This window comes from Struthio camelus, chromosome 3, assembly GCF_040807025.1.
Source record: "Struthio camelus isolate bStrCam1 chromosome 3, bStrCam1.hap1, whole genome shotgun sequence".
In the NCBI taxonomy this organism is placed as follows: Eukaryota; Metazoa; Chordata; class Aves; order Struthioniformes; family Struthionidae; genus Struthio; species Struthio camelus.
In genome coordinates, this window is record NC_090944.1 from 113,839,505 (window position 1) to 113,911,593 (window position 72,089).

At 41.7% G+C, this 72,089-nt stretch overlaps 2 protein-coding genes across 7 annotated transcripts in view; both read right to left on the reverse strand.

Annotated features, from left to right (window-relative positions):
- Window positions 1-15,390: 15,390 nt before the first annotated feature.
- Window positions 15,391-50,767, reverse strand: NEK2 (NIMA related kinase 2). 3 transcript variants are annotated; one of them, XM_068939781.1, is made up of 9 exons: window positions 50,499-50,767; window positions 23,336-23,553; window positions 21,795-22,032; window positions 20,994-21,076; window positions 20,628-20,754; window positions 19,596-19,815; window positions 18,541-18,595; window positions 18,383-18,453; window positions 15,391-15,860 (listed from the first exon to the last, which is right to left on the reverse strand). In XM_068939781.1, the coding sequence occupies exons 2-9, from the start codon at window positions 23,518-23,520 to the stop codon at window positions 15,637-15,639; spliced, it is 1,203 nt and encodes a 400-aa protein (XP_068795882.1). In that variant the 5' UTR covers window positions 23,521-23,553; window positions 50,499-50,767; the 3' UTR covers window positions 15,391-15,636. The 3 variants fall into 3 exon arrangements, with proteins under 3 accessions (XP_068795882.1, XP_068795880.1, XP_068795881.1); XM_068939779.1 differs by lacking the exon at window positions 50,499-50,767 and adding an exon at window positions 23,770-26,008; XM_068939780.1 differs by lacking the exon at window positions 50,499-50,767 and adding an exon at window positions 23,770-26,008 and having other exon boundaries at window positions 23,336-23,605.
- Window positions 50,768-51,538: 771 nt separating this feature from the next.
- The window catches only part of LPGAT1 (lysophosphatidylglycerol acyltransferase 1), a 70,665-nt gene continuing 50,114 nt past the window's right edge, over window positions 51,539-72,089 (reverse strand). For 3 of the 4 annotated variants that reach the window (XM_068939784.1, XM_068939782.1, XM_068939783.1), the window contains 2 exons: window positions 60,537-60,643; window positions 51,539-55,698 (listed from right to left, as the gene is read on the reverse strand). In XM_068939784.1, the coding sequence (XP_068795885.1) occupies window positions 55,547-55,698; window positions 60,537-60,643 (259 nt within the window). In that variant the 3' untranslated portion in view covers window positions 51,539-55,546. Of the gene's footprint in view, window positions 57,464-60,536; window positions 60,644-72,089 lie in introns of all 4 variants that reach the window. The other variant, XM_068939785.1, reaches the window with a different exon arrangement.

The window sequence follows — 72,089 nt, forward strand, 5'->3', positions numbered from 1 at the left end:
CCACTTTCAGGTTCAGGACCCCAAGGTGCCGAGCACCCCAAATTCCCTTGAGACAACTGGCAAGGGTGTATGCCCAGCACCAGAAATGAAATCACACTTCTAGGTGGCTGCCTGTGGATGAATGTGTCTAACCAAAGCATCCATTTTTGAAAATTTTACTCTAGGGCCCTATCTGCTCTGACTTGGGTATCACCCTAGCCTTTTGTAGGCACAGGGCTGGCTCTCTCCCCATCTCTACCATTGTTGTGAGGGGACAAAGTGGGAGTAAGAGGAAGAGGCCAGGTCATCACATCTGGTAGTACTTCAGCATTTCTATGCTAGCATCTGTAAGGCCCTGCTTCTGGGGAGACCACTAATGTCAGCAACACAACTGAAGCCAGGTGGCTTTGAACTCTGACGTTTGTTTCCTGCTGTCCTGGGAATAGCAACCTTCAGGCTGCAAATCAGTGGGTATTTACTGAAGATGGGTGCCGAGAAGGCTGCATGCTAATCCCTGCAGTGCCACTTCCAGTTACTGCCCACTCCACGTACCTAAAACATCTGGTCCTGTCAGAGAACATACGTGTTTTGGCATCTAGAGTCGGTTATTTGGGGGCAGGGGTTTCCGCTGTCACTATAGGGTGCTAGATTTCATTGATGTAGGATTTCTAAAGAGCTCTTGCAGGAGGAATGACACTCAAGTCCTACAAAAGGTAAGTCCCTAGAAGTGCTTACAAGAACAGCTAATGTTGTAGGGAAATCATACGCGTGTTCTGACGCTTGAAAAGTCTTTCAGTGCAAAACTAGTTCAAGTGCAGCTTTGAATCGCGTGAGACAAACACCTCCGTGTAATGCTGCCAAAGAAGAAATGCGCTATGGTGGCACATTTTGCCCTGAGAAATGGGGCCATGCTGGTATGCCACCATGCCTCCTGGGAGGCCAGTGACATCAAGGGCACGCTGTGCAAAGATGTGATTTCAGTCCCAGGCCCAGGAATTGAACTAGCTATAGGAACGTGGTACAAGAACAGTATTGCCACTAGACGGTGTAGGAATTTAGCACAGGAACAGTATTGGCTCGGAAGAGGGAAATCCCTGGGGAAATTAGAACAAAAGCTGTCACGCTGGTGGTACCTGTACTGAGCCTACCAGGTGGTTCCTGTGACCACCACAAGCACAGGATACGGCACATCCTACCACCATGGCTCTGCATGCCCGGCTGCCTGCCCGCAGCATGCCAACCCCAGCCTGGTGGCGCAGGAGTTGCAGGGCATGTTCAGGCACAGGGACCCCTGCAAAACACATGTTTGCAGGCTCCCTTTCTGACCTAGCAGTAGCAGGTCTGCTCTTGAAGGAAGCCTCGGGCTCATTTGCAGCAGGCTCCCCAGGCATGCCTGGTGTTTCCAGCTGGCTCACTTGGCCACACAGCTCTGCTACTCTTGCTGCCATGGCACACATGATGCAAGAACTGTATCCAGCTGCCTTGGTGCTGCAAAGTGTGTTGCATATAAATGCTTTCAAGTAGCTGAGCTCTAGACTGCTCATCGTTTTACCATTGATATATTACGAATGTTAGTTGTATCAGCTTCAGAAGGACAAATTTCCCAGTCTTACACAAATGGATATGTCTATAGAAAGGAAACCACCATTTAATTTGCTATTATTTGAAGTGTTTTCATTATAAAACTCCCCCCCTGCCCAGTTTAGGTCTACAGGAGCTGTTGATTAGCTGTTCATCTGCCATTAGCCAAGCTCATGACAAAGATTGTCCTTACTAAACTGCACATTTTCAGAGACAAGCTATTCCAGCAAATGGTGTCATATGATCAATACCATCTATTAAAAGCAAGTCCACAATCACTATAAACACTTTCTTCAAATAACCACTTTGGGAAGTGTTTGACAACAGCTTTACCCAGAGCCAAAGTAACACTGTTCTGGTCCCGATCATTTAAAATTGCCTCCCCCAGAGCAGAGCAGATGCTGTGGTTTGGAGTGTGCTGTAGTCCTGACTAAGACCTCTTGGACACTGCTGCTCTCCTCAGGAGCTAAACGTGGCCTTCGCATAGGGATGGAGACACAAAGCTGTACCTCTGCTATGTCTTATCACCTCTTTTTCATTCCAGGGTCATATGTTTCTGATGTTTGTCAAATCATATCCCCAAACAGTGAGTCAACATGTTGACTTCTTATTCTGTAACTCAATCTATTATCATAACTGCCTTCCAAAGAGGCCATTCTGTGGTCAGCTTAAGCCAGTCCTGCCAAAAAACAGCTGCTGCCACCAAGAGGGCCAGTTGCCTTTCCCCATCACAAATCACATTCCTGCTCCCAACCAGGCCTCAGATCTAGCAATTATGCAACCGTGAGGGGCGTCAGATCTGCTTGCTAATGCAAGCAAAACCAAATGCTTTTCCTTCAGTGTTGGTTTTCAGCTAGATCAGCAAGTTAATCCTATTTACCCAGGGCTGCAGCTTTGCTGGAGCTGACACACAAGCCCTTGTGATTAGGGCAGGGAAGAGTGTGGGGCCATGTATTGGCAAGAGCCCGTGGTTGCATGAAACTACAGCCTCGACTGGACAATAAGGGAGGGTTGATGCCTGGGAATCAGTAGCTGACACACACACATCTTCAGATCATGAGACTCCCTTTAGAGCTAGCAGTGATCTAATCAGCTTTGCCAGAGGAGCCTGCAGTGTGATTTATCTCTTTCCACAGTTGTATACAGTTGATTGGATGAATCCCATCCTTGGAGTGCCCATTTCTGTTCACTGATTATAAAGAAAGTCCGATGTGAGTAGCTCAGATATGAAGCCGCAGGCTAATTAGGTGATTTCTGCCCCCAAATGTTAGTTTTGCCCATTTTAAGAGAAGGGTTTTTTTAAATTATTTATTTGTATCATTAAAGCAGATGAGTCAAGTGACTTTAATGCCACAAACAGAACAATGTCAGATGCAAGAGTAGTATCCAGTGACCCTTCCTGCTAATACTAATGCTCATACCATTATACCAGAGATGTGATTTTTCAAAGCTGTATCTCAAAGCCAAAATTACATGAATAGAGGAAACGTTGATTTAAACTACTGGGCACCCAGCAGTTCCCTTAGAGGCAAACAGGAGCTGGAGTCTGCTTTTGAAAAGCAGGTCTTTTAAAAAGCATCCTTAAATGTAGCCAGTTAAGATTGGAAGAGTCTCACTTTAGGCATGAGTTTTCAAAAACCTTGATCTAAATCTCTTATAACCTAATTCTACACAGTTCATCAAGAATGGCTATTAGCATAGCGAAATAGTGACTGCGAACATCGCTTCTTGAGAGCTTTACTTGTGTTGGCCCGCTTTATATCCACCCAGATTTTCCTGTCTTAACGTTTGGGAAAATGAAGTTCAGAGCAGCATGGGTGGATTAAATGAGGTGCCACAGTATCTGCAGAGCTGATAGAGGGAACTCATTTCTACCACTGTTGACATGACCAAGCAGTTATTAAATACAGCAGTTACTGTGGCTGTCCCAGGAAGGACTCGTCCGTCGAGTTTCCAAGTAATCTGTTTATGAAATACATGCTTCATCTCCTTATCGACTAACAATGTATATTATCTGGTTAGTTAATAGGTGGGGATAAAGGTCTTTTTCCTGCCTTATGTCAAGCTCTTATGTAAAAAGCTGCAGTTAAACTCTGTATAACCTTAGGAGCATGAACAGTGCCAGCTAAGGTTCTAGGAATACGCTTATTCAGGTTTTTATTAGCCACATGTCATAGACATGTTTTGTACCTTTGCCAGTTAGATAAACCAAAGCCTATCTATCTGTTTAATTTCTTCGAAATTTACCTGTAGGAAGATATTGTCCTTGAAAACAAGGACTACATAAAAAAGCAGAACGTATGCTTATTTGATGAGCAGCATCCCAGCATACCAAGGTTGTTAAGGTATATTTTATATCACTAATTCGTTACTGTCTAAACAGTCAGAAATCAATGTAGTAGATCTTTATCAAGCTGGTCTTCAGAGCCTCTATGTGTCTTTAAAATAATAGCCAACACCTTTACGTCTAAAGGGGACCAAATTTTCCCTCATGATAGTTGGGATGTCTGGAGGCTTTGGTGCAGCCCGTAAGCAGCAGAAGCACCAGCGCAGAGGCTCCTGCCGGCAACCAAGCGGCTAACTCTGCTCTTTACTGGGGGGACGCCAGATACCGCAGCATCTTCCTAGCCTTTTTAGGCCGTCGCTCACCTGCCGCATTTGTGTCACACAGCCTCTTTGCGCCACTTGGGAGGATAACACGGGCAGCGCAGCACCGTATCAGCAGGCATCCCTCCCTGGCAGCCAAAACCCAACAGCTGGCATGGCGCCCAGTCCAGCCATTGATAAAAGAGTGAGCGTGGGTCTTGTTCAGCCTCTGAAAAGCCTCCTTGGGCCTGGGGAGGGGGCTACGAGCGGTGCTGGGACTCGTGCCACTTTGGGAAGAGCCCACGTGGGCTGGCTGCCAGCCACTGCAGCCTCCGACCCTCCCTGCCACGGGCAGAGCGCGGCCGGCTGCGGCGTTCAAAGCTCAGCATAGGTACCCTGACCGACGTGTCCCCATTTAACCCCAAACTCAGAGGCAGCCCAGCTTCATGTTTCTGTATTAACTGCTCCACCCAGCCAGGAAAGCCGGCATGGATCTGTCCCTCTGGGCCTCCAGGACAGCACGCACGCAGCGACGGGCTCCCCGTGCTCCCTCGTGCACGGCACTTTATCTGGGATAGACGTTCCCGTAGAGGAGAACGGTCGCCTCCAGCCTTTGCTCGCGAGACGCCACCTGCGCAGCCCGGGGGTGTGCTGGCCTGCCCTGATCTGCAACGGCTGCACGCTGCCCGCTGCAGCCACCGAGGTGGCACGGCAGCTAATAATTAAGCCGGCTTTTTTGGTTTGTTTGTTTTTTTTACTGCTAGAGCAATGCTTCTGTAGCAAAGCGCCGAGGAGACTACAATGCTCCTTTCCATCAAAAGATTGTTCAGATACCCAAGGTAAACACTGGCCGGCATTTAGCATTGCTAATTTCTGTGCTGCTATCTACTTCCTCCGGACAATTTCGGTGAGATCAGTCACTTCTTCACCCCTCTTAAAAATTCACCAGGCTGTTGCTTTTAAAATGAAAAGGGGAAGCAGTTGCATTTCCAAGATGGCTTAGAATGAATCTGAGTTTGGGAAATTTCCAGTGACCGCGACTGCAGCACAAAATGTACACGGGGCAGCATAAAATGTACACAAACTGGACAGTTACAAATGCGATCATCTTCCCTCTAACTGAATGGCTTTTAGAGGCATCTGTTTCGTGCACACACGTGCACACCGCACGCAGAATTCAGTAGGCAAGTTAAGAGCAGGATTCTTGATTTCCCAAGTCCTGGGAACACCCTGGTGGCGGAGGGAGCGTTGTGTAACCAGTACAGTGGTCAAACTCAGGGTACTATCCTGGGGTTTATTTGTTCCAGAAAAAAAAAAAAAAAGTGTGGCTAAAAAATACAAAAGAGATGAAGCAGATAGGCGAAAATGAAGCAAAGATGGCAAGAAAAAGAATCAAAAGCAAATAACAGGCAGTTAGTTATTTTTACTAAATCCAAGGTTCCTGGCTCCTTCTGACAGCCTCACTTGCTTGCTGGGGCAGTGGGGGCAGTTTCTACAAGTTTCTCTTTAGCTGAAATGGCTCATTAATAAGATACATATTATTAGTGTTAGCCATAAGGGTATTACTTCATGAAAACATTCTTCTTCAGGAAGTAATAAAATACTTGCTCAGTTTCAACTCTGTCCTCAAGTGTTTTTGCTGGATGGGTGTTACACTCATGTGACCTTATTCCATTGAATCATCCCAGGGGAAAGTAGAAAAAATGGATGGTGGGGGAAGAGGTTTGGAAACAAACACCCTAAATCAGAAAGCCAGGCCTTTGTATGCAACCCAAGCCACATTAAAGTCAATGATTCCCATAGGACCAGGATTCCTCCTGCGTTTACAATCCAAGGACAAAGCCTTATAATCTCACCCCAGCGTTGCATACTGCAGCGACTTTCCTTGCTTGTTTGCAAACCTCTCAGTTCATCAGTGTCTGACATACAGCAGACGCCTCCCAGAGCTGCTGAGCACCCACGCTATCATCCTACTGATGTCACCGAGGCCTGAAACTTAGCAGACTAGTCAGCTGGGGGATGGGGAAAATGCGCAGCATTTATCTAGAACAAGCTGATAGCTTTTACTTGGATGTATCCTGCCAAAAAGGACAGGTTTCTTTGGGAATCCCCATCCTTCACAGATGCTTTAAGGGAGAGGGAAGCAAAACTTACGGATAATCTCAAGGCCACATTCTTGAGTTATTGCTCAAAGGCTCATCATTAGTCGCATTGAAACAACCTTAAAACCTGACTCAGAGATTCTGACATCAAAGACTCCGGACTAAACTAGGAAATACCTTTTTGAAAGCTAGCCAGCAGTGATGGAAAGGCTTCAGAAAGGGGAAGCCACCTCATTCCCCAGTACGTTAGCCCTGCGATCTGGCTCTCCCCAGCCTACCAGTGTGCTCTGGCAAGAGCAGCGCAATCAGTCAGCTCCGGACACTGGGAATGTTTCAGGAGTGGGCTAGGTAAATAAAACATTAACAAGGATCAGTGCAAAAGAAAAACCCTGAAGTGATGTGCCACAAAGAGATGGCCCTAGAATGCCAGCTGGAGGAGTAGGTGGAGTTTTTGTCCCAATCTTACAAAAAAGTTTCCCCAGAACTCATAGAGGCAGAATTGATCGGGTCCTAAATGAGGACCATCCTTTACACCATGCACCTTGCAAAAGCAGTTACATGGAAATCCTTTGCTTCCAATGGGGTGAATTAGGGTTCATGTCTCTACTGACCAGGGCAAGTGACAATGAAACCCCAAGTAGCTGTAAGTAAATTACTGTCGTTTAGAAAAACGTCGTGACTCCTACATCAAGGCAGGACTAGCTCAGACAAAACTAAAAAGCAGAACGGGTGTTTTGAGACTAGGTTGCCCTACATGCACACTGTAGGAGATGGTGTTTAATGTGTTTTAGCTCCTCACTCTAAATCTATCCGAAGTCACTGTGGGATGTCAGACATTATCATCTGCTACCTCTTTAATTGTCTATATAAAATTACCTAAAATTATCTTTCCTCTTTTCTGCAGAAGTAAGCACTTCCTAAAACAAATAAGCAAGTGTGACGCTAATCTGAGCAACCTCAGGGAGAAAACAGCACCGACTGCATACGGAGCCAGTCTCGCCCTGCCGATTCAGGGAGAACTTAGTCTCCTGTGAAGGGAGGGAGCACGGTGACTGGGCTGTCAGTCTGCACTGAGACTGGTATTAAAGTAATTAAGAAAATTAGAGAGGTAGATGTTGCCACAGAAAGAAGATTTCCAGTTTACCTAGTGGCCTGCATTGATAACTTATGAATGACCCAATAGCTGTGCAAAGCAGGAGCACAGCTAGCACTGTGCATGGGTTGGTTTCTGTTAGCTACGCGCTTAAAACAAAACAGAAACCTCCCGGCCAGGTGATGCCAGCCCCAGATGTGATTTTCCTTAGAATAACTCCCAGCTTGAAAAATGACTGGTGTTCTTTTCATATATTTATTACGGCATGCTCAAGGGCAAGAAAGGACGTCACCAGTGGCCGGGGTCTTGAAGCATGTTGCACATGATTAGGGACACACGGCGCTGACTCGGGATACCTGTCACATTGCTCAGCACTCCTGAGGTTGAACACAGCAGAATGATTTATAGCGCAATAAGGAGTTCCTCTGGCATCGAAGAAAAGAGCAGCTACCAGTCTTGCGGGGCTGAATCACCAGGGAGAATGAGCCTATAAACGAGGGAAGAGACCAATTGTTTTGTGTTTGGTTAATAAAAAGAAGAGTAGAAGACAATTCTGTGTTTGTTTATGATGAAAGTTGTTGTCCTTACCATTGCAAAGATCTGATTTTATGCAGTGCTCTTCCTGCTGATGCTTCTGGTTTTCTGTAGGGGAACAATGGGTGACTTCACTATGTGATTGCTAAAAAAATTTGTACGCAGCTTGGTACTGTGGGATGCTGGTTCTGGACTGAAGCTCATAGCTTCTATGGTAATACATGTTCACATGATAATAACAGCAATAATAAATCCATGCAAAACACATATTATTTTTCCCCAACCCTGTACCAACGACAATTTGATTATATATAGTATATCCTTTACGATATGTCCATCATTAACTCCAAAGCTACGAATAGTTAAATAGCAGCATTCAGCATCTACATAGCTTTTTTCTTGACAGATTTCAAACGATTTCACCCTGGTATATAGATTTCTTCAATCCCACTTTAAAAGGGTGAAAATTTTTCAAGAGAGCTGATTGTTTGCGCAGGCCAAAGCTGTGGAGAAATAGCTTGGTAAGGGGTGCAGAGGCAGAACCTCAAGCCAGTATGGCCTGGAGCAGGTCTTTAGAGACGGCTCCCATTTCTGACAGGGAGTTTTGCAAGTGACAGAGGCAACGCAAATATGGTAGGCCACTTGCAACCACTGCAAATCACTGCAATAACATCAAGCTTGGAAATGCCCTCGTAGGAAGCGCTATTTCACTTCCAGAAAGTAGCCTTCAGAACTGAGATCTAACCTCTAAAAATTCACGAGGATAAAAAAAGGAAGTGACCTTTAGAATATCTTGTCAATTTGAGCCAGGCTCTAGGATTGTACAAAAGAAGTTACTGCAGGACCAGATCTGAAAACAAGACTGACGATTACTGCCTGGCACAAACCCGAGGCTGAGTTCCCAGGCCAGGCTTTGCCATGCTGTTCAGCTCATCCCCCGGAGCACAAGCAAACGCAGAGGACCGGGCCTCCAAGGCCGTGATTAACTCACTGCTTCTTGCCAACACCTAACTGTCCTAACTGTTTGCCCCCACAGCCTTGCCAGCAGCAAGTGCAAATTAGCAGCAGTGTTACAAGACTACTCTGCCTTGGAGTCTCTTAGCCAGAAAGTGAGAATGCAGAACGAACATGGAAAGCAATTAAAACCACATGCAAATGAAGGCTCTGGCTGTACATACACAAACTCCAATCCAGGCCTCTAAAACAAGGTTTCCAGGGCTCTGCTCAGGGAAACTCCCTGCACTTAGGCAATGCAGGGTCCAGTTTTCAGTCCCTTACTTAAGATCAGTAACTAGAAAATATAATTTCATGCCCTTTCCCCTTTTGATAACCAATGGAGCTCCACTGACTATGGCTTTGCATGGAGGTGATGTTCCCCTGCAGCTTCCACTTTCATCCAGAGACCTCAGGCACTAAGACAGGAATTTGGCTTTGAAGAGTGGCAAAATTAGAGCGGGGAACTTCACTCACTGCATCTCTCATAGGCTTTTAGTGACACATTCTTGGTTGCTCACCTGGACTTGTCACACTGCTGCTCTGCGTCGATCACATTGCTGAAGCTGGCTGAATCACAGTTGGCGAAAAATGACCTTAAGCATGCTGAAAGCAGGCTCCTGGTGCCTGCCTTGCAGGCAGGCAGATTCCTTTCAGCACATCATCCAGCAGCAGTTCTCTGACCGCACTTGTCCCTCTAGAAATTGGCACAAGGGTGACAAGGTACTCCTAGTTTTCAGTTCGTCTGGGGAGAAAATGTGTGCATCTACCCTAAGGGTAAGCCTGTCATAATTCTCCTAAAATATGTTATTTTTCCAATCAGCTGAATACTTCCTTGATGCTATCATTTTCTTGAACGCTAATGCTTCCTCCTGCTTTTAGTTGCAACCACAAAGTACTTACAATCCAGTGCAAGCTAATTACCTGGATTACTGCCGTATGAGGTATTATCTTCACCTCCCAGGAAGTCATTATCTGTCATGATCTGCCATTTGCCCTGATGGCTTTGTTTATGTTATGGTCCAAGCCCCAGAAAGTCCATATTATTTTTCCCTAGTGGCATCTAAAGATTGATTAGCAGTAGTCAGAAAGGACTTTAAATGGCAATTAGCACTCAAGTTGGTCACTAACTTTAACACTTTTATTTGCCGGGCAGGATTTTCTAAACTTCTTGGATGACCTAAATAGTCCTCTAGCTCTGGGGACACTGGAGTGCATCCTGATGGTCCATGAAGAGCTGAGAGGTCAGATAATATTGCTTCTCTTTGCAATTGGATAATAAAACACATTACAGGCAGAAAAAATGCATTCACTGTTCCATAATGCTACTACGAATAGCTCCAGAGAGGTCTGTGATGTCCATGCTTGCCAGCGGGCTATTGATGGGACTTCTTGTCAAGGCAAGTCTGATTTGGTAGGAGCTAAGATTGAGAGCTCTACCTAAAATGGCTTGTCTTCACTTCTGGTGAGGAAGAAGGATGCTTTGTTCCTGCTTTCCCTTTGGCAATGCTCTTAGTCCCCAAATAGCTAACAAGTGTAAGTATTTACAGACATCTAAAGCTAATTGAGTTGAAGTCTAGCCAAGTGTTTGAAGGAAAGCTTGTCATTGTCTTCACTGGACTTCTCTTGTGTCCTTGGGAGCTGGACTGTCATACAAAAATATGCAGAAATCAGTGTTACATTAAGCTTGTTTCTACTGACTTCACAAGAGCAGGACCTGCTAAAAGAGCTGTTGAAAAAGTTAAAAAGTATTTAGTAACTATCTCTGCAAATAAAAATGTTTTTCAGACTATTATAAATAATGGAAATAAAATCAAGTACCTATGAAATGCCATCACATTTTTCTTAAATCTGTATGTTGTATCAATTTTACCACAAAAAACTACATATTAAAGTTGATAGTGGAAACAGCATTATTTGTTATTTATTATTCACTGCATGTCATGTCCTAGTCAGAGTTTCATTTGCCCAGTGAAGTAGACATACTGCATTGAGACCAATAATTGAGACCTTTTTAATTTACAGTGAAGAAGAACGCAGTAATAACTGCACCCATAGATCCCCTCTGCTCAAACCAGGTAACCTGGCAGCAAGCATCTTCCATCAGTGTTTGCACTCAATTCTCACTGGTGTCCCAAAGCTGCGTTTTGACAACCAGTGAAAAATGAAAATTAATTAGCCAGAAGTTTTCATAAATACCTTCAGGTATGTTTTCTTGGCCAGAAAGAATCTACATTAAAAAATAAGACTATTTGTAGCTAGCTAATTCTAGGTATCTCTGTGGCCTTTCTTTTCTGCTTATATCATAAAACTCTCTGACTCACGTCACCGACAGCAGTTTGACTTACGCCCTTCCATTTTGACAGTGCAAAAAAGCATATTGGGTAAGCCATTAAACATCCACTGCTCGCTGAACGCGACAACCCCAAATCTCAGACCTAATAACCCAGTGTGGGTGGAGTCTGAAAGCTCAGATCCAAAAGGCGTGCGTCCATTTTGCAGAATACAGAGGATTTTTCCCAATGAAACTTTATCCTTTTGTGGCAGCTGAGCCTCAGCAGCACACTTGGCCTTCAGGAGTGTGCGTCAGAGAAAGACAGCGTTGCCGCTAGTGTAGTAACTTCTTAGCACTGCTGATCTGGCTAAAAACAAGATTAAATGGAAAAGCAGTATAATAATATGTGGTGTTACGCTATCAGTCTGTGGGGCTTTGTAATGTTGTAAAGATTAATATTTAACTTTTAGCTAGCTTTTAAAGTAAATATATAAATAAAACTCACTTCTAATACCCAGTGAGGATTATACTGTACGCAGCCTTAATTAGGCCAAAGTCTTCCGTGGTGCAGAAATGCCTATTAAGCAGGCTCCCAGGGCAGGCTTTGGCTTCTGTGCCTGATACACCAGATTTATAGCTGCTAGGATTGCTCTGGCTTCACGCAAGTTACGCAAGGGAAGAACCGGGACAAGGCCACGGCCCAAAAGCTGTCACTGTACCATTACTACACCCGACCGTATTTTGGACTGTGAATGCTAGAGGCATTTCCTGCTGAGGAATAGGCTGCACTTCTATCAGCGCAGCAAGAAGGACCCACAGCACTAGCGCAACAAGCAGTGTAAGTAAGGGGCAATCTCTTTTGGCAGATGAAGACAACAAGGATAATAGCAGAGAGCTTCTGCACTGCTTCTTGTACCTGTGGGAAACTGCAGGAGATTGATTCTTGCTGTGAGTGCCTGTGAACCAGCTTGTGCCATTATTAGGACCATCTCTTTGAAAAATCATCTCCTCCTGGGCTACTCACCAAGAGCTAAAGCAAAAATGTGAATTTCCCTATGGTGAAGTATTTTATAAATAGGTGCCCCAGAGGGATTTCTCTCTCCACCTGTTCGGTGATATAGTACAGATTAAATGACCTATTGATATTTAACTTTAGAAGGAAGATCAACGGTCCTCTATATTTAAGCCTGATTTCCTTTAAACATTCGATCTGCCCAGCCCGCCAACACCTTCACACCATTTAAACACTGTGGTCACCTGGAATGGCCTGGTCAACATGGTTGCAGAGGAGACAGTTGAGCAGACTAATCATTGAGTAAATTACTTTAAATTACATTCCCTAGTACATGCGCAGCTGTCTAAAGTTGGTGGCTGAAGTTTTATGCATATAGGTTATTTTTGCCCAGTTCAGTTCATGCACTGCACATGCATGAGGGGAAGTGGGGACCCAAGGATAAGGAGCAGGGTGCATCCCCACCACTGCCACCAAAAATCTGCCTGAAGCGCAGGTGACCTGGACAGGATCCTCTGAGCACCTCCCTAGGACTAGCTCGCTACAGACAGGAATCTGAGGCACAGCACAAGGTCTGGACCACCATCACGCAAGGCGACTAAAGATCAGAGATCCCCTCCACATTTTTCAAAGATGATGCAGGTTCCCCCCGATCTGTCCTTCAGATAAACTATGTTCCAAGCACTTACAACTTGTGTACTTTCAGAGGTGACTTCAGTATGCCAGTTGCGCACCTACAGCTATACACATTGTTAAAGTATCTAATATCAATACTAAATGTTAATGAATTTACCTGCACAACATCCATTAGTGTAAACCATTCTTGTCGTTCTGTATACTATGTGAGAGAAAGACTTGGCTGTACCATAATACATGCACAGAAATTTACCCTTGCTTTTAAGAGACAACTATACCCATCAACATGGTGGCCATGTCTCACAAGCACTCTATAAGCGTCCATAAATAAAATGTTTTGCTTTCCTGAAGATGTTTGAAAACTACATCCTGAATGTGATTCCAATGCTACACACAAGCTTTAAGAAAATCAATTTATGTATCTGTAGGAAAACGTGAATTTCAGGATTTCAGAATCAAAATCCTGAGACATAACGAAGGCCATCTCCAGGATGCTTTCCCCTGCATTTGACATATACTGGTAAGAAATTCTTATTCCAGGAAAAAACCTCCAGAAACATTGCATTTACTATATTAGAGTAGTAATACTTCAAGAGGACATCATGGATAATCCAGCTCAAATAGTTGAATGCTACAGCTGTATCTTAAGCTGTTCTCATTTATTATCATCATTACGACTGATACAGTTTGTCCTCTCCCTAGCAATCTTATTAAGAATAATGTAATTGTTAACTAAAATTTTGATTAAACTGTTTTTTTAAAACAAACTGAAGATGCAAAATAGCAGATCAGAGACACTTACAAGTAATTGCACAGGTCAGTAAAAAACACTGGTAACATAAGAGAAGAAGCAAATCTTGCAGCAATACACTTAGGCTTTTCCGGAGCAAAACAGGTAGAAGTACATTTCAATCAGATCTTAAATTTTGTATTCATCAGTGTATCAATAAACTGCTGGAGATTCGTAACAATTACAGAGCAACAGTGCCATCTTGAGGTCACCAGAGAATTAAAGGAAGGGGAAAACTGCAAGTATTTATCTGAAGGTATGCTACTTTTAACTGCAGAAATTTTTGGCATCTGCATGTTCGGGGCGGGGGGTGGGGGAAAGCAAGCCATTTTCGTCCCTTGGTCTTGTCAAAAGCAAAACATTTAGAAACAGCTACCATTTTAAAATATTGTCTTTCCTGAAGTATTACCTGCTAATGTATTTTCTTGGTTGCTTCATATCCTCCTTTCGCTAATTGGTACCTGCATTTTGGGGGGTAACGAGGAATACAATAAAATACTTGCATTCTACATATGTTTTCAGGATAGAATACAACTCTATATTCTACCCTTTGCTGTTTTATGGACTATACAGCAAAGATCTACCTGAAAGCTGCATTGCAGATCCCAAGAACATTTTCCCTCTACAAAGGGGTTGAGGCACAGAATGGCAAAATCTGAATGTATAAACACGGTGAGAAAGCCAGGCAGTGAGAAAGCTGCAGCAATCCATCTGGCACGGCTACTTTGGCTATGTACAGCTAACAGGCACTTCCCACCTCATTCACTGCTGGGTAAAGACCACTAGAGTAGCAGCGGACTAGCAAACAAAATGGGCACGCTCTAATGCTTTTAAGCTGAGGCTGTAGTGAGAGCAGTAACCACTATTCAAGCAAATATGATAGCTTTGCTGGGTGCTCATATAAGACTCTGCTATAGTAGAACTATAGTATTTAGTGATACAGGTACTCATCTATCAGCATCAAATTTATATTTCAAGTGAGATTCTCTTTTCCAGAGAGAAAACATCTAGAACGTTCCCAACAAGGGAACAAATGTTTCGAAAACTAGCCGTTTTCTATGAATGCACGTTTCATGGCTTTTCAGCCCATAGCTAAGAAATCATCATAGATAATACATGCCAGAAATCCCACTACCAAAAGCTAATTCATTAGTCTGATTCAGTTTATGAAGCTGACACCACTGTAAGCTAATCTTACCTGGTGGGGAACTGTGAAGGGAAAAATAGAGACATATCATAAGCATCAATAAAAGGATTCGCTCCTCCCCAAACCCCAGGTGCTAATACCCAGGCTGGTGTCCCATCCAAGACAGCAGTGCCAGGGATCAGTTTTACAGCACAGTTGCAAGATAAACTGAAGGTGGCGGTTTATCTCAAATGCTGTGCCCTGAACCAGGCCTTTCAGGAGCTGATGGATGAGCCAGGCAGCAAGAGCAATGAGCTCATCAATTATGCTAAGCTGACCCATCACACTCACTAGTTGAAGCCTTTAAACCAGAAAGGGGCCTGCTTTGACAGATCACCTAGCTAGTAGAAAGAGATAACATAAAATCTTTTTACTCTTTTGACAGTTAAAAAGTAGTTACAAGAAAATGCAGACAGAAACCTACCGCTTTTCCAACACCAAATGCACAAAGTATCATCACTTCTTGTATCAAGAACTGTAAATTATTATTAGCAACAATTTATCCAACAGATCATGAGTCTCTTACGTTTTTCACCAGAAAGCTTTCCTCACCAGATACAGAAAAATCACTTTTACCATGTATGGTATATACCTTTTCAGAAAAGTAACACACAGTGAACAGAAAGAGGACCAAAATATTTTTTCTTTAATAATACAATTCAGCTTGTTTGATTTAGTATCAAAATTATTTTCATAATATAACCTTTTATATAATCTTATGAACTATCCATCATAGACTAAGAGTTTGCATAAGGACTGTTAAAATATACTTTCAGTAGGTTCCAGATTACAAGAGGGAGGCACAAATGAATCCCCATTCATCTAATCAACTCTAATAAAGTTAAATACTGTACATCTATGTTACAGCGTCAGCGCATGCCCAAGATTTGTCTGCTCTTCAGCTGATAGTTTTTTTCCAGTTCACACAGTGCTTGAGCACGTAGATTTGCAGCATATAGACGTTTTTTGAGATCACGGCCTTTCCCTTTTGAAAGAGGATAGTTTTCCAGATTAACAGGACACACAGCATTCTCTTCACTTCCAAAGTGGACTTTTTTCTTGTTTGCAGAAAAGGGGAGCAGGACCACATCATCTTAAGAAAGAACAATAAAAAAGTGCTAAATTAGCGTATCCCTCAGCATTGATTGCTTTAGTTATGTTCTTTAACCTTGTCACCCATTTTGTTAACTACACATGGATTTAATATAATTAATGTATTTCAGTTCATAGCAGGTTTTCTTTTCCAATTGTGTGGAGGAAAAAATGAAAAGAAGGTTTTAAAACGATCGTGCTAAACAGACACATTGCCACTAGTTTCTAGAGCATCCCCCATCTTCTAAAAGGCTTTCAGAAAAGCTTTAGTTGAATTTTAAGGAAAGAGTAGTAAAAACAAGGAGACAAGCCACTAATTTTATTCTTTGGAAGAAATGCCATGTGAAATAACAACATACTACAAAAGGAAGTAAAGAATTAAGCTTCCAGCTACTGAAAAAAATTGTACTGCCCCTTTCTAGCAGGGGCAGGCCAACTCTAGCCCCATATTAAGGCAATTGGGTATAACTAAGCTCTGACTGGATGAAGGAGTTTAGATGCATTAAGTTATTTTCACAGCAGCCTCCTGGAACAGGAATTTTCCCAATGCAGTTACTTCAGGCATCCAGAGCCAGCAGAATCAAGAGACAGCTTTGGGCTGTTTCTTCAAAATGAATTATGGAAGAAAACTACCATCAAGAGGTATTAGAACAGCTGAGCTGTCTCTTAAAGGCTGACTTTATAAGGCTCCTCCTGCAGAAGGAAGGCAGCCACCTTGCTGGAAGCCCCAACCATCCTACTCATACCTCTGCTGAAGCCTTAATTGGACAAGGATGCAGTAAGCAGAGAAGCGGAAAGACCAAAAATTAGTAGGTTAGTGAATGCTTCAGCATCTTCAGGAGTTTCATATTAGCAACCTATATGTGTATTAACATATTAAATGCTTACTTAAGAATTAGTGAATCTATACAAAAAGAATAGGCTACTGTGTCTAGAGCTGCCCTAGAAGCTAAGGTTTTTGATATTCTATTTTATTGTTAAGTGAAGTGTGTAAGTGACTGAGAAGGAATTATGGATCCAACACCTATATAACATGAAGACAAAAATACTAACGTTAGAGCAGCTGCAGGTAACAGAAGCAAGTGATCTTGGTAAGAGATGTTTGGAAGAACACTAAGACCATTCATGCCAGGACAGGGAGAATTTTATGAAGTATAGAGTAGTGCAGAATGAATCAGAATAGTAGCAAACAGCACTGTTACAGAAGTATGCTTAATCAGATGACCTGCAGGTAAATAACCACCAAGATCTAGTCACTCTGGTAATAACTATGTTCATTTCATTGCATTGTCTAGAGCTACTAGCAAACAGCCTTTTTAAGACTAAAATATAGTATATAGGGATGGGAAGAACAGAAGCAAGTGTTGAAGCATGCTCACCCTCAATCATCCAGCACTGAGACAAAAAATGAGAAAACCCAAAGCAAGTTTATTTTTAATTTTGTATTATTTAATATATTAAAGAAGCACAAGACGGAGATAAGTGGAGTTCTCAAAAAAGAATGTTGGAAGGAGCTCAAGTACCACTAACTTCCAGTGGCATTTTACTTATGTTCTTTCCTGCTATGATAGGCAACTCTGAAAGAGATGCAATCTTTGTTTTATCTGCATCAGAGGGAGTAGCATGCTCCTCTTCATATAGTTTTGGTTAGAGATAAAGCAAGACATTTTTGCTGCATGTCAAAGAGCATTTGCAACTTCTTCTAGAAGCACTGTTTAGGACCCAGCCATTCAGTATTCTACCAACACTTCATGCCCGCTCTCCCTGGGGGGAGGAGGGGGGCAGGCAAAGCTTTAAGAATTTTACCTAAAATGGTTAGCATATAGATACTTGCATTGCTTTACTATTAGCAATAGGTGCAATGCACAGATGGCACTACTTCTTATGATAAGGACAGAACTATAGTAAAGCCAAAGTGAACATCAAATATTTCTGAACTCATGACTATTGTAAAACAAATTGGGCTGTGGGGACTCAACTGTTACAGCACCCTTTCAATGCTGTTGATCTAGTTTTAGTCATTAGAACAAAATGAATAGCAGTTTGTATTCTTCAGCACTTAGATGATGCAGAGGTCCAATCTTGATCACTGGCTTCAAGTATCAGTTTCCACCTTGAGGTGTTTAGAAGCTCATGAACTAAAGCTAAGTGATTAGACATGCACACTTTTATTAAAATTTAATCAATGCTCTATAAAGAGGATAGATCTCTAATTTAAAAAAGTACAGCTTTAAGAAAGTTTGGTTTGTAAATCAGTACTTCAAAACCACCTCACTACAAGAGCCCAGTTTTCAAAATAGAAAGAGACTGGAGTGCTGGAAGTAAATTGTTCTCATGGCTGAGCATCATTAAGTCTTTCTGCAAAGCAGGGAAATCAGGAGTCTATTCCAAACCATGCAGAGATAATTGGTGCTTGTTTCTTTAAGATAGGACTTGGTACAGCATACAGAGTATCAGGGGCATTCTTCTGGTCATACCAGTCTACATCTATCAGTGCATGTGGCTTCTTGTATGCTTTCATACCTGTACCATCTGCACACGCTAAAGTCCTCTGCTCTTTGCAGAAGTTGTAGTTCTTCATCAGGTTTTCAGCTCTGTTTTGAAAAGAGAAGTTCATAGAAATCTTCAATCTTACAATAAAAAGCTTAATCTGGGTAGTTATAGATAAGTTAGTAAGATACCTAGCAAGTTTGTCCTCTGCCAGTCTCTCTCGAACACAAAGCTCCCGTTCTCTCTCTGGAGGCAGAAAATACAGTAGCATGCAATGTTAAGATGTAAAAGTTAAAGTTAGAGGGACTGCCCATGGTGGATTTTCCTGCAGAGAAGGCTAGCAGTAACCTGCCTGATGCATCCATATTTCTACTTCTGTAGCTCTAAAAGCAAGATAACTGCTGTGCAGATACAAGCTTAATCAATGCACTGAAAGCACTGGATCAGTACTCTGAAGTGCCAGTCATTTTGTTCATTTCTGCCATATACACAAAAATGAAGCTACAGCAGCTTTCCATTCTGCACGTTAGCCCACTGGCATGCATGACATGTCTGGATAAAAATATTTAAATGCCAGATATTAGAAGACAAATATGACCCCAAATACCCTCTTTACAGGGACAGCTGTTATTCAGGCTCACAAAACCCTATACGATGGTTAAAATCCACCTTAAAGTCTAGTATATATGTAGAGAGGTATTTTATCTAGGCAAAAGATCCCAATGCCTGAGAACCAGCTATCTATACCGTTTTACAGATAAGCTACCTATAGGATGCTACTTCCATTACAGCAGGTAACAGTTCACTTTGAACTATATTCTTGCTCCAATATTACCTTCTTGTTGGTTACATAAACGTGCAGCCTTAAGATTAATTTATATAGCCAGAGTAGGTGAAAGGCAATCTGTATTTCACAGTGCAGGGTAATACAGTCAGAGCCTGTTTTCTGTATGCTTTTGTAAGTATTGTCCACATTGAGTAATCAAGCCACATCAGGTTTCTATTTCTGAACTGAACTACCAAGTCCATCTCGGTAATTACAAACAAGAATAAAATAGAGTAGATAAGACAAACTAGAGTGCTTGATGTTGCTCAAAGGCAGAACGCTGGTCATGACTACAGGGCTGTGATATGCTAGTAAGTTAAGATGAAGGCTTTGAAAGGCATCCCACCCTCCCTTCCTCCGCACTTGCTCTTTTGAATTAGAATCCCATTGCCATCCCTTCCCCAAAGGAAAATATCATACGCTCCAAACGTTGCTCTCTCTCTTTAATGGCTTGTTCTCTCTCCTGTAAGTGTTGTTCCTTCAGTTTCAGCTCATTCACAGCAGCTCCTGAATGCTGCAGCCTCTCTGGCTCCACTGATCGCTGACCTCTCTTATCAGAATTCTTTTTTTGTTCTTCTGCCACCAAGTCCGCTATTAAGGGGTGCTGTAGAATGTTTTCAACAGAGGGTCGGCAATAATCCTAGAGGAGAGAAGTTAGCAACAGGTTCCATCTGTTAACAAGGACCTTTAAGCCAGGGATTCTCCACCAAGATTGACCTCAAGCTGTGACTAGCTGAGCTGCTAGACAGTAGTGAAGAAGCTAGAGAAAAACAAAGCTAGGAAAAGACAGCAGCTAAGCTACGCCATGCTAGTTCAACCAGGAGACAAGAGCGGAGAGAGGAGGTTGTTGCCAGTCTCCAGTTCTGGAAGCTGCAAGCTCTGGCTTCCCCAGCCCAGACATCCACACCCTAGAGCCTGAATGAGGTGGTAAACCTAAAAGGAGACTGTCAGTAGGTTCTGCAGCCAATACACCACACCTCCACACCAACACCTGTCACTTCAGAGTCCTGAAGAATCTACATCTTTAAAACTTGTTTCTTGTTACAGCTTTGTTGTCCCATCCAATATTCTTCTCCTCCCATCCCACCCCATGAGGTGAGCTGTGAGGAGCCATGAAAAAACAAAGCAACCAAGGCGGCAAAACAACCTCTTCCAAATTCCAAAGGCACTTTAACCCAGGAGGCAGAAGACTGTCAGTGTGCTGTTCAGTGGTTTCATGTAGGCTGGTATTCAGATAGCCTTTTGGCATCCTGCAAATAGCCTAATACTAAGCTGCTGCCTTTGTTTAATGAACTCGCAAAGTACAATTTTTCCTCAAGTGATATTGCTAGTGACAAGGTTACTGGCAATCACCATTCCACATTTGTTTCATAATTAAGAACTAGTACTTCAGTTTAATGGCATTAGAGGTTTAATCAAATTACGGGTGGAAAGGTAGTAATTGATTCTTACCTTTAAGTTCAGCATCTCTTTGAGAAGTTCATTCAGCTGCTCTGAGTAGCGATATGGTATTCGTCTGAACTTCCCTTCCCTTATCTTTTCTGCCAACTCCTTTTGGTTGTAAGCTCTAAATGGAGGCCTGAAGAATATTTTTAGTCTTTCACTAGTTTTACAGGACTTATTTTTCAAAGCAGGCATCAGACTAAGAAATCAAACTACAAGCAAAGATTAGTTTTGACCTACCTAGTGTCAAGACCAACGTGGAAATAAAATTGTAGAACTTACGTCCGAAATCTTTAAGGCTTACCAGTACAAGATGTGACCACATATACACTACCAATTATGTTTCTACTTTTGTTACCACATAAGCATACTTACGAGAGGGCACATAACTCATACAGGAGACAACCTAGAGACCATATGTCAGATTTTTCATTGTATGACATGCGGTTCATTTGTTCCTAAAGAAAAAAAGTAGTCTTAAGTTTATGTTTATTAGCTAAGACATTGCTCTTATTGCACTATTGAGCATCAGCTACTGTTCAAGGCAGAATTAAGCCATTAGTTACTGCGTTTACTTTTAAGATCCCATTCTAATTAACCTCCATAGCCACTTACTAGCAATATTTTGAGCACAGTTATGTAGCAGTACCACACAAACTCTGAAGAGTTGCACTAGAACCCATGCCCCAATCAACATTAATCTTCCCACACAAAATACACAGTATCAGGGAATACCTCTATTTCCTCATTTGCAGTGGAAACTAAAAATCTTACTGTCAGAGACTTTAACAGCCTGGTTACCATAATGCTATGAAACAAGAGTGCTTTAGCCTTCCTGTTGCTTTTTAGGAACAAAATACTGCAACATAACTGTCTTACACCCGCAGTAAGATTCCAAGAATCTATCAACCTTATGTAGTGAGGAGCAACCCGTATTAGAAAGTAGTGATGGCAAGAGGAAGGAAGGAGGTGGAAACATCTGAACTGAATAACTTTCTCTCCAGAAAATACACCCTCTTCATAAGAGGGGGGGGTAGAGGGGGAGAAGTAACTTATATTTAGACAGTCACTTTTCATTAAAGCCTCCTAAACATTCATGGAATCTGACACCAACACGACAAAAAACAGATCTTGGAGGAAGAAAAGGGGAGATGAGATACAGAAGGAAGGACTTACTGGCGACATATAATACGGGGTTCCAACAAACGTTTTGGCAAAGCTGGTATCATGGTGCAATATTCTAGCCAGACCAAAATCTCCGAGTTTCACATTCTGCTTGCTGTCTAGAAAGACATTTGCTGGCTTTAGGTCACGGTGCACAGTGACTGCACCATCGCTCCGTCTGTGACATTCCTTCAAGGCCAACGTCAATTGAGCCAGTACACGGAGAACAAAGTTTTCTTCCAAGTAACGTCTGAAAGGTAAACATATTCTTTAATAGTATAACCTCCATAGCATATACAGCAGATTTAAGTAGCTGCTGACAGTCTTTCAGTTCTGTAATTTACTATTATATTTTCAATACTACTGTTATTTCTCACCACAGTCAACCCCAACACCTTTAAGAAAAAGGTGATAGCAACAGGCATCTATATGGGTTATTTTAAAACGGAAATAAAAGTCCATTTACTTGGTCTGTTCTTTTTAGCTGCAAAGAGGAAATTAAGTTTTATTTTCATCAGTAAGTGCTCAAATAGACATATAGGTTTTCATTATGCTCTGCAACAGAAAAGGAAGGTGGAAAAATTGCAACCAGTATGGTCTACCAGCTGGCCCAACTCTAAATATGTTGGAACACATCTAAAATTTTGTTGCGAAGTCCCCATGACACTCTCCTCCGCCCCCTAAAAAGTCTAAAGAGATCAATTATGTACAATTGCCATCATTTACAACACAAATATCAACCTGATGCTTTTGTGATTACTTCTACCTCCTTGATTGATTGTTTAAGGGGACATTACACGGTCTACTGTTTCTAAAAGAGTTATGAATAGCATACAGCAAGAGAGCCAAGCCAGTACAGATTGTAACATAACTCTCCTTAAGCCAAAACACTGATGTGTTTGGGGCAGTTTCAACACAGTTTTGAAACATCCTCACATAGCAACACATCATGCTGTTTACTTGTTTAATCTAAGAATGTGAGACAGATATCATATTAATAATTATACTTGTAGGTTTAAGATTACAGACATCCAGAGTTTACAGTTTCACCTTGGTGTAAAGGGTCTACACGCAGGCATGGGAGTTTCTAACAGCATGTTCAAAATTGCTTTTTCCTTACAGGAACTTTTAGTGATGTCAGTCTAGAAAAGTGTATAAGCATTTTTCACTGGCAAACTAAAAGAACTCAGACTAAGCTCCTGATCAATAAGGTGTGACTCACTGTTTAAAGTTCTCCCAGTCATGCACAGCACAGTACCCCAAATCCCTTCACCACCTTCTGCCTCAGAAAGGGTCAATGTTCTTTACTCTTTGGATACAGAGAAAGAGCAATCCTATCACTAGTGGCATCCTCCAGCACAGTTCCCACCAGCATAGCTATTTTGTACAACCCCTTCACATTTCAGAAAAGTTGCTACATTCAAGAGATTAGATTTGAACATGTTAGGGGGCTATTAAGGGATGCAACCCCCCCCTTTCGGGCTTGTTCTTTTCATCACCCGAGATACTTTGCGCTAGAGACTCTAGGGCTGTCACAGCGGGCTCTCACGTACCTTTCCTTCGTGCACCGTGCGATGAGGCTGGCCAGGTCACCCCCGTCACAGTACTCCATCACGATGTACAGGGTCGTGCTGCTCCGGTCGATGATGCGATCGTAATAGCGGACGATGTTCGGGTGCTTCAGCTCACGGAGCAAATTCACTTCCGAAACAAGCATCTGCTTCTCTGCCTCTGTCATGGAGCCGTAGTCGAGCTCCTTCCAAACTAAGACCTTGGGGGGGGGGGGAAGGAAGGGAAGAAGGAAGGGGGGAAATTCAAAGAGACTGACACACGAAACAGAGCAGGGGGAGGACTGTTAAAGCCGCTCGCTTACGCCGAAGAGCCGCCGGGAGGCCGCGCATGCGCAGCACCACCGGCCCGCCAGGGCGAGGCGCGATGCGAGGAGCGGCACAGCCCCTCACCCTTGCCCCCCCCCCCCCCGCCTCACCTTGCCGTCAGCCTTGCGGCGCACCTTGCGGCACTTGCCGTAGGAGCCGGCGCCGATGGTGAGCAGCACCTCGTAGTCCTCGGGGCGGCTGGGCATGACGGCGCAGACGCGGCCCCCGCCGAGCCGAGCCGGGCCTCGGCACCTGCCGCGTTTAAACGCGCCGCCCCTCCCGCCCATTGGCCGGGCCTCCCAGCCCCGCCCACGCGACCCGCCTTCCCATTGGCTGCCCCGCCGTAAACAACGCCCGCCAGGTAACGGCCGTTACAACGGCCGCACCGCGGCGTCAGGGAGCCATCGCGAGAGCTGCCGCCTGCCCGCCGCTCTCCCTTCCCCCCCCCCCCCCCCCAACCACCCTCCCGGGGGGCGGCAGCGGCGGTGCTCTGCCGGGCCGGGGGGACGGGAGGGCCCTCTCCCGGTAGGCTTCGGAGAGCGAGGCGCGCCGCGGGTATCCGCGCTTCCCGTCAGGCCCGCTGAGGGACGCGGCGGCCGCCGGAGCTCCCCCTCGCTCGGTAACTTCCTCTCGCGGAGGTAGTCCGACGGAAGCAATCCCGGCCGCTGCCGCTGGGCAAACCCTTCGGCTCAAATGGGTGGTAAGCGCTGGCGAGCCTCTCCGGCGAAGGCCCAGCGCCCCCCCCCCCCCCCCGGCTGGATGGGGACGGCGCCTGGCCTTCCTCTCGCCCCCCAGTGCCGGCACAGGGGGCTGCTGGAACAGGAAGCGATCAACGCGTGGGGCGCTCGGATAAGCCATAAACATAACGGGTGTAGCGGTTAAAACAACAACAACAACAACAAAGATATTCGTAGCGAGCCAGGAAAAGAGACAGTCTTCCAGGAAAAACAATAAATTACTGTTCTCCCCTTTTCTAAAATAAATGTAGCTGTTGAGCAGATGCTGGTCAGAAAATTGGAAGAGCTTAATGGAGGGTTTTCTTAATATTAACAAGCATTAGCAAACTGAAAGTGCTTAAAATAATAAAAATTTGTTTCTGAAACATTCCTTTAAACCAATGAGGAAAATTCTTCATGATTCTTCAAGAAATTCTTCAATAAAATTATTTTCAAAAGTCATACCAGCTTTACTATTATACTGTATACAGATAGCTTTAGAAAAGAAGCCTAATAAATCAATAACTTACAATGTAATCCTTTTAAAACGGGAATATAGGCCTCCGATTCCAAAAGATGAGTCAGTAGTTTTAATATATTAGATAACATTATGGGGATATTTTTAAAGGTATGTAATGTATTTTCTAGCATTATTTAGGGTAATTTTGGAGTGATACTGGAGCGGAGTTCTGGTTTCAGTTCTGCTTAATCCCTCTCCTTGTGGACGTGCCTGTGCTTGAGGCAGCGACTCCTAGTTCTTCAGCAGAGTATTATAACTCACCAGTATAATTTCTGGATCAGGCACAAAAGGGAGTTGTTCTCAAGCTTTCAGCAACGTGAGAGATTTTCAGAACATGGCCGGAGGACAGAGTAATATCTCATATCGCATCTACACATGGTCCCATTAATCATTTCCCCATTTTGTTTCAAAAGGGTTTGAGGGGCTTAGGGGGTCATGGTGTTACTGAATATTTATAAAATATTCTTATATTATTAGCCTTCAGAAAAATCTAAGCCATTACTTTCACCAGCAAGAGGCACAAAAGCTCCTGTTATCCATTATAAAGATCCTATAGCTTTCTATTCACAGATAATGTTTGTTCATTACAGAAAAAATGAGCAAATGAATTATACAGTGTAAAAACATTTTAACTTTGTTAATGAGTAACAGGGTGCTCTGAATGACTCATTTTAAGTCTGATTTTAATTACCTTAAGAAGAAGATCCTCATCATTAGCATCATAAATAAAATATGACATTATGCAATAAGAATAACAAAAAATACTGTATTATTAGGCAGGCTGTAAGCTTCATTTCTGATTTCAGATATGTCTCAGTTTCAAACTTCTGTACTTTCAAGCAAAAGGTCATGACACGTTCCCACTGTTATGAAAGGGAGTCTTTCTATTTGTATTTCAAAAGAAATAGAGTAGGTTTTGAATACTGTGTTTGCTCTAGGGGCTATCTTGAAGTTTTCTTTAGGAATGTAAGTTTGAATCAGAGAAATGTCAAAATGTCATGCTCCAAAGACCAGCAGCATAGTAATTTTAGTTCTGATTACACTTGTTTTATTTTAAGAGTTGGGTAATTTGAGAAAAATTCTTTTTCTAAAAGCAATCAATAAAAATTTCAGGAGGTACCCTGTTTTCTTTCCTTCTGTCTGATTTCCACCCTGGTCATATGAGAGAACCCAAAGAGTCCAATGTTTCCAAGTATATATTTGAAGTTTAAATGGAGGCCTCTCTTGTCACATGCTGTATTTTTAATCTCTGATGTCTAGTCTAGAAGCAACTCAAGTTTCTAGTCTTGAAAGTGCACGTGCTGACTTCAGGTCTTTGAAAGCTGCCAAATAGTTCTCAATAATCCATTTTTAGTGTTGTTTCTAATGTTTGATTCTGCTTTTTCTCATCAAATTTCATTAATCATTTTCCAAAACTTAACAAAAACCTAAGATTCTTCTGTTACTTTCTGCCAAAGTTTGTCAGTTTTTGTGCCATAAGGTTCCTTTTCTCTTATTCCAGGTCATAGTTATTTGATAAAATATTAAATGCTGAAGATAAATAGTAAGATCAATGCACTATTTCTTATAAATATTTTAATTTTTGTGCATGGAAATAACTAACAATAAATGCCTAACACTTTGCTGTGGGAGTCCAGCCAAGTATATCTATATAGATAATATTTAATAGCAGCCTAGTTTTTTAAAATACTATAGCAAATTAAACTACGTTTCTGAGAACTTTTCTGGTAATGAAGCAAAAAAAATTACCTAGAAGTACATGTTCAGGAAGAGAAAAGAAGCTCAGTAGGAAGTACTGAAAGTAAACATAGAGGATTATAGTGAACAATAATACACTTTATAAAAATAACTAGAAAAATATCTGAGGAAAATCCTGTCTTGTCTCTTCAAAGAGGTGATAGACATGTAAAATCATGTTTCTGGACCTCAGAAAGGTGCCGAGTCTTCCAGCCAAAAAGGAGGAATTGAGTACCTGAAAGATCTTAATAAGTCCTTTGAGTGACAAGAAGAGAAATTATAAATATTGGGATGATTGAGACATCAGTGTTTTATTTTAGTTCATCTTCTCCACGTGAGTATTTTGTTTTTTTAATATTAAATTGGATTTGAAGTCCTGACACGTAGTTATGGATATTCTGTTTTTTTCTTACATTTTTTCTTTTGCTCTTGTGCACAGAAATCTTGCATTTACCCAGGTTCATTGTACATAGATGACATAACATCTTTAACTCTGTTTTTCTAGTTGATGACTTTGTTGTAAAAATTCACGTCTCAGGATTAACAAACACACACAAATACTGGGATATTAGACAGCGGTACTCTCCTCCTTCAGACACATCCCCAGTGTGGCAAACTTTCTGAATTTAAACAGATCATTAGTTAAGCAGAGATTAATGAAGCATGGTGGTTGTGGATTTAAAAAACAAACAAACAAAAACCTTGTATTGTAGAATAAATTAATCTGGTGAAACAAAGTTCAGAACAGTCACTTTGTTTCTTTTAGGCCTGAATTCCAGAATGCAAGACTTCTTTCCAAACTCTTGACTAATGTTCTCTGGGTTTGTGGGATACTGCAGTTTACAGTATCTAGAATCAGAAAATTTGAGATATAATCAGAAGGAATATTGATTTTGATATCTGGGCCAGACATCCACATTGAACGCACTCACATATGAAAGATGAGAAGAACAGTCTAAAATGCCGAGGGACTTATCCATGGCATGTTATTAAATGTCAGAAAAAAAGTATCAGAGAGTCAAATTTCCTAGTATTTTTCCTGAGCTGGTTTGGGAGGAAACAAGAACATGTTCATTGAAGAAATTCTGCACAACACAGCTGTGGACAGGACAGCTAAGGAACAAAATTCAGAAGCAGTAATTATAGTGATTAAAAATACTATACTTTTCTTTTTTTTTTTTTTTTAAGTGTTAGGACTCAGAGCTATCTCAGACTCCAAAAGAAATGCGTGCAGCAGGCAAGCTTCAAAAGGGGAGTTTGTTGCAGCAGCTGTACCTTTATGGTTTTCCAATACAAACTAGAAAAATTAGGAAAATAAAAAACACATGAGTGAAAACAAATGCGGCAGCAGTGGAAGTTTTTGCAAGTACTGAAAGAAGAGCTAACTGCATGGGAATTAATGAGGAGGAGACCGAGGAGAGTAAAGAAGACATACTTTTGCATTCAGAGAGGGGAACATACAAATTTTACTGAATCCAGATTTGCTCTACCCATTGCTTGTATTCTATAACTGAATATTTAAATACCTGGCTGAATATTTTGAAAGTGTGTCATTACTTAGTTCTCTATCTTAGAGTGAAACTAACAGCCCTATCTACTATATATGTCTTCACTTATTTGCTAATTTTTAAAATGAATATTATTTACCTTATGAACAGAAGGTGTTTGAATTGATCTTTAAGGGTGCTTTTTAAACTGATTAAGATACTCATTTTTTGAGGTGTAAAGAACTTCAAAAGTCAAATTCCTGAGTAATCTTAAATCCTAAATTCACCAACAGCTAAAGAACTGCTGTTGTCCCTAAGTAAGAAATGTAGTATAACAATTTGTGATTTCCCTTCTGGGCTGTCTTATAACTCAGTCCATGAAAACAGACAGTTCGGTCTCTGTGCCTCAATTATCCCTCTTTTAAAGGGGAAGTAATGTACTTACCCTCCACGGTGAAGCTTATAGGTAGTACACCTCAAAATATTTGACTAAAGGATGCATTAGACAATACAATAGATAAATATATTGCTGGCCTCAACTGTCCAGTTTAAAAACAAAAAACAAACAAACAAAAATTTAGGGATTTCTTTTGTAGAATTGTTTATCTCAAATATTATTCCATGAATTTTTTTTTACTTACAGTCTCTTCAAATATATTGAGGTACAGCTTTCACCAGATCTGCATACAGTGTTATTGTCACAGGCATTTTCATTACCACAGCACTCATTAATTCTCTAACAGCCGTGACTATGGATACATGCCACCCATAAGAATAGTAGATTTTCCCCTATCTTGGTGTCCCTAAACTCAAATTACAAGAAACTGTTTGCTTGATTTTACACAGGAAAGACTTGAATTTTGGAGCTGCTGTGCACCTGTAACTCGAATTGCCTTAGCAGGGATCCTGGTATGCCAGTTTCCCAATGATGATACCAAAAAAAGAATTTAAAAACAAGACAGTCCAAATGTGACCGTCTGGAATAGTATTTTCCATTGAGAACATGCCAGTTGCCTAGAACTTAACAAACAGTTTTTATTTCACATAGAACTGATTTTTTTGTCTAGCTCCCTATGGAAATGGAACTTAAGTGACCATATCACAAGTATGTTTCTACTAGCCCTCCATCCCTCCCCCATTAACTTACTCCTAAAAATAATTACCTTCCTACACGTTCCAAAAATATAACTGAGCAGATAGAGAAGGAAGATCCTAAAGAGTTCAACTATGTTATTAGAGCAGAGAATCCACATGGATTATTATTATCCTTATGGATGGACTCACATTAATGTTGATGCAGTTGCAGGAAAATCTTTGACTAATGTGTGCACTCTAGACACCAGAGAATCTAACCATGCACTACAAATCCAAAGGAAAACAAGCTTCATTAGCTCCTCTGCTTACTGAGCTACCTGTTTTTTTAAGATGTTATCTATTATTCTAAAACCAAACTGAAATCAGGTCAGGTGAAATGTAGTCAGGTGATTACAGTGAGTAAGTGCTTTCATGTGGAGAAAATACCTGGTACTTACAGGCTCTTTAGACTAATGGAGAAAGGCATAACATGAACTAATTTTTGGAAGATGAATCAAATAGGTTACAGGAAAAGGCACATAATTTTAGCTGAGAGGATTATCCTGACCCATGGTAAATGCAACCATGTAGAAAATATCAAAAGTTACCTGGAAATATCTGGGACCAGGTTCATGCAGGACCTACTGCATGAAAGATCTCTATTCAGGGCTGATATCACCATCCTGGGGATTGCCTGTTCAGTAGCATTATTTACCCTAGGCCTATGACAAAGCACAGGAAAAAATAAGTCAAAAGGGTCACTGCAGCACAGGGTGGTTTTGTATCCAAATAAAAAAAATATCTATTGTCAGGCTTTCCTGGAAAGGCTGGACTACACAATCAGTAACTGGAAGGCGTTCAGAGTGCTTAAGTAAAAATACTAATAGGGATATATTCACTGCAATTGGCAGGTGGCTATGCTTCAACTGTCTGTGCATGGCATGGTCTCACAAAGGAAGGACACCTATAAAAAGAGCAGAGCTGTCTAAAGAGGCTAAATACATCACGAATGGCTGTGTGAAGTCTGGAGCTAGGACCAGCCAGTTCCTAAGACATCATCCTAAACCAACCTCAGTCCTTGGCATCCTTGCATACGCTCCTAGAGTATTATCTCAGAACTGTGCCTGGTTGTAATATCACATCCTGAACCCACTGCTAAGGATTATCAAGAAACATGGAAAGAGGTTCACCAGTGCTCAGCTCCTGCTCCTGAGCCAATTACTTGATAAAGGTTGTCTTAGAGATCAGCAGTTGTTCCTGGGGAAGATCTCCTCCAAGTCCTCCGTAAGACACATCAGCATTGGAATGACGTGCCTGCCTGAAAGCCTCCAGTGCTGATGATGAAAGCCTTCAAACTGGTGAAACTTGTTCCATGGGTAAAAGGTGCTGGCTGCCTAAGTATCTTCTGGTGGGTGGCAGGCCCCAGGCTGCTGAAAGTCCCAGTTGCCTAAAAGACCTCTGCTGGGTGGAAGGCTCCTGGAGGTAGAGCAACCCCAGTGCTGTCTCCCTGTCTGTTCTGGAGAGTGCCTCCATGTGTCCTCTCATCCTTCAGTCTGGCAGTAACCTTGCCAACCTGCTGGGGGTCATGTGGAAGGGCAACATCTTGGATATCAAACTTCAAAAGACTGTCTGCTGAGACCATTGCTAAGCAAGTCCTAGGTTCTCATGCTGAAATTATGCCAACTTCCTGTTTTTCATGGGCATCTAAGACTGAAAATATGCTTATCTTTCGTGACAACCATCTGTTCATGTGGCTGGTAATTTGGTATATTCTGACTGGTAGCGTGTCAATGTTCTAGATAGCCTCCCTCCTGCCTGTGTTGCAATAGTAAATGTGAGCGTTGTGTGGCTGAGATTTTTATGCATGGTAGTGTTTTGGCACTGAAATGTGGCAGGAAGGAGCAGTCTGTAGGCTAGGACCACAGCTGTGCAAGCTTCTCCCCAGAGGCCTCCGCGTACTCACAGGGTCCTGAGTGAGCAGTCTGCAGTGCATGTCATGAAGCCTTGGGCACAGTTCTCAGCTGCAGGGCACACTCGAGACTTGCATTCTGAGCCTGACTGCCTGCTCCGAAACCCAGGAGCACTTCTGGGTATGAATGGTATCAACGGTTGAAGGGAGGGTGTCAAGAGGATGAGGCCAAACGATTTTCAGTGGTGCCCAGCGACAGGACAAGAGGCAACAGGCACAAACTGAAACAAAGGCAGTTGCGTCTGAACATAAGGAAAAACTTATTTACTGTGAGGGTGACAGAGCACTGGCACAGGTTGCCCAGAGAGGTTGTGGAGTCTCCTTCTCTGGAGATATTCAAAACCCACCTGGATGCGATCCTGTGCAAAGCGCTCTAGCTGACCCTGCTTGAGCGGGGGGGTTGGACTACATGATCTCCAGAGGTCCCTTCCAACCTCGGCCATTCTGTGATTCTGTAATGGTTAATGAATATGGCCTCGTGGTGCATATCAAGGCGTTTCTTAAAGAACCCCGAAGATCAAACAGCCTCAGTAGTCTTTTGCACTTTTAAATGGGATATGACTGCTACTTTGTGAAAGTCAATGAAAGGTCAACTTGAGAAAAACTGTAGTTATTACTTGTTACAACCCAGGCTCTTTCCCACGAGAGACTGCACGTAGCACATTGCAACACAGAAGATAATTCTGTAATTGTTCACAGCAACATTCAGCAAACAGCTTGTGCAAGACACTTAAGAGATTTCTATTCCCAGGGTAATATTTTCTGAAAGTTACTGAGCAGTATAGTTTTACATTGTTACCACACAAAAAAAAAAAAAAAAAAAAAAAAAAGATGCCCCTGTTCTTTTTGGAGTTTATCCCTATTTAAGTGATCTCAGTGCTGGAAATGTTTCTGAAGCTTTTCTTTCATCAGGATTATTTTGTGGCCTGGCAGAATTGCTTTAAATGCGAGCAGTAATTCTTCTTTGCCCTTGCTATCTGTCACTTCCAAAATACTCATCCACAACCAAGACGACCTGAGAGAGCCATCCCAGCAGCTTTTGATCTTTTTTTTTTTCTGGATCCTTCTCATTGTTTGGGAAGCCGAGGATGGTACACAACGTTGCAGCAATGTTACACAGTAGGGCTAGATATTGTTAGTTGCTACAGTACAAAGGAAACAGTGTGGGTAGTGACTGCTGACTCCTCCAACAGCCCACAATCCCCAAGTCTGAGAAGTTAAAAGAGGGTAACACTTACTGTGATATGCAACAAACAAATAGCTAAGGCCGCTGAGAATCTCCTCCGAATGTGAAATACGGTTTCAATACCTTACTCAGTTTTGGAGGGGGCTGAAGTAATAGCAATATCCACTATATTGTAGTGATATATTTGCAGGGATATCCAGAATATAGCTAGAAACATGCTCAACATGCAAGACTATTTTATTTGTACACTTTTCTCTAGTATCAGTATCATCTCAAGCTCAACTTGAACCCTCAGAAATCTATAATCATAATCTGAACTGGAATGTAAATTTTGTGGATCCAATTGATCTGCAATTATCCTCTCCATTTGTGCTTGAAAACAGAAAGAAAACTACTAGTATCGATAGTGTTGGCTATAACTTGTTCCAAAGAACCTGATTAGTTTTGTCTATATTTCTCTTAAAAGCTTACAGAATCACAGAATGGTTGAGGTTGGAAGGGACCTCTGGAGATCATCTGCTCAAGCAGGGTCACCTACAGCACGTTGCCCAGGACTGTGTCCAGACAGCTTTTGAATATCTCCAAGGATGAAGACTCCACAACCCCTCTGGGCAACCTGTTCCAGTGCTCTGTCACCCTCACAATAAAGACGTTTTTCCTCAGGTTCAGATGGACCTTCCTGTGTTTCAGTTTGTGCCCGTTGCCTCTCATCCTATTGCCGGGCACCACTGAAAAGAATCTGGCCTCATCGTCTTAACATCCTCCCTTCAGATACTTATACATGTTGGCAAGATCCCCCTCAAGTCTTCTCTTCTCCAGGTGAAGAGTCCCAGCTCCTTCAGCCTTTCCTCGTAGGAGAGATACTCCAGTCCCTTCATCATCTAAGCAGCCCTTTGCTGGAGTTGGTTTCTTGTACTGGGGAGCCCAGCACCAGACCCAGCACTCCAGGTGCAGCCTCACCAGGTCTAAGCAGAGGGGAAGGATCACCTCCCTCAACCTGCTGGCAATGCTCTGCCCAGTGCAGCCCAGCATACCTCCTTTGCTGCAAGGGCACATTGCTGGCTCATGGTCAACTTGTTATTCACCAGAACTCCCATGACTTTCTCCACAGAGCTACTTTCCAGCTGGTCAGTCCCCAGCCTGTGTTGGTGCATGGGGTTATTCCTCCCTAGGGGCAGGGCCATGCACTTCCCTTTACTGAACTTCACGAGGTTCCCCTCTGCCCATCTCTCCAGCCTGTCGAGGTCCCTCTGGATGGCAGCACAGCCCTCATCATGACAAAGGAGGAAGAGACAGAGCAGGCTCTGAAGTTCAAAAAGCAAGAGCAGCCACACAGTTTACTGATGATTAAATTAGAAACATGAGGAATTTTGTAGGAAATAGATGCAGTTTCAGCAACATAAAGAAGCAACCCTGATACAGGTTTGCAGTGCTAGCTAAAAATAACATTTTTGTGGTCAAATGCACATTTAGTTAATTAGATCATTTGATTCACAAACTGTATTAGTTCAAATAAATACATGCAGAGCTCATTCCCTTCTTGTCCTCAGGTGAGTACCCACATGGTTTAACCCCAGAGAAGGCAGCGGCCTCGCCTGAGCCCCTGAGGCGTGGCGCTCATCCCTCACCTCACATGAGGGCATGAAGTTCCTTACTGGCTGCCGTCCTGAGAATCTGCTAATTCAGTTTCTCCATGCCCTCCAGCTTATTCTCTCCAATCTGCTAATTCTGAAGTCCTGAGAGGTCAGCTAGTTAGGGTGTCCTCTGCTAGAGGTGATTATTATGCCAATCAATGATACTCCAAAGCTTGAATAGGCTGAAGCATTTAACGACCAGAAGTTACAATGCCACCTCCTAGAACTACTTCAGAGTGACCCAACAAATAAAATCTTTGCAAGAGTTGCTGCCTACAGAAAAGGTGATTCTCCCTCTGGCTGCAGGGAGCCACACAGCCACAACTACAAACCCACTGAAGAGAGCAAGGGAGATGGCAAAATCCATGGGATCTCTAAACTTCCTGCCAGGAGCTACAGGGGTTGTTCTGTCCTTGAGCAGACTGTACCGCTTGCACCTGGGCTCCCATTAGCTGTTTTCTCACCAGCTCCTGCTGAGACTCCTTTTTTTTTTAGCCAGGCACACAGAATGCTTAGGTAGCAAATTATTTGTATCTACTTGTAGGCAAACAGAGTAATTAGTGCAGACTATCAGCATAATTTCTAAGTTCACATTTGATCGCAATTTTAAGGACACTTTGCAAGATGGAGGATGACCACTAATCTGTGAAGCCTCTTACAGTAACGTCAGTAGTTTGACTTCAGAGGATAACCCAATTTTGGGGTAGTCACCCCAAGCATGTGATTCTTAAAAATTTAATTCTCTTTGTGCAATACTAATTCCACACCAGCAGCATGATAGACCAGACAGACCTAATAATTATCCACACTGCATGCATCTAGGCTAGTTCTGATATTAATGTAGAGATCCAGTATATTCAGCTTCATATTGCTTTGTAGAAAAGACTATTATATTAAACTCGTTCAGCACTGTTGGCCTCTTTATCTAAATCCCTAGCTGACTTTTTAGAGAGAGCCTGATTTGCACTTTTCTGTTTTCTCCTTTAATATGAGATGTTTCCACCAAGTTTCCCAAATTTCCATTTGGCAAGGTGGAGGATCCGAGAAGAGCTCATACAGAGCTTCGGGGAGGGGTCAGGATTTAAATGAACCAGCAACTCAATAGAGGCATCTAGAAACTGATTAAGGAAGAAACTGGGAAAGGTAGAACGCAGAGGACTCAGTTTCCCTTAGCTGTTGCCTTTTCAGTGTACGATTGTCTTTGCTTTCCTTCAGACATAATATGTGCACTAACTACAAACACAGAAAGAAAATTCTTTGGGGATTTTAACTCTAGCTAGGCATCTAAACGGAAATTGTTTCGTTCATTGAGAGGCTTAACACTCACAGTAATGTAACCTAATTTATCTGAGAGCCTAAACACATGCTTAGATTTTGTCTAAGGGTGTAAATGTTGAGACAAGTAGTATGGACTAGAGCACCTGATTGCACTGAGGTTCTTACTGTGCTGGATTCAAGAGGGAGCAGTGATAGTGCCATGGAGGAGCAAACAGCTTGCCTAGTGTCACGTAACAAGTTAAATGCTGGGCCAGAAATTGAGCTTGCTAATCCTGAATTTCAGTCTATTGTCCCGTCTACCACCTTACCGTTCCTCCCAAATCTAAGTGAAGTAACCTGAAAATGAATATTTACTCTGTAAATCTTAGGTCTCAGTCCAAATGTAGCCTCCACTCTACTTGTCCTCAAGCTTTGCCTGAAAGCTGGTATTTCCTAAATAAAAGGCTCCCTCTGTTTCTCTGTGTACGTAGTGGAGATGAAGTGACTATAGCAAGGATTGTTCCTCAGAGGATTTCCAAGATGCTCTTTGACCAAATGTTATTTGACATTTCCTTTGCAATCCTGCAAGGCTCCTCAGAGGGCTTGACTACCATCATTTCTGCCAAAGAAGCAAAGACACCGTTTCACTTCCCTCAAGCTAAACAGCGTATGATGGGCAACAATTCAGAATTAGTTTGACAATAATGGAGATGACAACTATTACTGTGAGGTATTTTGGCTATGAACACGGTCATCCTGTCCTGATTTTACCCCTCACTCCCTCTGGTTTTGGGAACCACAGTGCTAAGATCATTATGCCCCACAGAACTGCAGCGCCAGCATAAGACTGCACAGTGCATAGTACTCACAGGTCCATCAGAAGTGGCAGTTCCTTCTAAATAGGGGACCAGGACAGGGATGTAGAATAATTTTGGTCAGAAGGGATTTTTGGAGATCATGTGGTCCAACCCTCCAACTGACATCATAGCACATCCGAGGCTGTTTCCATTAGGAAACAGTTAGGAAAACATTTTATCTTTCCTTCTGACGCTTTTTCTACTAGCCATGCCCAAAACAAACGTCGATGAAAGGACGCGTTCTGTGCACAGTGATCAGAACAAATATTAGAGGTTTATTTTAAAATAAGCAAAATTCCATTCTTTCCAACACTGTATCATGCATTGAAGCTGGTATAGTTAAAAAAATAGACATCACTGGCTACAATTTCCAACACAGTATTAGCGGATCCCTTCCCTCGTCTGCAAAGATTTGTTTTAATAATCTGTGTATGTAATTCAGGCCTTGCAGTCCTGACAATGAGAGCATAAGCTTGAAATTATGAATGGCCTAGAGATAAGAAAACTGCTCTGCTATCTCTTTTTATCCCTCTTGAAACAGCCCCATTTCCCTTCCTCTTCTCCTGTCCTTTCTAAAAGGAAAGGGGATTTCAACCTACCTTGTCTGAGCTTGGTGCCTGCCACACCAGATACCTCTGCCCAGCAGGGAGATTTATCCCACCCACTCATCTTACTCACAGAAAGCCTAGCACAGAGCCGCTTTAGGCTCAGCGCCAGTTTTTCGGATCTGGCCTTTCGATCTCAACCTGCTCTACCGACTTTACAGCCTTCTACCAAGACCCAGTCTAAGGAGAGATACTGGCCTCTGAAGGACCCCAAATACGGCCAGTAGGCAAAGATGTGTGAGGACCAGCATTGCAAGCAAGGTGGGAGTGGGTAAGGTTGGGAAGAACAGGGTTTGACACGGCCCTACGTCCTAAGGAGCAGATCTCCTGCTCTTAACCTAAAAATGTACTAAGGTATTAACACAAGGTCTCAGCTCTATTCAAGTCGATAGATGCCTCATCTCTGACTTCAGCCTGAGTAGCTAGCACAGGCTTATTTTAGTAACTAGCTCTGTATTGTGGTGACAACAGTAAAAGTGCCATAATCTATAAAAATCACTTTAAGTCAGTAACCGAAAACTTTCAGGGAAATGGGGCTATCCTATATCAGGGCTTGGGGTTTCCATAAACTTCACTGCTACAAGAATAACAGAATTGCCTGCTTGGTTTAACAAGCAACATATTTGCTGCTTCCAGGCACCAGATGTTTTTTCAGTAGACTAAAGGCAGAATACATCATCCAGCTTCAGATTTAAATAAGTCCCTTCTTTCCTTTAAATCAGGACAACAGGAATGTCAGTGTTATCCACATGCTGCTGTATCAAATTCTGAGGCTTGTTTTTACTGAAACCCTGCTGTTTTTCCTGCGTAGCCGTGGGCAAGGGAGCTCAGCGGCTGTGTGTCGCTTCCCCCTCTCCGAAATAGAACGAGCACAGCTACCGGCTTCACAGCAGGCAGGTAACGATCAAGATTTTGACCTTTCGATGGGCTGCAGTATAAAAGAGCGAGACACTTTCATTAATAAAATTTTCATACATTTATCCCACGGTAATTTATTGCACGAGACAAGATTATTCCCCAAGGAAGTGTAGGAGGTGATCTTAGACTTTATTAAGTTGTTCTACAAGCAGTGCAGCTAACCAATATTGGACTCGGGCAGATTAGACCTCTCCTAAGCCCTGCTTCCCACTGCTTAATCTTAGCTTGGTTTCACACTCTCCTGAAATGCCCCTGGGGCAAAGACGGCCCAGGCAGCGGTCACTGTGCAGCCAGCCATAGACTGGCCAGCTGACCAAATTATATAAAATGTCTGAATTCTGCCTATTTTTTTTTCTCATGGGGGTCATAAGCTAGGCAGTCTGTCCTCCGTGCAGCTACCAGTTTTTACACACACAAACCCTCTTAGTACTGTATTTAAGACTTCTCCCTGATTTAAATGTAGCTGAATCTGGCCAACAGGTCTCACAGCTATCGGGCAGGGGAACAACAGATGGATCAACAACAAAAATGTTATTTTCTTAGGAAACTGGGAATGTTTCTCCCATCCCTAATGTGTGGGATGGAAATGCAACATTAAGACTCCCAGATAGCCTCCTGCTTTATGGTAATGAAATGTAGTACAATACTAAAAAGGTATTTTAATGTTTTAAAGATAATTTCCCTATGTTGTCACTACAGGGTTGAATCCTTTTCATGTCCTGGATAAGCATTGTGGAATATTATAACTTAACACGATCATTTCAACATCAAAATTATTTTGGTTTTAGGATAGCACACACCCCTATGGTATATTTCATTGTTAATTGCTAATATGGTATAGTGGATGGAGAAGATATTTTTGTCTATACGTTTCATCATTTAAAATGCCATATACAGATACACCACACTTCCAATGCCTTGCAGACATGAAGTATCCGTCATAATTTCAGAGATATCCCATTACAACTGAATCTAGCTATTTAGTCTTAAGAGCAGTTTCCCGTTAAGTCACACATTGATGAAAAATTGTAGGCAAAAAGAAAAGAAAAAGCCTGTTCTTTGGCCCGGCTAACTCCAGACAGACCAAATAGTTATTTTAAGGCATCTTGCTGTTCAGGAGAATGCTAGTATGGTGCATTTGTACTTATAGCATTAGCACTGGCATAGAGGTCAGAGGTAAGGAAGTCCATTTGTTTTCTGAGGGCTCTGAAGCATTGAATCTCTATCAAACATTGACCCCCGGTGCCATTTAAGCGCTTTTAATAGCAGGAGTGTGCTTTTATCTATGCTAACAGAGAGACCCAGGAAGGTCTACAGCTGTATGTATATAGGACAGAAGAGAGTAATGCTACTGTGAAAGGGCCACAGCAGTAAGGATCTTAGTTATCTCAAGCATCAATGTACAAATGTTGTTTATGGAGGTTAAGTGACAAGTTAGTGTGTCCAGTTGGATGTCACTAGTAACTCACCTCAGAAACACAGGACTGAGGCACAATTCAAACTGAGGTTTGAGCTCTGTCCTGAACTTCAGTGGATACAAATCACTATAATTTCTTATTTCTCTTACATTAATGTATCTAACAAAAATTGCCACTCAGTGACTTCCGCACATGTTCAGCCTAGACATACCCTGCAGCACACTTCCTGGGAGTTTCATGCTTTGCTTCTGTATATTGTGTTAGAGAAGCTAAAAATGGCTTCTTAGCTCTCTATAGGTCATTGTCACTACAAGGATATAAGCTGAATAAGATTGTAGGAAGAGGCAGTATCTTTTATTATTGGTCTCATAAAATACATTTCTTTTCCCCACAGTCTTTTCCTAATGTTTTTAACGGAAAAACACACTACAAGGTTGGGATATGATTCCTAATTAACAAGGAGGGCCTCAAAATTCTTCTGCCTAAGATGTGCTGGGCTGCACTGCACTAAACCCTCAGCTTTAATTCAATGACTTCAGTCAGAGCATGACCATTTGCTGGGAGCTTCTCAGTGGTACAGATCACTGCATTCTGCGCAGCTTCTAGGGAGCCAGGCAATCTGGTCGCCTGCTAGCTCACATTGACAGCTTAGCCTGAAAGGTCCGACTCTTGAAATGAAAAACGCAGCTGAAAATTTCTGCTTTAGCTGTCTGCAGCATGTGAAAAATAGCCATGTTCGCTAGTACTCGTGGCTGGTATAGAAGGCACACCAGAGGACGTTACGGAACAGAAAGGAAGCATGTTTCTACATAGAGATGGTAAAATTCCTACTTATCCCTATGGAGAAATTTGCCTCTGCTTAGGGAACACCAGATAGCACTCAAGAAGATAAAAAGGTTAAAGAAAGTTTAAAAAACTAACCGCACTGAAATATAAAGTCCTCTCCAGCCCTCTGAAGGAGACGTTTCCACGGGTAGCAAGACCATAGCCAGACCGATACTGCAACCTTAGCACTGGTGTACTGCAGTATTGATAATGAAAGCATCGCGACTTGAGATGTAGAGCGAGCATAAGGTATCAATATCTAGGATTTGAGGACACACAGCATATGGTACCATGGGACTTACTACAGGGAGAGAGGAAGCCTAGAAGATCTACTCTAAGGTTTAGGACCCCAAGTAAGTTTAAATCCCACTTTAGATTGCGTCCTTGGTCCTGTGTTTCTGAGATGAAAGTCACATTGGTCACATCCAACCGGACACACTGACCTGTCACCTAACCTCTACAATTTCCCTGTAGACGTTACTTAAATGGGACAGTAGTTCAGGGTATGTAGTCATCAGGAACTGAGTTACTGCAGCATAAAGAGCGAGGGCCCTCACCCCCGAGCAGTTCTGGGGCTCAGGCGGCGCTGGCTGCAGGCTGCGTCCTCCCTGCGGGCTGGACCCACCTGACAGCTCAGTCCTGCCTCCTGCCCGCGTCTCGGCAGACTCCTGCCCTTTCTCTCCTGCTGTCTCTAGTGTTCGTCCATTCCCTCCACAAGCTATTTCAGCTTATTGGGCTGGCAGAAAACTGTTAGTTCTGGTTTGGGTGGGCATAAGGTTTTTGTTAGCTTAATGAACTGAATCAACTCTCAGATCGGCTGGTTTCTTCACTGAACTTCAACCTATATTTTTTTTTTTACTGAAAAAGATGAGTGTTCGCGCAGTCCCTTAAGGCATTTCACGTGCAGGGACAGTAATCTACAGAAGAAGGGCAGTAATGAAGAGCTTGGATCCATAATTTTATAAAGAGCCTAAAGCAGAACAGAAAGGTTGATGTGGTTACGCCCTTAAACGGGGACAGTGCATTAGACAAGTCTATAGCGAGCAGAAACGCAAGTAAACAAAAAATATATAGAAAGCGTTTAGACAAACAATAAAGAACGGAGCCCTTGATGTAGCAAGATACTTGCATATATGAAATTAGTCCCCAGCAGATCTATACAATTGTCAGCATTATTCAGAGCAGAAAATCAAAGTACAGGGAGGCAAAGTCCCTCGGTAGCCAGGGGGGCACGGCTTCCAAGTCTCTGCCAGTGCCAGGCCAGCGCTCTGACGGCCAGGCTTCACGTGCTGCTTTAAATAATGAAGTGGTCTCCAGGATTTCAGTGACAAAATCAATAGCCCCCTGATGAACTGGGCCTTTCATTTCCCTTTTTTCACCCCTTTCCTTGTTTTTGGTCTCTGACTCTCTGTAGGGATATTAAATATGTTTCGAGGTTTCAGGTAAATTGGGAGCATTTTCATTTTTAATTAGTAGACAGACATCAGAGGACCTGACCCCTTTTATAATAACCGGAAGGGTTGGGTAATTGAGGTCTGAGTAGTCAAGGTCAAAATATGTTGCTTAATGTACATCTTACAGTTATCTAATATTGACTTTTTAACATCATAGCTATTAAGCTACAAAATCTTCAGGCCCAAAGATGTCATTGTTTTCTATAAACCAATTAATAGATGGGTTTTGTAAATTGAAAACGTATTAATACAGCATAACATTTCACGTAGCAGCGGTGCATCTCCTCATATTTAGGTCTGTACACATTAGCAATAATACTTAGGATAAAGCTGCTTTCGTCTTTAATACAGGATCTGTTATGTCATGAAAGTCTCAATGTCTGCAACACAAGCACATTTACATAAGGATGCTTCATCCACAGTACCTATCAGTACGCCCTGGTCAGCAGGATGGGAGGCATACACTAACAGGGATGAATGTCCTGTTAATACAGCGCGTCAGAGCTGTGAAAAGACACCCCCAGGAATATTGGTCCAAGGAGTAGATGACCTGATTTTCTTAAGGTGATGTTCAGATTCTCACTAAAAGCAAGAAAGAGAGCATCCCTGTTTCCTTATACTAAGCCTTTTTCAAAGCTTGACGTAATTTGTCCGAGCAGGTTATTATACCATTATAATAACTCTTAACTCTTGGTGTTACTTCTGCACTAACACTTGTAGGAGAGAAGAGGGCCAAACTGGTCTCCATGCAGAGCTGCACGATAGCACCATTTCGAGTAAAGATACACATCTTATCACAGTACAGCCAGTACATTTGGAGACTTAGTAGGAACACTGGACCATAAGTCCAGTGCAAAATGAGAGTGTTTCCACACACTTGAAATAGTTTTAACTAAACCGTTGTAAGCTTGTACATCATAACTTCTACAAAGGTGTTTCCTATCTTTGACATTCAAATTGACCGCCTCAATCCAATAATTATTTTTCTTAGGATCTATGGAAAGAACAAGTTAAGAGTAAGGTGTATATATCAGAAAACAGGAAAAGGCAGCATGAGACGCATCGTAATACAAACACCATGGGTCCCCTAGCAAGCAACAGTTCAAGAGGGCAGGCCAGAGAGTTTAATTTGCTGCTGGATGGGCAACCCATAAAGGCAAGTACCGACTACTGTGCCATAACCTTACTAGTCTTCAGCAGCGAGCTCACCACAACCTTGCCCTATAGCCTGTTTGTTTTTTCTTCTCTGCAATTTTCTTCTTCTCCTAATTTTGGCAAAACTCCCCTAGTGGTAATGATGATGGGAGCATTGCTACAAACAAGACTACTGGCCCTTTATTCATCAGGTTGCCTAAACCTGAGCTGAGTCAGGTGCTAAAGTGGTTAAAACCATTGCATCAAGGTGTTGGTTCACGATCCCACCTGGATTTAATTAGGACAGTGGAGAAATTTACCCTCCTCTAGCTCTGCGGTGGTAATGGCTTTGGCCTGTGCAGTTAGATCTGACGGGGGCCGTTAGCCAGCCCTCTGACTCCTCAATTCTTGGCTTGGTGCATTAAGACAGATCAGTATTAATATTGATTAATGCCCATTCCAGTTAATGTGCCACACACTGACTGCCACATTTGGAGGCATACTGCCTATTTACAGCTTTTTAACATGATCACCACCAGCATACAGGCTGGTAAACTCTTCCTCTGCTGCAGATAAGTCAGATGAAGACCATGAATTAGAGCCTTCAGGACCTCCGGCCAGAGGGGAGTTTGGGGGGTTACCTGTACTGCAGATAGAAAAGGCATGATGAGAGCAGCCAGCCTCAGAGAGTGCTTTTCACTGGCTGCACATGCTGCAAGGAACTGATTGGTTGCAGACTGGTTTTCAAACGCTAGCCAGTGAGGTGCACTGCAGCTTACTTTGAGCTACTGTGTTTGAATCTTCTCTGAGACCAGCTGTGTCTAAGCAATACTCTTCCAGAGGGCATCTCACCCAAGCTCAGCCACCAGGCGTCCCAACTGCAGCCACGGAGGTCAGCTTTTAAATTCATTCCCCCCGAAACATCTCCTGTCGAGAAAGTCATGACACAACGTAAACCAGGAATGAAATCTGAACAGGTTTGCTAGCCCTAACATTTACTCTATACATAGGTAACGCTACTCCTAGAATCCTACTGACTTAAAAACAAACACACACACACAAATTATGCTCTTATAAAGCACGGGAAGAAAAAAAAAAAAAAAGACTTTCCAGTAGAGTGCAAAAATGCAATGCATCTCTCACAACACGTTTACTCATCACCTTAAACTGAAAAGCTGAATATGCCACTTTTCTTTTTAGTTTTACCACACATGCACTTACTCCCTCCTCTTTCCTCTTTTGTTGTTGGCAAACATTAAAGCAAATTGAAATTGCTAAGCATCCTTCTAGGGCTTTCTTGTAGCTAAGTGAGATGACTGAAGAGAAGTACCCTCCCATCTCCTTACTTTCTGCATTACGTGGTGCAGTCTTGAGATAAGCAAGTGAGCTTTCTCCTTACGTGATGCTTAAGCCTGAGCCATTACTAGCTAAAAACCCAGTGAGGTTTCTGTCAGCAGAGTTGTGCCTCAGCTCTGGGAAAGCACATGGATGGGCACAAAATGAGGCTAACGAGAGAGCAGCTTCTGGCTGGCTATTTAGCTGCAACATTTGTTGTAAAACCTCTCAGTGATCCCTTGAGCCCAAGCTCAAAGTCTCATAGCTATTGGTCTGAGAAATTTCCATCTGGATTATCACAACAAGCACTGTAGATGCTGAGCTAGCACCACACAAGCCTGGGCCTCTGTAATAAATTCAGCCGAGAGTCAGTTCAGCAAATACCTGACAACTACCATAGATCAGGTGAACGTAACATAGTAGCCTGCTGCATCACTGGAGAAAACTAGTCCGAGTCTGACCTGCCTTTTGAAATAAGGAGCGTGTCTAGTTCAAAATCTCAGCATAGATGTCATAATCCTCTTATTTATACCTTTTTAGAGGGGGTGAAGGACTCTTAATAGTTCAACACCAGAAACTTCCACTGACGATACAGGTTGGAAGAAGGGTATTCAGTACCCCGGAGCACTGAGGTAGCAGAGCTCCCGCAGGACCACCGCAGCCTGGGCCACACCGCTATTCTGCACTGTCTAGTAAGGGACTAGAGGATCCAGGTGCAGCTGGTGGCTACTGGCTTTCATCTCAGAGACATTCCCCAACCTTCAAATGGAAAATGGATAGAAATAGCAGGTTTCTCCGCAGATAGGGTAGGTAATTTCCCGAAGGATCTGACATTTACATGCACTCAGTGGAGGCAATTAGCATCTTAAAAGAACTGCAGACCTTGCCAACAGTCAAGATCCTCCCACCGACCAGCCTCACCAGTGACTTTTGGGGCAACTCTTTGTTCGGAGCACAAAGCACAGGCAACGGGCAGCAGGCAGACCCAGACCCCGACCTTCCGCACAGCTGAAGCCTTCACCTTATCCTGCACCTGCAACTTCATTTTCCGTGTGCTCCTAAGCTGCCTATTTTAAATGGAAAACAGGATCTTGGGCATGAAATAGCTATCGAAACGTTAAATCACCCAGTTTTTGGTTCTGTAGGGATTTGCTTGACTTATCACATGCCGAGGAAAGAGCAGCACGATTCAAATCAGACCCAGTTTAGCTTTTTCTGATATTAACACTGCGTTCTGATGTAGGAAAGATCCTGGCCTAAGTCTCATCTAAAAAAGCTATAAAATCTAACAAGGGATTAAAATGTAAATCATTCTTATAAATTCCTCTAGGATACTGGGATTCATCCCATTTTTCTGGCTAAGATTCATCATCAGCAAGTATTTTGCCACACCAATGCGTGGGCTACAAATTATTCTGCCAGCGCACATCGCACAGTGGGGGTGCCCTTCGTTATCCTTTCACCCCCCTGCAAAAATGTACTGGAACGCCGGGATCTACCGGAGCGCTCCGGTGTTTTGAATCATCACATCTCCGAGGAGACAGTGCCCTGACGTCATCCAGTCATTCCGGAAACACATGCAGCTTTTGTCAAGTGGGCAATAAAAGCAAATTAAATGAAAAAAGTTTTCTAAAGGTTTTATAAAGAGGTAGTAAAAAAAAAAATCACATTTACTTTTCTTATCCAATCGAGAAGACATCTTTTCAAGGGAGAGGTATTAATTCGACAAACTGTGGGTGCTGGGCCTACCCACTTAACCTAGTGCATGTTCTTGCTAGACTGCATTTGCAGAGACGCCCCTTTCAATCTCCACCCTTTTCTGAATGGGATTTAATGACTATTGAAACACCCTAAGTCTGCCTTCCCATCTCTCAAGAAGTGCAAAGTTGCTTTGACTTTCCTACTGCTGAGCTTTTGTCTGTCCTCAGCTTTTCAAAAATGCCGATGTTTTTCTGGCAAAAGGGAGGTATCATCGCCTATGTTTGATTTAAGTATTAGCAGTAAGTGAGCATGGAAGGCAGATAAGAGAATACGCAAATCTCAGTGTGAAGTCTTTCTATGCAGTGAACATATATTTTGCATAAACATGTAAATCAACCCCTACTCCTTATACAAATACATACCCAAGACTACTGCACGCATGTTATTAATACCTGTTAATGAAGGCCTATGTATCAATTATTAATCACAATAATAGGTGATTATTAATCACAACAGGTAATTATTAATCACAACAATAGGAAAAAACTGATACACCACTTTGTCTCTGAGGAATACCTTAACAGCAGTGATCTAAAAATGTAGGGTCCCATTTCAAAGACTTTTTTTTTTTTGATTTGAAGACCATAGTCTTTCTGGGAAAAAAGAATCCTTGTACTATCTTGAATCTTGGTGTTAATTTGATTCAGGGAGATATGGGTGTTAAATAAAGCATTTTGGATTAACAGCATTTAATCCCTTCACCAAATCACGATGTCACTCTTGCGATCGTAATGATTACAATACAACAAGAATCAAAATTAAAGCCACCCCAAGCACCCCAAGCAATAGGACACATTGCCAAGAGCCAGGAGCGGATTCTCAGCTGTATCACAAGCTAGGGGTCCTCAGGGTCAGGCGCAGGAGCCTTGTCGGCTGCGGCTGCTCTGGTTTAGTTTCAGTCTGTAGTTCATGGAACCGCTATGTGCTGCCGCCCTCAGAGCCCTCGCTCGCTCATTTAGTGCTATTTACAGGAATTACAACATAATTGGCCAACATACAGATTAGGCCTCTGTGATTCCTTACAACAATGAACTATCTTGAAAGAATCCCTGAACAAGTCCCAACATTAGCTTCAGGGCCCTTTTGCTAGTTTATGACATACAGGAAGACCCATCAAGCAGCAGTTCTCTACTCTCCCATTTTTTACTGTTGTTGTTGTTTCTTAAACCATTGCATTCTTAAGCTTCAATAGCAGATGATGCCTCAATTAGAAGGAATAAGTATAGTTAACTGTTAGCAAGATATATTTTCTCTCCCTCGTGATTTACAGACACTGAAGTGTTAAAAAAGAAAAAAAAATCTGTTATTTTACTGAATTTCTTAGGTGGGTGTCACACTTGTATGTTACCTTGTCATCATAACACATCCTTCTGATATCAGGTAAGGGTTGTTGTCATAACCTGGAGGCTTCCTAGTTTCCCACTGCGCTGCAGAGCAAGGAACTTTTTGTTCCTGCAGTTTTGTTCATTTCGCTGCAGCTCTTGCCTTACTAACTATACGGCTTACTCCTGACTCATCTTCTGAGCTTACAAAATACAAGATAAAAATAGATTATTGTTCTATCTAAATTCCCATAATCCTTGTGGTCATTAAAAATAAAGTCATGCAACTGTTCTTAGTCAGGATTGCACTAATTAGTGCAATTGGTACTTCTGACCTTGCGATATCTACCTTTAACACGCTCCTGTTTGCAGTGCTGCCTGCCTTGCCACATACAGCATAGATAATGCTGCCTTAAACAACAGAGTGCCTGCGAGACATGCATGCAAACCAGAAAATTGGTCAGGAACCTTTTGCATAGCAATATACGTAGTTTATTCACATCCTCAATCTATGGCTTACTTGAATGTTTTGGCAGTAGATTCTTGCTGTATCTGCTGACATATTTACCATTTGATTTATCTACATTTCACTGGAGTCAGGACACCGCTGATGTAAATCCCTTAATAAGTTTAATCCCTCCCCATCAAGCTGTAATTAAATAAGTTATACTGATAGGACAATCAACTCTCTGAATATTATAACAAAAAGCGTAAGCAACAGGGGGCTTATGATGCAGGTCATGAACACACAATAACAAGAGCAGGAATTTAAACAGTTAATTTAGATTAGTTCAGAGAAATCCTCAATCATTGCAGACTTGACAGAGTTATACAAACCCAGCAAAGGTAGAGAGAAATAAGGCAGGGATTTTTTTTTTTAAAAACTTCTCTCATAAGGCAGGAGGGAAGGAACCACCAGTGCAACAAAGATAGGACATTCATAACTAATGAGGCTTTTTTGAGACCGAGTAGACTTTGAAAAATGCTTACAAGTAGCCTGCTGGACTCGTTAAGCTCCCTGAGCTCAAAAATGCATCAGGGCTACAAAACAAAACAGGGGCACTGAAGAAGCTAAATAAAAAGAAAACAAAGCAGGGATATAAATTTCAATGTGTCAGACGTAAGGCAGCCTCTGATGGAAAGGTTAGGAAGAAAATTCCTATATATAGGCAGGTTATTTCATGCTTGTCCACTCCAGGGATCCTTCCAACTTTCCCTGAGGCACTTGTACTGGCTGCTTTTGGTAAGAGAATAATGGTTCAGATCCGGATCTGAAGTCCAATTCACTATGCAATTCCTGTAATATGTGTTTAGATAATGAATGAAGCCATTTTAATAGCTATTCTCAATGTAAGAACTACTGAGTAGTCTTAAAAATTGTTTTTGAATTTGTGGCTATCTCTTGCAGGATCAAGGGCTTTGTAAGCCCCAGAGCAGACATGTTGTGTTGGGAAGTCAAAGCCTACAAAAGAATTGGCCATCTGGCTACTAATAAAGTTGTTAAGTTCTCTAGACTTTCAGGCCAGAAAGGATCATGACAACCATCTACTCTAATTACCTGCATACTCTAATTACCTGCATAATGTAGGCCACAACCTCCCATAGCAATTAGGCTAAACAGTGCCTACTTCTATTTCAGCTCCCTGGTAAAACATTTAACAGTTTTGACTTCCAGACTGAAGGGATGGAGGACTCATCCCATACCCAAGTCAGGGCTCTCCCCTAAACGGAGGGAACTTGGCTCATTCTGAACTCAGCTACGTTCTGCACCGAACCACTGAGTCTTAAACCTTTTCCTCCAGACCAGAATTCATGACTCAGTACCCAGAGAGTACTCGTACATACTAGATCTGTATTTTACTTTCCTTTGGGCAAACTAAGGAGACTGGACTCCTTTCTTCTTCCACTGAAAGAGGTTTTTCAGATTACTCTTGTAATTTTAATTGGCTCACAGACTCGGTCACTGTTTGCCAGTCTCTCAACTCTTTGTGGCGTCACTCCCTTGTGGGGTAATTTCTCTTCAAAGAGCCTCCATCTATTCCTTGCTGCCAGATCCTTCGCCTCTGACAGGTGCTGTCAAGCACAGCCCTTAATAGGTGATTTGAACTCCTCAGTGACTTGTCCTCATACATTTTTTTCATTCTACCACTTTGTTATTTATTTGTATTTGATTTCGTGTTAGCTTTTTCTTCCTTAAATAAAAATTTGAGCAGTATTTATTCTGCTGCATCAGATGTTAGCACTAGCTATCTTTGAAGTTCCAGATATATCATTCTCTAGGCTCATGAGGAAATCTTCATCAAACCAACTGGCTAACTCAGTACAAAAATAGACTGACACCAGGAAGGACAACCAACCGTAAAAGACCTATTTTCTTATTCCACATAGAAAATTTAAGGATTTAAGGAGATTTTAAGTACTAATGGATTCTACCTATAGAGAGATATTAATAAGCAAGCTTTTTTTTTGCTTGTTTTACTTTGAGAGCGCAGGAACTAAAGCACATAACGTGCCCGAGTCTCAGACACCCGTTTTTACCCTCGCTTGCCCCCAGTTCACTGCGATCACCGTTCTTACAGCTATGGCCATTAGTCTGCAGCTTCTTTTAGAAGCAGCCAATTCACAATCAGCTAGAAAGTCAGGTGTTCGTATGCCAAATGGGCTGTGTGCGCTGCTTCGATGCCAAGCTCACACCAGGCTCGGATGTCAGATGGGGGAAGAAAAGAGACAGACACCTGGAACGGACTGAACCTAACAGCAGAAATTGCCCTGTGCCACTGAAATAGCCTGCAACAGGACTTTGAGCGCATTTCACACGGTAAATTTTTTTAAGTTGGCAAGAGACTAATCTTGCTACGCAGGAGCGTGCACACATGACGCGACACGACATTAAGACCTTTTTAAAGTAAAAATACAAGATGGAGTCCCGAGAGAGAAAAATTTATTGACTTAGATCTGATCAGCATGTCACGATATGCTCACAACTCATACAGCTGACACTCTTAGAGCCAAGAGAGGGTTTTTTTTTTTTTTTTTTTAAAAATACAACTTTCTTTCCAGCAGGAAGGTTTTTTTTTTTTTTCTTTTTTTAAAATCAAACATTTCATTACTAGGCAGGAATTAAAAACAATGGCTTTTTCAGTATGACAACACAGCTGGTCAGCACTGGCTCTGCCCCCAGCGCCTGAGACCCAGGTTTCAAGGTTTGCCTCCCACTTTCTCCCTCCCCCTCCCCGTTCCTCCCCTCCCCACACACACACAGGAAAACACTACTCAGAAAACCAAGACAAAACCCAGCAGGGAAACAGAGAGGTAGATGTAACTACGACCCTCGCACTGTTTTGCGAGTTGTGCAAGATGTCTCACTATGCTCCAAAAAGTTCGTTTTTCGTCACACGTTGCAGTATTATATCTCAGTAGTCTAAACTAAAAGTGACGCTGAACTAAGAGCTACTGCTGAGAGAGAGAGTCCAGGGCCACAGAACGAAGGGGGCTGCTTCGCGCCGTATCGCTTTGCCTAGCTGGAGATGTTTAAAACCAGACTGCTCTGCAGAAAAACCACACAGAAAATACACACGCACGCACGCACGCAGGATGACTACAGCCTTGCTTGCAAAAGGTCGTATTCACCTCTTCCAGAAGGGTGGCAGTCCGTGCTCGGTGTGGGCCCAGGGTCTGGGGTTTCCGTGCCCTCAGCTCGCAGGAAGGTGCCGCGGGGAAGCGGCGGCGGGAGCCCCAGCACCGCCTGCGGCGGGGGCTGGCGCGAGGCCTGCAGAGCTGCTCCGTCCTCCCCTCACCCCGTCTGGTGCTCACACGCTCAGCTTTGCTCTTCCCGAGAGCTCTGTAAGCAACGTTTAGCTATAACCTGAATAAACGTTCAAGCTGTATGGTGAACTGAAGTGTTATTTTACCATTTGTTGTGTTTATGGTAAGCACAGTAGATGCTCTGCATCATTATGTATAAACACAGTAAACAAACCCTCAGAAGAAAAATCGTCTCAGTTATTAAGGGTTAGAAGCACACGAAATCTTGGAGGAAAAAAAAAAAATTCAACTTGGCCACACAAAAAAATGGGCCGGGGGGGGGGGGGGCACCTAATAATCTCTGCAGAGAAATGCATCTTCTGCTATCTGTCTACATTTCTGAAAGACATCTTGGTTGCTGAAAGGATTTGATTAAAAAAAAAAAAAATTCAATGAAATAAGTTGAGTATAATAAATCGGCACATGGCCAGCCCTTTGCAAAATCACTAACAATCACTACAGGCTTCTGCATCCATTTTTATCAAACACAACAAAATGCAGGTAGCACAGGAGGGAAGGAAAAAATTGGAGGTAAAGTAAACGGTATCGAGAAAATTAATTTTCACCATACAAAAGGAACACCATTGCATAATAATATTAAAGGAATCAGCTCTTAATAGGACAATTGTTCCGTGTATAATTATTTCAGTATCCAATGATAAAATAAAAAGGTTTAACTTTAAAATGCAGAGAATCCTTTTAAAGACTTCTTTTGGATCACAACCAGGTAGTCTACAGTTTCGCACAGAAAAAATAAAGCTGCTCAGAAGTGTTCGTAACGTATGCAGACTTTGCAAACCAGAGCATGGTTTCAATTTTGCTTTTCCATTTGTTTTTTAAAAAAAGTGTAAAAAGTATCAAATATGCAATTTTGCAAAATAACCTTTTATTTCATATGGCTCCATTATTTCCAAACAATACAGTACCCCAGATGTATAATTATTTTGTGTGATTGTATCAGATCAGCACAAAATCTCCAGCCAACTATCAAAGAACGCACTGAACCCCAGTATCGTGATTTGGAAATTCCACTTTTAAGTACCTTTGGTCCCAAAATTTTATGTCAAGGCAAAGTGGAGCAGTTGAATCCTGTCACACACAGTGATCGGTATTTGTATTAGTATTATCAAACAGGTGAAAAAGTTAACAGCACTTTATGGCAATGTCAAACAGAAGAAAAACAATTACATCGTTTGCAGAACAAGTGTACAATCAACAGTACCACAGTGGTCATTTTATTTTTAATACAACAAGATGTATCTTATTGTTGTTGTTGGGGGCGGAGGAGGGAGAAGGGAGCCTTTAAGTTTTCCACTGAGCAAGGTACATGGAAATCTTGCTTCTCAAGATCTGGAGACTTTAAAAAACCCCTCCTGTAAGACACACCATTGTTGAAATACTTGATAGAAGCATGCATAAAATACAAGAGAATCTGTAAGGAGGGAACGCACACAAAAAGGGAACTAAAAACGGCACTGGCCATGGCAAACGGGCAAACGTGCCTCACAAAATGGGAATCAAAGGGCAGCAGGGCTAAACTGTTATGACTTACATTATTTCAACTGTAACAACTCTTTTACGAACAATTAAACACAAACTTACAGCTGTTTTGTGTGTAACCTTGGCAGAGAACCGTCCTTATTCACAATGCGCTTAAACTGCTACATTCTCACTTGTGTGCCACAGCTTTCAGTTAACTTTTCCTGTAACCTTCTTCATCCTGTAACTCTTTATACGTTCCTCCACTGTATTGCTCCTAAATTCACAGGTATATTAATCACGCAACCATTTTGTGATCAGCCGTATGGTTCATTAGCATCATTTTCTAGCAAATGCAGTTGGAACAGTTCAGAACAGAAAACCCAATCGACGGCTGGTGGCAAAACGCTCACTGCGGCTATGACACCAGGCAACGGCCAGCAACCATAACCGAACTGTAACTGACAGGAATTCATGTTTTACAAACCAGCTTGCTAAGCTCCAGCCTTGACCAGCATGGTATTTTCAGTACAGAATTTCCTACATACGCTTTATGTTCTTCCCCCTAACAAAAAAAAAAAAAAACAAAAAAAACACAGACCCAAAACTTTTATCCAATTAATTCTCTTCCACGAAGCTGTATCCAAGTTCCTGCTGGGAGTGCTGCCCTGGGTACTTCCGAGTTCCTAACAACAGTTTCCAGTCCAGCGTCATCGACAGCAATTCAGCCATAAAGACACATAGCATCAGGCTTTCTTCACGTTTTCCAGTGCAGGCGGGAAAGAAACGATCTAAGTACTATTTACTCTCCCTATCAAAACTACAATCAGTGCTTGAAAACAAGTGTCTTGCAATAGTTAAGAACAACCAAGGAACAAACTGAAAGTTAACAGGACCAGATAAATCCAACGATCGCCTGAAACGTTATTGCGCGTCACTAATATTTCCTTAGGCAGCATGTGAACGCTCGCTACGACCACAGTCCACTGGAAAAAAAAACATATACTGCATTTGAAAAAACACAGTATGCTCTTACACGGAGTTTGCTGGGTTTATAAGGAACAACCTCCTGATGTGAATTACCGCTGTGCAATCTGCTTACACAAACTTCCCTTTCCTACCACTCTAGTCTGTCCAAGTTCAAAATAAAAGCAGCAGTAATCTGGGCTCCTGAGCAAACCACCTGGCGGAGGACAGGCAGAGCGGTCCGCCACCTGCACTCTGCAGCTCTGAGAGCCCGTCGGCGCCCTGGCCCTGAGGCGGTTCGAACGACAGAAGCACGCAGGCGGCAACAGCCCCGGGCCGCCCCCACATCTTCCTGTGAAGTGGCAAATTAAGCGCCTTCTTTCGTTCAGCTGTTATTTAACAGCAGCATGAGGAAAACATTATGCACCCCAGACTGCCTCCCTTTTCAGTACACGCCTCTTTTAAAACGGATTTTCTTTTGCACTAGAATTCAGGTGCGTCGTGCCTGGGTGTAAAGAGGCGGGATTCAGAAACAGCATCTTACATAAAACGTTAAGCGGGAGGCAAACGCTGTCCTTTGCCTTCCAGCTGCAGTGGTATTGTAGGTCAGTGAGGTATTTCAGGGGAACTTGCCATGAGGCATCATTTTGCAGCCATCCCCATTGAGCTACCACAGAATAAAACAACGGCTTTTGGGGGGTGGTGGAGGCATGGGTAACTATATATATTTTTGCACTAAACCAGGGAAATCTGCATTGCCTCAACTTTTGGTATGCTCCTTGCTCTTCCCTCCTCCAAGGGGAACACGGGCTATGTTTTGCATTCTGTGTACCACCCGTTGCGATTCACGTAGCACAAGAGAAAGAAGAATCAATATTGCTAAAGCAGAGCCAAAACTACTGAGGGCTGGTTTCGTTCTCAGTAAAATTAGTATATAAAAGGCAGTACGCCACAGTTAAGTTCTGGCTATCCTGCTTGTATTTAGAGAGATTAATTTTATTTTAGGAACAGCTCTCTCAAATCTTTTGTGTAATCACATAAGCATGATGCCAACTAGACCTGCCAGAAGTGAGAATATACATCATTGACATCCTTTCAAAAACATCACATGTTACATCTGAAAATGTCACATGTTCCAATTTGCCTTCAAATTCAACTCCTCCTTCCATTATGATTTTAGCCCAGTGGCAGACCTACTCTGAATAACTACATGGAGGGCAGTATTATTTACCGTACTTTTTTTGCAGTAGTTTGAATATCTTCCTATAGATTTAGGCTAGCAATTGTACCTATTTTTTCTTAAGAAAATAGTTTTTCTTTTTTTTTTTTTTCCTAAGCAAAACACTAAGATTGTTGGCATTGAATTATTTAAACTCCCACGAGCATATTTAGCGCTGTTGCAACTAGCAGGGGAGAAAAAGGCCTCCATAAACCATTCAAAGGTCACCTTGGTTAGACTGCAGCATACAAAATACAGAGGTGGCTAAAAATCACCAGCAGCACCAGAAGACCTTCAGAAATCGCTAGAATCGTCCTGGCTTCCAATTTGTGACAGATAAAAGCTTTCCCCTACATCCTCAGCTGTACATCTTTCCTTCACTGTATTTCCACCTTTAAAAGTGCATTTTGCAAAATGATAACGATCAGCGAGACGTGTTCTGAACACAAAAAGGGAAAATAAATCAAGCGACTTTAGATTTTTCCAAGTTCCCTCATAACATGAGATACTGTTAGCACACAGAATTCAGACAGCTGATGGTAAAACCAAAACAAGGATGGGCTGATTCATCAAACGTGGATAACTTTTAATCACAATATGATACTGCATTGCTTTTTTGAGCATTGATTCCCCACAAAAACCATCTGACGCTGGATCTTATTTGGGTCCTGTTTTGAGACTGGTGTGTCTAATACAACAACTGCTGACTGGGTAGTAGCAACGATACCACCATCAGCTCTGCAGAGTATCTTTACTGACTCCATCACAATGAGTTGTAATAAAGTACGAGTTTGTGCAAATGAGGAATCTCTACCACACAAGTGTTGTACAGACTACTGAAGAGACACGTTGCTGAATTTTCTGAGCTCTAACTACAATGCCAAGAAATACTTGCGGTGATAGTTTTCTTGTCGCAGACGTTCTTCTATGACGGTTGTACGATTGCACCTTTTGTCCAAATGCTGAATCTGCTTAAGTGTGGGTGAGAGTATACACCTTTTAAAAATACAGACAATTCTTAAAATAATACATCATCAGGTCACTATGTTACTGATCTTCACTTTTAGTGGAGTTTAAAATTTCCCCAGAGAGAGGTAAGGGTCCGTCCAGTATTTTCCTTTACTCTTGTATATTCACATTTGCACATACAACATGATACTCATTGGCAAGAGCCTGGTTTCCCATCGTGTCCTCAGGTCCCATTCAACTTTTAAAATAGGCAATGATAAAAATACTGAAAGATGCAGTACCACATACCGCCTGACAAAAATGCAAGTGATTGTATGCCAACTAGCCACAAATTACTGAGGGTCATCTCCCGAGAGACGGCTTTTGTTTGGCCCTGTAGCGGAGGAAATGCTCCTAAAAAAGAAAAGAAATAACGCATTTAATGCTGGTGTAAGCAGGAATGACAGGCTTCGTGCATCATTCTTTACCACGACTGCCTGTACCAACCACAGCGCCCACAAACAAGAAACTGGTTACTTGTCTCACGCTGTACATTTTCAAAATAATCTCCAGTGGTATGTTATCTTCAAGAACATAAAGTTTTCTTTATTATTAAACACCATTTCCATTTCATGTGGATACAAAATTAAACTCTAAGCATAAACTTGCAAGCATTCTTTAAAGGCCAGTCTCACTGTACTCAACCTTTACACAGAGACCCCATTGTCAACTAGGTTTTCTGTGGTATTTTTAAAGTTACAATAATGTCTGCAACATCCAATTCAATGGTTACTGTATTAAGTTTTATAGCTGGTCAGTAATAGTTTTGTATATTGCAAAGAAGTAATACATATACACTCTCAGGGCTCCTCCTGAATATATGTGCCTGTATATATGTATATAGTGTGTATATATATGTACAAACACACTTTTCCCTTTTTTTTTTTTCCCCCCCTCCTTTAAAAACACAATAGTTTCCATGTTGTGCGAAAATTCACTGGCTAGTCAATCATATAGACTAAGGCAGCATTGTAATTTGCTAACCATAGAGTTTTCTAGAAAGATTTTTTGAAATGTCTGTTTATGAGAGAAAGAGCAAGAGAGGGCAGACATGATTAAAAACGTCATTTTTCCTAATTTGACTTTTTTTCTAACTTAGAACACTGTAGTTTCAATATGTCTGAACACATCAGAGGTTTATAGCCACAAACAAAGTATTTGCATATATTTACGTCAGTATATTAAAAAATTTGCATTACATATTACAGAGGTGCACAAAGCCTAGAAGATATGAATCAATTTTTTTTGGTTAATCCAGAACCGTGGATATACAAATCTCTGAGAATACTAAATATGTAGATCTAGTGCTATAATATTATGGGGTCACAGCTACTCACATAAGATCAAACGATGAATGATCAAAGAGTAAAGATACAGCAATGTAAGTTTTGAATCTTAGAAACCACACAATTTGGGCAATTAGATACTATCAGCATCTTCTCTCTCTGCCTCACATTTGCAATCACTGGAGGAGTTGCAATGCAATCAAACATTTAAGGCAAACGCTTTACTTTCTGTATGAATGCGCTTAAACAAACACAACAAAAAACCCAACAACTTGATGACTCCCATCCTCCACTCACTGATGCATATTTTCACACATGGGCAGATTTGCCACCCTGTTTATTCACCAGTAATTCTCACTCTGCTCCACGCTATAATCCACCAAAAGGTCATCTTCCATCCATCCACTACAAGCTACGTGTATTCTTCCATGGCCAATTTGTCGGGGTTTTTTGCCCAGCACTGACCTTTTGTTTAAATAACTTCCTTTACTCCTCATTACTGACAACAGCTTACTCTTCCCCTTCCTCCCCTCCCCTGTATCTCCACAGAAAATGATCCTTTGCTTCACTAGATGAGATGAGCCAAGCACTTTCAGTCACCCTTCACAGAAATGACTTTCTTTCCCTCAGTCATCTTTGCACCTACTACTTGCCCCATTCCAGGCTCAATTTGTATTTCTTGAATACGGACGACAGATCTGTAGGCAGAATTTCCAGATGACGTCTCAGAGTTGGTCGGATGACGTGAGTATTTCCATATCACTAGTGAAAACGCTCTCCGGTTGCCCTGTAGGACGACACTGCTCACTCTTTTACTTAGGCCCATCCAGTTGCTTGTGATCAGAGTGAACAAGGAACATGATGACAATTAGTCACTTCCAACTGATAAGCTCCTAGTTTACCGGGTTTTTTTTTTTCAATTAGCCTCCAAGTGCTTTTGTCCTATTAAATTTAATCTCCTTTGTGCTACTGCAGTCTTCAAGGTTATTCTGCTCAAGACTTCAGATTTCAGAGAAATCATATATTTGCCAATAGAAGTTTTCCGTTAACTGCTAAAATAGGAGTCTCAGTAACTGTAAGTAATTTTAATAAATGAAATGTGTTAAAATGCACTTGTAAGTAAGCATGGGATAGTTTCCTATGCAAATTTCATGTAGTGGGTTTTTTTTTTTTTTTTTTTTTTTTTAAATAAAGAGGTCTGATACTATAGGTTTTCCCCGTATCCATTAAGGCCCTTAACACTTAGGAATTTAGTAAAAAAAAGTTATTTTTAGCCTTAGTTTCTTCCATTTGCCAAATTAAAAAAAAATATGCTAAAAGAATGCATTCCTTCCAAGGATACTATCAGTAAAAAAATTTAAAAGTTAAACTTTAAATATATTATCTCAGCTTAAAACAAAAAAGAGTAGTTCACTGGATAAAGCTGTTTTCATTTCATATAGGAAATTGCTATCTGAAGTAAGCTTTATGAACTGCGACAAGTTCCTAGGCAGTGTGTATTAAAAAAGTAGAAATGCTGAAACAACCGTAAGTCTCAAGAACACACCAACCTGAGATAGCGTAAGGCGTCAATAAAGAGCTGGCTCTGCTGCGAGCTTCAGCAATTCCCCTCACATCAGGCCTCCGGACTAGGGAGGTGTTCAGAGAACTGTAACAGCACTTCTGCAGTAAGCCGTGACAGCAAAAGCAATGAGAGCAGATTCTCAACTGGCGTAAGTTGTAGTAACTTTAAAATATGCTAATTTATGCCTAATAAGGACCTATGTCATAGCATCTACATTAACATGCCTTATTAACGCATGCTTAGTACGCTAGCAAATTATAACCAATTATCCTATTTTGGAAGTGCATTTCATGGAATAAATCTGATTATATTCATTATATTCTTTGAAATTCTAGTCTGGTTAGATTTTTGGGGTATGACCATTTTAACGCTATCTGTGAAATACTACGTCCCAATAACAAGGATTCCCTGCAACCCTTTCGTGAATCTGTTTAAAACTACAAACATAGTCAGTTATTTGTCTAATAAGGACCAACGCATACATTCTGATGCAATTTACATAGCAGGGTCTGACTTCTGTCATCTGTAGTGTTTGAGTGACATTCATAAAGTATAGCACAGCTCTGGCTTGCTAAAGAATTCTATTCATCTTTTTAAGCATGACAACTGACAATTAAGCACTCAAAACAGTATTAAAACAGTATTTGCAATAAATCATCCAATAGGAGTAGCATTCTCGTTTAACACAGTCACTCTGGAATATTAAACTCAGTTGATTCAGCAGACTGAGTGGTTACTTCTTAGCAAGTATCGCAATTGTTTAAAAGAGAGGATTATTTTTTTTCAGACACAAGCTACATTATTTCATCTGCAGTCTTCCTGTCCAGTCCAAGTTTGATGAATTTCCTTTCACGTATGTCCAAATAAAACTCGAATTTTACCGTCTCTGGATTTTATCTTTCTTATTTATTATGTTGAGTTTCTTTGTTTTGTATCCTGCATAAACGCACAGAACAGCTGGGGGACAAGTGATAAACTTCAGTATCAACTGGATGGAAAAAAGAAAAGAGCATTGTGGAAACACTTCTCCAGCCCTAGTTTCAAAGGGATTACCTGGATATTTTAAAATCACATCATGAAGCTCCGTAAAGGGAAGTGTAGAGTCCTTCCCCTGGAGAGGAATAACCCCATGCACCAGGACAGGCTGGAGGCTGACCTGCTGCGGAGAAGACTGAGGGGGGATTTGATCAACATGTGTAAGTATCTGAAGGGAGGGTGCCAAGAGGATGGGGCCACACTCTTCTCAGCGGTGCCCAGCAATAGGATGAGAGGCAACGGGCACAAATTGAAACACACAAAGGTCCGTCTGAACATGAGGAAAAACTTCCTTATTGTGAGGGGGACTGCACAACAGAGCAGGTCGCCCAGAGGGGTGGTGGAGTCTTCTTCCTTGGAGACGTTCAAAAGCCGTCTGGACACAGTCCTGGGCAAGGTACTGTAGGTGACCCTGCCTGAGCAGGGAGGTTGGACTAGATGATGTCCAAATGTCCTTTCCAACTGCAACCGTTCTGCGATTCTGTGACATGTTATTTTCTGGTTTCCCTTTAGTAATGTTATTAATACTCTTAATTTATTTAGATCCTTCTAATGCATTTATGATAGAAGTAATCCACAGTACCTCACAGCAAGGAGGTCAGTACTCATAGCACAGAGCTGCAGATTAAGCCTCCAAGCACTTTATGCTATATATTTTTTACAGAGCCTTCCAATCATAACATCTTTCTCTTTAGCTTAACAGGGGACGGGGGGCAGGGGTGGCAGAGGGGAGAGCTCTACCATTTTGGACTAGACCTACAGGCTACTTAGGTCAGTTTTCTCCCGTAGTACAAGTGCCAGAAGAACATGTCAAACGGCAACACTAAGCAGACAGAATAGCCTCTCTCATTTAGGTCTTGTTTAAACCCTTTTAGTTAAGGGCCTGCTAATTTTTAAACATTGAAGGTTTTATATCTATCCCCTCCAAATTTATTAGCATTAACTCTGAGCACTGCTGTTACCCATGTAACCGTTCACTGCCTTTTTGAACCTTGATAAATTACTGTACTCAATGAAATCCTGTAACAGCTAGTTTCACAGCTGAATCATCTTATTTAAAATTAAATTTCCTTATCTCAGTTTTGGATGTGCCAACTTCCAAATATCATCCTATTCTAACGTGGCCTGGCAATCTACCTTCTCTAGACCATTTCTTGTCACGTGTTCTTTTGCCACATCTTAAGCGTGAATAAACCCATCTATTGTACGCACGTGAAGAATAATTACAGATTCTTAAATCATTTTGAGGTCCTTGTAAGAAAAAGACATCATCAAAGCACAATTCTCTTTGCTAGGTAACATCCTACCTGTTTCATAGAAATGCGTCAAGAGATCCTCCTTTTCAATGAACCGTTGATACAGCCAGTGCGTAAGAGCTTCAGGCTCTGCAGGTACATCTTTAATTGGAAAAATCCTATGAGAGAAACAAACATAATTAAATCTAGGCAATGCATTCCGTATGTAAAAAAAAAGAATACTGCTCCTGCCCCAACTCACCATAAAAATATAGAGCAAGAGTCTGCTATAAATCTGACTGTGTGGTTCATTCTCCCTGATTCACAGACCATATAAGTGTCAATGAAACAAAATCAGAATGTTCTAGGTTACCAGTCAGAGGCACGCAGAAGAGGTAGGCATTATTAGCTGCTACCAAATGCAGTGCTACACTGAAGCCATACACAGAAGCTGCGTATGGCTCCCCTCCCTTTTTAAAACAGAATAGCACACTAAATTACTATCCTTAGAAATGCAAACCAAAAGCAAAAGAAATAAAGACTGAAGGTTCATCCACTATTTTGAAGAAATAGTTCTTCAGTAGGCAGAAGGTATGTAATACCTCCATGCTTTTCAGAGGAAGCCACCATCTTTCCCTGACACTTCTAAGGCACGTTTTACATTGAAAATTGACAACATATGTAAGCGTACTCAAATATTACTGCTGTATTTTAAAAAAAGCTAAGGGAAGAACTACAAACATTTTTATACTTCTCCACTTAAAATTTTCTGTTCAGAAAAAACATAGATGCCCAAGCAAGAAATCATTAAGATACAGGCAAAACTCCCCACCCCGAAACAACAAAAGAAAACCCTAAAACCAACCCACTATATCTCAATGGATTAACAACAACAAAAAAAGTTGTAATTATAAAAAAAACCCTCAGTGGACTCTTAGTGCCTTTTGACTTCTTCTACACATCTCTGCTGTGCTTCATTGGGAGGCCAGTGCGTAAGAGATCTGCATATCAGGCTAGCCTGAAAAATTCATACTCTGAAATGTAAGACCTTTACTGCAGGTTTCTCTTTACAGCTGACCTCTCATTCAACCTGTCATCTATGCTATGCTTCTATTTTCATTAGTGAATTTTTCATTTCTTCTTAAACATGGGCTTGATTGATTATACTGAAAAAACTGAGATAACAGTACAACCACGGGAAAGCGTCTGAACAGATAAGGGAATGGCAGACTATAGAAAAAAGGGGACGCTTCTGAAGAATGCCACATTTCAATGCCGGGTCATTCAAATCTCCCCCTTTCACCGTTCCTCTTCTGCCTCCTCTGCCCAACTGATGTGAGCTCAGACAAAACCAATAAGACGTCTTCCAGACACAAAATTCACTGCCTCATTTCTCCCAGCATTAAAAGGAGCCTCCCTTCCTCCTCCTTTTTTTTCCTTTTTCTGTTAACTGTAATTTCAGTAAGACATTCAACTCAGCTTATCGTTTGATTTCGCCTTCCCCCAATGTCTGGCACAAAGCCAACATTTCCAACATCAACCATCTCCTCTGCAATAGCTTAACACAGCACAACCCTGCTCTTCAGTAACAAATTCAACGTACATAGGTGTGTGTCACTCTATAGCAAACAGAGCATAGCTTATCCCTCTTTCGTGGAGGGGTAAACTGTCACACGTGTTTACTGTGGCACACACAAAAAGACACTGGCCATCTTTAGCACTTGATCAATGTAGGTAGGTAAGTAGGTAGAAGAGCTGGGAAATCCTATACATGGAAAAATAAGCTACAAGTGGAGGAGAAAAAGCAAAACATTGCTCTAATGGATGAATTTAAAATAATGGTGCTTCAAATACAGGGACAACTGCAGTATAAAATGAACAATCTTTTTTTCATTTTTCTTTTTTTAAACCAACTAGGACATACAACAGAACTGAAATAATTCTTTAGGAGTCTTTGTGGCAACTCTACCTACATCGCTATCAAACCGTGGAGTTTTTTGTACTATAGTAAAGCCAGTCTCAATACACACAAATTAGCAACTGTCATCTTAGGTAAATTATAGTTTGAAGAAAAGGGTTTTTGGCCAAAAAGAAAGATTATAAAACAGTTCATGTTCCAGTAAATAGCTCAAACCCTTGCCTTGCCTATTAAGAAAATAACAAAAGAGGTAATACAGCACTATATTACCTTGGAGCCCAGATCCCATAAGGCAGATCAAAATGGAACAATGGACATTCAAAGTAAGAAACAAACACTCAACCCACAAAGCAGGATTCATCTTTGTCGAGAGTATAACATTAAAACAACTCTCTGCCCCGACATGGAACCAAGTTCCCAAGCACTATTTTTACTTTCTTCTACCTATCCGGTGTAGGAGACAAAAGGATGCAACAACTGAATATGGCGTTTCACAGTGTATTTTTGAAAGACAGATGCTTGCTTACGCAGCTTGATGGTGGTCCAGAACTAAGAGAAGTACGTGTGTGGGCTCAGTGCAGAAGTTTTGCATCACCTGACTGCACACTCGCTTCCCATCACAAGCTGCAGACACTCTTTGCCTCCACCTTCACTTCTCAGTTACCTAATAGCTCAGTAACCCAATTAAGCTTGGCATTTTTTTCCAAGAACGTGCCCGCTAATCTGAAAACGTTACCAGAAGAGCTAACAAGATACTCATGAGAAACTAATTATGAGGTGGCAATTTAATAGGGTAGCAAAGTAGCATGAGTGACAGTAATATTGTGGGACTGGATCACTGAATAGAAAGTCTACTACTTAAAGTTTAAGAACCCATCACAATTACATCCATTTTGAATGAAACTTAACGCAGGGCAGAAAACAACTGGTGCTCCAGCAATGCTATGCTGGCTGTCATCATTTCTTAATGGTAAGTGCTAGTATACTTGAAGTATTTTCAAGCATATTTTTAGATTATCCAGAGTTATTCTTACTAGCTGAATTTCACGTTAGTAACTCAGCCAGATTAGAGATAAAAAGTCCAAAAAAACCCCTTGCACTCTGGAATAAGCCCTTTACTGTACCAGATGAGGTGAAGGTAAAAAGCCCTGTATTTATACTAAACATATAGCCACTATCATCGTCTGCCCATCGGATGGCTCCTTGAGGACCTGTGCTTTATAAGAGTACCCTCACTAAGGAGATTGGGTCCAGGGATGGCAACTGAGAAAGCCTAAAGTTACAAAAATCTCTACACAGACAATCCAAAACAAAGGCTGAGAGCCACTGCACCATTAACAACTCAGCAACCATATTCATGATGAAGATAACGATAAAAAATTCTTACCTCTCTCCCTCTCAATACATATAAAGGTATATACACATATACAGGTATATACACATATACAGACACTCCTACACTGATACTTTTCTTACCCAAAAAACAGGAAGTGAAGAAAGCAATTTTAGTTCTACTTCATACTATAAGTCTGAAAAGATCTTCACCTCAGCTTAGGCAAATTTTTTTTTCCCATAAAGTTTTCAGAATATTTCTCAGATTAAAGACTAAACAGTGAACAAGGTTTGCTGTTAATATTTTTCTTTGAGCTTCAGCAAAAGGCAGAGGTATCACCTTTTTCATCTGCAAGACCTTAGGGAAACCCACTGTCCCTAAAGCCGTAGCCAGACCTTTAACAAGGAAAGGACACACAACCAGGGGAAAAAAACCAAAACCGAAGAACAACCCACCCTTCTGTCAGATACTAAAAAATAGGATTTCAATAACTGATTCACCATGAAACATCTGAATCAATCAGTTTCTTCAGATAACAGCTGAAGCACTGACCCAGCAGCCTCTCCAACATTTTCTAGCCTTTGCTTGAGGAGACAACGTTAGAGCTCGCCTCCTACCGCCCGCACCACAGCGCACCAAAACTGAAGCTTCCCTTCGCGGGGATTTCTCCGACTCTCCCCAAATTCACCGAGATGGGCATGCAGTAGGTCATGACACATCTGAAAAGGGGTGAAAGTACTTTGTAAAGGACTTGGCAAGCAGCTATTTTTTCTAATTTCCAAAACATGCAACAGCTATTTAGTGCCATCCTGTTAGTGTTACCATGATAACGAACAACCTCTACTGTTCTTGTTTCACGCAGTAACATTCTCTTCAACCTTCATATGAGTGTATGCATGCAGACAAAAGCTTACCACAAAATTACTTTTGAGATCCCCACAAGTTAGACAGCATGAGAACCAGTCCTGTGCTGCCTTCCCCAAAGACAGAACGTGCTCTGGAAGAGCCACAACCCACCACCGGTGAACACTTTACCTTCTATAGCACACTGTTGGTTAGTAGAAGTTTTAAAAAAATGAATCCAAGAAGTTAACAATGGCTCACAGGGAAGGTGATGCCATGGACTTCTAAAGTGACTCAACAGAAAAATGGTCTTTCATTGTCTTTGGCTTTAGTTTCGCAGAGAAAACCAACTCCTTAAGGGCCTGCTCCATTTGACTGTGCTGCACGTCATGTGCCACACACGCACAATGCACCCAAAGCAAGGACTCCTGCGACATTCTTCCAAACCCTTTGTTATAAAAGAAAATGATACATCAAGAAATACAGGATTATTTTTAAGCCAGTTTAATTTGAATTCTTGTATTCCTCACATCTGAAGTTATTTGCTCTCATGCAAGCCAACAAGAATGTAAATCTTAAAGGCAGCTGTCCTAAGTTTTGAAGAACACATAATCTTCAGAAGTAACTCTCTCATACCAGACCATCTAGCAGCTGTCTGAAAACAGTGGTCTCGCCTGCCACAACGCTGCACTCTGTCTACAGGCACTACGATCTTCCATCCCCTTCAGGTGTCCTGGGTTTTCTTTCAGTTACAGAGGAAAGAATAAAATCGAAGAGAAAGTGGAAACCCACGTTGTACTGACAATTTTGCCACTGTTATGTCAGCAGTATTTGTGTGAACCAGTAATTACATGAAGGCTGCAAACCACCTAAAACAATTAACATGGTCCCATGCCATATTTTTATATGTAAAAAGAATGAAAGAGCCAGAAGAGTTTTATGGAAAAACACCTAATTAAAACACCTCTGCCAAAGTATGCGTGGAAAGATGGGGAAAAGAACTGGAAGAGAGAATGAGGATAGTTTCCTTAAAGTCTACTATTTCACACCAATTTAAATGATATGTTTCAGTTATCTCAAGATAAGGAACTCTTCCCCTCGATTCCACTATTCTCAAAAGCTACTGAATAATTTTTGGTAATAATTTTTCTTTTTTTAAGTGTCCTTACTGGAGGAACAATCTTTAATTCTGTATTAAAATTCTAAAGTTCATAGACTCCATCCCTAAGGACTAATTGCTTTTCGTCATCTGTCATGTCCTGAATTAGGGCTTCTATATTCCTTCCTACTCTTTTGAAATCATAATCTTATCTGCTGTTTCAATTACTTTTTAAATAAACTGCATATAATGGAGGATTGCCAGATCTCAAACATGACCAGGAGCCAGTTATTTGCTAAAAATAAGAAAACAAAAAAGTGCACACCAAAAAACAATACAAAAATCACGTTAAAATATATTGCCAAACTGGATGCCCTTCATAATTTCTGCAAAGCTCATTCAGCAACCATCTTATTCACAGATGAGAACCTAGTCTTATTTTTAATAAATCTGTATCCATGTAAGCACACAAAAAAGAAAAAGCTTCCTCAGTAACTGAAAGCTTGTTTCGACAGCTGCAGCATAGTACAAAAACTGGCACAATTAAAAAAGGTGACATAACATTCATCTGCATTATGGCACAAAGATAGCTGAGTTAGCTTGAGATAAAGTGGTACTTTCATGCAGCATAAATGCAGTGACATCCTTTCCGTTCGGGAGACGAGCGTGGCTGGCTCTGACTCAGGAGCTGCTATATCACACTCGCTATCACACAGTGCAAGTGTGGGATACAGTCATACGAGGGCATGGCTCCCTGGGAAGCTAATGCAAAAAAACAATCCATTCTTCATCAATTGGAAACTGTCAAAGAAACTTGATGTCCACCTTTTTCCAATTTGAAGCTTTTAGATTTTGAGAAGAGAAATGAGGAAATTTTACTATTAGAGAAACTCAGAGACCAGCTGAGAAATGCCAAACTAGTTAGACTAAAGAAGTAACTAGTGTAAAGAGAAGAAATATCCAAAAAGACAAAACCCAACTCAGTGAGGGTAAGCAGTGGGAGCTGAGAACAGTTGCCAGTACACTGTCTCGTTATGCAAACATCAAGCCGCTCACCTTATTTCTACTGAGTAGAACCGTAGCGGATCTGGATTTGTATTCAATGCACATCACATAAAATGACCCAAGCATAAAGCTATGCCATGCTGAGAAGAGGTGACAGCAATCCTTTCCAATAGACTTATTAAAAGGCAGATCTCTCAGCGATGCATCTAGAGATGCCTCGCATCTTCCAGTACCCAGCCCTTTTTTTGGTGCTTAGTGCTTTAAAAACAAACAAACAAAAAAACCACAAAACCAGTTTGGTTTGGAAAAGTTAACTGGAGATTTTCCTTATTTTTAAGTTTCAGATACCAAAATCATTTTTTCAGTGCTTTCTAATGAGTTCTGAGAAAAGTTTGTCACGGTCAAAAACACGTTCAGTAGCTAAAAAGGTAAGTTCTGACAACCTCTGTGTTTTGAAGAATCCGAAATGTGGCAACTGTCTTTTTTGCTGGAGAAGTTTCTTTTGATATCTCGAGAAAAATCAGGCCACCATGCAGCCTAGTTATAAGCTTCTGAAAAACACGTAATTTGTTCAGAAACTTGAAGTTTGAAAAACAAGCTTCAAACTCATCTAACAAAATGCAACACGCAACCAAAAAGACTACTGGGTTAAACTGAACTTCCTCTGCATTCTCCCTCAGCTAGAAAGGCATCTAAAGCAGACGAAATAAAGCTGGCTGCTGTATCCTCTGCGCTCCTTCTGTTGGCCCCTAAACAGGATTAAAAAATAAATAATCCTGAGGTAAAAAGGCCTGGCTCTGAGAAAAGGGGGATGCTGGATTTGAAAGAGGGTAAGGCAGAAGGAGACGGGTTGTGACTAATGGGAATGGCAGAAAGGACGGATTGACTGACCATAACAAGAGAACAGTCTGTAATTTCTTAGTCTACTTTAGTTCCATTATCGCAGAAAGTGATGTACTATAGCAGTGCAAAAAAGTAACATGTCCTGGCTCTCTACTGCTCTAAACAGAAGGCACATTTAAATTCCTGTTCTCCTTTCGCACAGCAGACGTTTGCATCTACCTAGAAATTTAGGTTTCTGGTTTGGGGCTCCCCCCCCCCTTTAAATAGCGTTTTGGGTATGTCTCAGCACAGACAATGGTAGATGGGAACCACCTGCTGGGCTAGAACACACTCATGTTGAGAACCTCGAATGAACACAGGGTGCCTGTTACTTCTACCAGATATTTAATCCACTAACTCAATGAGAGGGCTTACACTATATAGTTAAGCGTTTCTGTTCCACTACTTCAGACCCACACAGAACTTTTTCTCTCCCCAGCTACTTAAAACAAACAAACCGACCAACCTTAAAATACATTTTAATGTAATCTCCCAAAACACTCAAAATCAGGACATGCCAGAACCGTGAATCCACTAAGCAACTTCAATGAAATGTTGGGCCCAACTGTACTTAGCGTGATATAATGTTTGTAACGTCCAAAGTGCTCTGAATAAAATCAGGTACCGCACACCTCAAATTCAGCATCTGAACTTGTAGATGCCTTTGGCCTTCAAGTAAGCTCAAGTTTGCCTTCCTCAGAATGGCTGCTGTATTACTATCTTCTCTAGAAGAAATATGATGAAGATGCATTAACTAACACACTGGTTGCACAGAAAAATGTGTAAAAAGTAGTAATTCTCCTATTTAATGCAGCACTAGAACAGAGAGAAATAAGGCACATATAGGGCAATACAACGAACAAGAAGAGAAAGCAAGAGTTCATCTATTTTGTTGTTGGAGGCAAAGTAGTCTGGGAGCACAGTACTTGTATTCACTCACGCAAGTCAAGCGTACCCTCACCTACATGACAGCCCTAGTTCTGGTACATTCCGATTTTGGAGGGCTTGACTTTGCAAATATCTTATTTTCTTCAAATATATGTATTTATTAAGTATTACAATGTAAGTGCAAAGGGCCAGAGAAATATCGGGATACCACCAGCATCAATTTCAAATACACTGCTCAGCCCTTTTGCCCTCAAACTTTGCAGTTTAGAATAGTTCAGGAACGAAGACCAAACCAGAAAACTTTTTTTTTTTTTTTTTTTTTTTTTTAAACACAGTGGCTGTTATGAACATTTCTCTAAGTATCTTTAGAAGGCTCACTGCTTTGAGAAAGACCTGCATGCTAGAGGGAAACCCTGAAAAGCATCCGATAGGAGCTTTAACCACTTGAATATCCTCCTCTTTCCCACAAAAGTGTGAAAAGTTACTCATGTGCTGCTTTGCAAGTCTCTCTCTCTAGCACTAAAATCCTTGATTCTGCCCCATGCCCCCTCTCCCTTGGCCTTACTGGTCAAAATTAAAGAGTTTTTAAAACTCACAAACACAAAACTTAGATAACAGTCACCTTAATTCATTTTATTGCACTAAATGAAGGAAAACGGGGGAAAAATTTTAAGATATTCAAAATACTTTTTGTGAAAATTTCAGAGTACGTGTTCTGCGTTAAACCCAGAAAAACAAACACTTCTCAGATTTCCATCCTTTTACTTGTCCCATGAAAAGATAAGAGCCCGATGTCAACCCCTTGGGCTTCAGTTATCTGCGTTCCCAATCCTGCAGCAGGTTCAACAAGGTGACAGCAGAGCTGTAAGATTTTCTTTAATACTGCAAACACTCTCAGGGAAGAGGAAGGCATGACTGTTCTCCCTATCTGCCATTCCCAGTTTTCCTGGCACGCACTCCACCTTCACCGGTTCTCAGTGGTACCGTCAACTCTCCAGGTCACCAGTACAGGATTTCAAGCTGACAAAACCCTGAAGCTGTGAAGCTGCCCATCACATACAGCATTCTGCTTGGGCGGCTGGGGGCTAAGGGGATGTGGGACACCAAACCACCTCCCTCCCCTCCCTTCCCACCCCCCCCCCCCCCCCGCAAAGAATAAAACCAGGTGATGTGAAAGAAAGGAAATAATCAGTTACTGTTACACCAAAAGCTGTCTAAAACGGACCCTAGTAGGAATATTTCTCCAAAAGCAACAGACAAAGATGACATACGCACACCGTTCAGCAGCTCTCTTTTAGCGCTGCCATGGATAAGTCTATCCTTATCGTAAACAAATATTTTTAAAGCAGCATGAAATTAACTAAAAATAAATGAGTGTTCAGCTATCCTTTACACATTATAATTTAATTATCAAGGACACTGAAGGTGAAAATTCACTGTATGCATTTCAAACGGCAGCTCTGATCACAGGTAGATTAAACAGTCGTAGCGTCTCACAGCTAAACGATATGCTAAATCTGAAAAAAAGAGTAGGAAAACGATATGACAAAGTTTTCTGGTATAAAATGATTTTGGACATTCAAAGCTAAAGCAGAGGAGAGTTGCAGAAAGACATGACAACAGTTGCAGGCGTAATTCAGTACCAGTAAACACAAGGCAATGAACACTGAGGCAGAGAAGGGAAAAAGCAACGGTAGCTACGCACACACAGTCGCGGGCTCCAAGATAAGCTAATATTATTCTGGTAAGCAACCCTGAGGTCTCTGTGGGGAGTTCAGGATGTCCACCATCTCACAGATGAGTTAGAGTGGAATCCGAAAAGGCACAGGCAAGGGGGACGAGATAAGCAGCAGTGCAGGGAGGCTTCCGCATAAGGGGACACTGAATATACTTAGACTCCTCAGGTTGGAAAGGGGGCAATTGAGGTGGGATGTGAGGAAGATCTATTAAAAAAAAAAAAAAAAAAAAAAAAAAAAATCAAGGGCCGTACATGGAGAGCAACTGAGCAATAATTTACTCGTCATCATCAGGACATAGGGAGTAAGGGTGCACCCAACGCAATTGTCAAGTGGAAAACTGATGACCACCAAAAGGAAGTTTTCCCTGCTGCCACCCCCAACAGCAACCATACCGTGTCACGGGACTTTGCAGAGGCCAAAAGCATAATCAGGTTAAAAACGGTATTAGACGTGTTAATGAAGGCTACGTCCATCAGCGTCTACTAAAGCAACGCGATCCAGACGCAACATCTGCTCTGTAAACGTTGCGGCCCCGAGCGTCGCTTGCAGAGGGGTTGTTCCCAGGTTCCTTCCTCATGCACCCGCTGCCCGCTGGCAGAGCCAGGGTGCTCCGCTGGAGGGGGTCTTAAAGACCTGCCACCTTGGATCTAACTACAGCTCTTACTATGATCCACAGGACACACACAAACTTGACATGCCAATTTAAGAATTACCGGATAGGAAAGTTAGCCAAAGCACGAGTTAAAACCAAGACACTCAGTTCACATTTTAGAGGTATTATATCAAGCTCTGAAACTTCACAGACATGCCGCTGCATCAGTTTTCATCTAGGGCATACTTCAAAAGTTTTTACAGGGTCAGCCATAAGAACTAGAAGCTATTTTTAAATGAATGCAGAGTCTAGAAATCAAACTAAGAGATCCGCCTTTATCCTCTAAACCAGTGATTTAGATCCCCGGGAAAAAACAACACATAAACATATCCAACAATAAAAATAATTTCTAATCATTTTCAAAAATTAAGCACTACAGGCATTGTAACATTCAAGTTCCATGCAAGGAAGGTTGCATCATCTTTACAACTTCACTCAAAAATATGTTTTAACTTTACACATTTAGAAGCGAGAAGCTAATGTACCTTAATAAAAAAAACTTTTTAAAGTAAGTATTTTTAGAAAAAAAATTTTCAGTAAAATTCTAAATACATTCAACTTGCAATTATCTGAGAGATCTGAGAGAATAACAAGGTGACCTGAATAAAGCACAATAGGTATAATGACATCTTATGTAAATTAGGGTGCAAGTATGTTTGAAAAAATTGAAAGATTTCTATAAAAAGCAGGGACAGATTTAAACATGGCTGTGGAAAGGATCTTCAGTCAGCAGCCTGTACTCTGCATCACACAGCACTGACGCAGCAGCGATGTTGGGAAAGGTCATTCCCAGTTAAACTACAATTCTGGGGATCCACGCAAGGATATCTGAAAGCTTACCATAAAAATTCTGAGGCTCCCCAATGAGCAAAATTGTTAATTAAGACAAACTAATGTAATTTTGGGATAAAATTATGATTAACTTACTTGGCACAGAAAGAGTGTTGAAATATAACTGCAAGTTTGAAATCTCCAGAAAACAGCAAATTAAAAGCAAATACAACAAGGAAAAAGACCCACAACCCTTCGGTTTTATTTCCCTCCATAGCCTCAGCTTTCACATCACTTGCTGCAGCATATTATAAGCGGTAATCAGTTATATCTACTTGCTTGAAGGAAAAAAAAAATCCTTAGACTGGAAAAAGAAAAAAAAAAAGTCAGTACTTTGCCTATATTATAAATTTCTGATAGTTATATTCAGATATATCTTTCCTAGACCCAAATTGACTAAGCTCATGAAAGTAGGAGTTAGACTGACTTCTAGTT

What these genes read in the sequence shown, in the direction of transcription:
- NEK2 (XM_068939779.1), bottom strand. Translation starts at nt 23,946, where the DNA reads ATGGGCGGGAGGGGCGGCGCGTTTAAACGCGGCAGGTGCCGAGGCCCG. An exon ending in TATGAGTTATGTGCCCTCTC is followed by an intron (nt 20,755 to 20,993) that starts GTAAGTATGCTT and finishes AATATTCTTCAG; the next exon opens with GCCTCCATTTAGAGCTTACA. An exon ending in GAGAGAGCAACGTTTGGAGC is followed by an intron (nt 18,596 to 19,595) that starts GTATGATATTTT and finishes TTCTGCCTCCAG; the next exon opens with AGAGAGAACGGGAGCTTTGT.